Here is a 67,746-nt window from a genome sequence, read left to right on the forward strand (position 1 = left end):
ACTGAGATTTGATGAGAAGGCAGCCTGACACACACACGATGTGGGCGTGTATGGCGCCGAGTAATTTGGAGCGACACTGTACACACTTAAGCATGCCTATACTCGTTCGAACTGCAAGTGTTTTTGTAACACTTCCAGGATGTGACCAGCGTCTGGTAACCACGTCAGGTTTCAGGAAAGGAGGGTGGCTGCGACGATACGTCCACGATTGCCATACAACACTTCACAGTGGCGGGTTTCTCAGCAGCACTGCTGATAAACGGGCAATCGCCAGGGAAGGTCGTCTGGCCTATGAATCGAATTTCGAGCTTTACAGCTGCCGAGTTTAACCAACAGCAAGCCCCCGTGCGCGACTGCCATCGATTTGTATTCATCCAGGCCGTGTGCGGTCGGGCGCCAGAGCTCGAGGACAGTACTCATCAATATCACTTCGTCCACGACGCTGCCCTATGCTTTGTGTTCAGAGAAACAGCAATGAGCGCGGCTGCTGTCGCTCTTCGTCGTGCCTATGTGAGTTGCCCTCTGGCGCAGCTGTACAGGCCAATGTTGGCCTATTGACCTTTGGAAAGAAATGTCTCTGAGTGTATCCTCATTGCGCTCGACAACGTGCCGATATCTCTGCAGGCGAGACAATTCAGGATATCATTTGCATTGGAAAACTTTATAATGGGGTGCTACGAGACGGTCGCCAGCGGCAGCTATTTCGATGGCCCGCAACCGGGCAAAGGTTCAGAGAGACCAAACGATACGGGGCATACGACCTTGTGTACCACTGTATCCAACAACTTTTAGAGACAAAAAGTTTCGTTCATAAAAAACATATAATTCTTTGTAAGCTTGAGTTACTGTGGCTAATCGCCTGCTGAGTGCTGAGCGGTGGGGCAGATGTACAGTGACCTGCATTCCTCACAGCCGACTGGTGCCCAAAATCCTCTGTCTGACCAATGTTTCAGCTGGTATCATGAGTTTAAAAGTGCGTGACCTCAGTTCTGACGAAGAGACGGCCATTTCTCATGTTGCTGGGTGCCCTCACCTTGAGGGTGGAGTCTGGCCCGTGTCTTAAGGTTGCACTGCAATATTGTGCAGGGTGTTTACCGAATGGTAGACATACATGTCTTACACTATTATCTCGAATCACGATAACAAGACAGAAGAACAACGTGAACGAAGACTGGTGAATATTGTGAGGAAATGCTCCACGAGTTGATCCACAAGTCGAACTGTTCCGCCACAAAATAAGCCGATACACACAGCAGAGGAGCCGTTACAGCGGACGCAGATGGCACTGATATGCCAAGTCGCTGAAAAATGTGCCGATGTAATGGTATTTGTCATTGCACTGCCCACTGCAGCTGCTGCCAGTGCAGAAACTTGTGGTTCCACGGCAATCAAACCGTAACATACCTACGCCCTCCTCAAACGAAAGAGGCTCAAGCGCTAGCATGCGTCAGACCTGTCTCCAGGATTTGCGCCATTCCATTGATGCTTTCGATACCCCAGCAAAAAAAAGATATGGAATTCCCTGGGGATCTAGCACTCTTGAAAAATAAGACCGACGCCGTTACAACCAGAACGATCAAAAAGCCACGTGCGGCACCGAACTCAGAAGCCGCTTACATACATGCAAATACAGACCGGTAGAGCATGCGTTTAAAAGTAGACACAATCTTAATATCACCATAATTTCTAATTTCAGTGCTGGGTTATAGAGGTATCTGCCTGATTGTGGCCGTAATTCAAGTCTGTTTACCGCGACCAACAGCGTGGTTGTTGCTGCCGTAGTATGCGCATGTTTACGTTGAATCCCCTTGGCCGACTCCCGACTTCCCGTCAGCTCTAGTGAATTCACCTTGACTCGTATGGCAAAGGTCAGCTTCCGGAAAGAAAAATTTGCGTGCACTGCTTCCCCTAGTGATCCAGAAGTGGCAAAGAGGAAAAAATCTTCTTCAGTGTTCGAGTGCATGCGTGGTGTTGCATCGCGGCGACGGCGACATGACAACGTGGCTGGAATTAGTACTGGGGGTCGTCCCGCCTTATTTTTTCTGGTCTTGCAGGGTGGATATTCATCTGGCACAAAAATCTTTGAGACTGTTCGCATAATTCCCAACTGGGCTCGTCGACGCGCAAGTCACTGAACCGTGTTCGTAACGATTCTGCGTTAAGTATTGAAGTGTCCTGTTTGCATGCCCGCGGTCTCCACGTGCCGGCGAGTTTTCCCCTGCTTCCACCATTGGAGAAAGTAAAACACGAATGCGTTTCATCGTTGATGCTGTTTATTTGGTGTGTTTTGCCTCAGTTATAGATATAGTCACTTCGCCGACTGGGTGACCCGACTCCACCTGGCGTTCTCCATCGCCGAAAACAGTGGCTGGCCAGGCGAGCGCGCGTGTCTCCAAAGAACAGAGACTAGTTCCCGCGCTACGCGTCTCGTGTGATACGATATTGTCTCCTCTCGGAGTCTTGTGGACGTACAGCCTCCCCCTAACGGCTTCATGTCGGTCGCGAGTTTCTGTGACAGTCTTGAACTCATGGGGGCACATGGGTATGAAGACCAGAGGTGACGAGACTTGGGGTGCGTTCACCCAGCCCCTTTCAATGCAGCGGCTACAAATTCTCTGGATGGGTGAATAGATGCCTCGACATTTTCCACGCAGCGGTCTACAAACTGGGACAATGTGTACGGAAAACCTGACCTCGCCGGTGCGGCATAAGATGGCTGAAAGTTGCCAGCGAGTAGATTTGTCCGCTGTTACCGAGCCTACCTGGGAATTTCGTCCACACGTGAAAAATTGTTGAGGTTGCTTCACACACACTCTTAGATTTTCCCTGCAGGGATTTCTTGATCTGTGCCATTTTGTCCAGCCGATTTTGCGGCAACCCATTCCCAGTGCACCTAGTCATGTCCATACTCGTTTGAGTCATCTGTGTGAGTGCTGCGGTTTGTTCTTATCGCATGATGCCTCAAGTCGCGCTGATGTGGAAGTCTTCTTTTTTACCGCCTCGAGTTGTTTGGGGCGTCCTGAACAATGCAACTCTAGCCCAGCACACAACGGCGGAGTCGCTGCCACTAGCGCAGAAAGTCTGCTTGTGTGGACGAGCAACTGGTTTGACTGGTAGGTTGCTCAAAATCCAGGGTTGTCAATCCAAACGTGAGCGGTGCGCTACGCTCAGCATTTACGATCGCCCTTTGGTATAACGGTCTCGCTCAAAAGAGCCATTGCGGTGCGTATGCCAGATAGAAAAAGACCGACCAGATTTCCCGTACCTGCCTGCAAACGGCATCACTCCACTGAAGAGCTTAATGGTAATAGATGTGGTCGGCACTGTCCATTTAGGATGGATTTAAGGTTCCTATGACTAATGCACCGTCGTGGCTCTTAGCAAACCAGGAAACACCGCCGGGAACGGTCGGTGTGGGCCGATCTTTTCACAAGCAGGCCTTGCCACAAACGCTGAGTGGTTCTTCAGTCGCCCAAGCTGGGTGTGCATGTGCTTCCGTGCGTGTATTTTCCTGTGCGGTCACTGGTGTGCAGACGAGCCAAGTCCTCGGTCACGGCCTGTGTGTCACCGCCTCCAGTCGTCCGCGAGAGGCCTTAGTTACTCTACTTTCATCGGAAACCGGGCCATGTACCTGTTCGACTGTGTTCCAGGTGACATGCACCATCCGGCGACCAGTTCCGACTGCGGCAAGCTTTGGTGGAACTCGAGACGCTATAAAGTAGATGCAGTTTTCAAGGGAAAGCGATCAATGTTCCCAAGCAGCGGGCCCCTGCAAGATTATGGAGTCTCTCATTTTGACAAACAGAAGCGGAGGACAGCGGAATGGCTCGAACGTGAACGCCGACGCATCGCGACACTGCCGGAACCACTGCGGCCTCTTGAAGTCGCAAGAGCGTTGAGTATGTACAAAGATAAACTGATAGAACTGTATGGCGATGATTACGTGCGTAGGGAGTGGGCGACACTTTTCAAGCTCACACGGACGAAGCTTATGGGGGCAGAATGAATTTTGGCTACATTAAGATGGGGACACAACGCGTGGAAGCTCATGGTTGTTTCTTTTTTTGTGTGAGTGCATGGCTGAGGTTGAACTTTATCCAGATCCGGTATGCGTGCGGGCATGAAGACAGCTGCTGACCGTCCACTACCCGCGTCCCCACTGGGAAATGGAACATAGTATCCGCCTCGCTGAGAGCGGAACCGGAGAGAGTTTGGTTGGCTTTAGCAGTAAAAGCAACTGAGCTAGCTGCCAACTAAAGTCAGCGTGGATTCGCCCTGTTGAAGCGAGGAAGTGATATGCTATTATAGACAGCTCAAAGAAGGATAGCTAAACAATAGTCGTGACTCCCGATGCCGGAAGGGTGAGTTTCTCCTGTATATTCCAGTAGTCCAACTCATAGTATATACTCTCCAGAAAAAGCTTATAAATAATCCTGTCTCCGAGATAACAGTTTGTTCAAAATGTCTCGGATTTATTCCCTTTCAAAAAACATTTTAAAGTCAAAGTGTAGCAAATATAAACCACTAGTTTATATTGAAGAAACAAGAACTTCCTTGTAAAACTAAATACTGACTGACTATCCCGGTGGGAACACACAACAGTTACGTTGTTGCAGTATTTTTGTTCCGCGTGCATCTTCACAGTAGTTAGTCACCCTCCCCATGTTAATCATCCTTTCGCAAGGATGCGTTACAGCCACGTATGTTTCAACAGTCAATCACCTCTGCCTCGCTCACGGCAGTGCTTGCAGGTATGTATCAAAGATCCGCTGCATAGGAGGATCTGCTGGTACAGAAGTAGTCAATGAGGCTAGAAGAGCATGCATCCTCAAAACGAGGCTTTTCGGAACGAACAGCGAGGAAACAGCGTCAAAATGCTAAGCGAGATTACAAGCGCCAATGGAGGAATGTAGTTATGTTTGAAAAATTATGTTTGAACACTCTTCCCATGGGTGCAAAGGCTCGAAACAAGCACAGCTACCGGCCTGGTCTCCCACTCGCTTATAGGTTAACTGGAACAAGTTGGACTTCTGCGCGGTGTCCTATCCGGGATACCACAAGCGGCTGTCTTGACATCAAGCATACCATTTATTTTAATTCTGCGTTGCCTTGGGCAGCACCGAAAGAAACGCGTGCTGCTTCCAACTCGAGTACCGTGGGAATAGTTGAGAATTCATCCTGATTTACCTGTCTGTCAGCTCTTTCTGCCTTTGATGACACTGGAGTGAATCTCGCACAGTGACGCAAGCTCAGGTTGATAAGGCAACAGGGGTCACCTCATGCTATCGCGCATCGACGACCGCCAAATCGACCGGGCGTTGATGGTCGCTGCGAGCCATTCATAGGTAGCTCTCCGTAGCCCTGGTTTGACAACTACAGGCACCGACTTGGCCTGTCCACCCGCGGGTAGCGCTCCATCCGCTTTCATACTACTATGCCCACTCGAGTCGAGATTTTGGAAGGCTCCCATACTTGCTCGATTTCCCCTGTTCATGTCTGCTCCTCCGCTCCTCAGTTTCATCGAAGGAAATTTAGAAAGGGTGCTGGAGCCAGCATCAGGACAGCAACCTGTTAATATGCCGTCGTTTTTTTGTCCTCACCCATTGTTTTCGTGACAGACATTTCTTCCTGCTTCCGGGACAGCGCAATGCGCCTGTGGAGGAGCCGTGTTTTGTGGAGGTCCGTGTCTTTGACAAGTAACCTTTCACGGTCCGCTCTTCTGCCAGGAAGAGATCCTTCGGTGTCCGGGTATCTAGTCGACTATAGGTTCTACGGTTATAGTTCTGGCCAGGAGAAACGTGAAGCTGCAACACGGGACTTCGTTGCGTTGCCGGCTTCGTCGTCTGGCGGGGGAATTCGCGCGTTCCGAGAAAACAATGGAAAGGCTAAATGGACTTTACGTCGGCTAGAAGGTAGCTACTGTCGCGTGTGTCCTTCGCCTCCTCAAGATGCACAATTAAGGACGTGCGGCGGCTCCACCGTGAGCAGCGGTGGAGAACCTGGCCTGCAGAGAACTAAGCTATTGCTCAACGCGTCACCGTTTTTTGGAGAGCGACGACGGTTGTTTGCGTCACCAGCTGTGTCTGCGGGTGTGGCACCGGCGCCAGTGACGCTCGCAGAATTGGATGCCAGGAAGCTGCAGATCAATAAGAAAATTGGTTTTCTGCATCCGTTACCAGGGAGGGAGAGTTTTGGTTTTGGCCAAGTTTTTACAGATCACATGATCGAGGTGGACTGGGACGACCAACATGGATGGTATCCGCCCGTCCTGAAGCCGCTAGGGCCAGTTTCCCTGCACCCTGGCATCAGCTCGCTTCATTACGCTATCTCCGCGTTTGAGGGCCTAAAAGCGTATAGAACCGAAGACGATCGGGTGCTTCTCTTTCGTCCTTTTGATCATGGCGAACGCTTAAATCGATCATGTGCACGGGTCGCCCTTCCTCAGTTCTCTGTCGATTCTTTCGTGACCCTGTGCAAGACACTGGCAAAAATGGATAGTCGATTCATAATATACCAGGATCGAGACCTCTCGCTCTACCTTCGACCCATCGTCTTTTCAACATACGTAAGAGCACTTTCTTCGGCTCGCTTGCTCTTTCCCTGCATGTCTACTTCGTCCACCTCCGTTATTCGCTGTCCGATTAACAGTTTGTCCATTTATGTTTCGCTCCCGACATGCTTGCACAACCTGTCAATGTGTCCTGAATTTTTGGGCGGCCGCCTTCAAATGGAGCAATGATTTTGCAGGTCAACTGTCCCGTAATGCTGAGCCGCCCTGGTTGCCCACATAGTCGAGCAGTAAGGCATGCCGTCCGTGGATCAGCTCGGCAAGCAAGGTGATAAGCATCTCCCATACACCGGAGCTGTGAGTTCACGGTGCAGCTTATAGGACAACTTTGCTTTGTGTTCGTTTGTGCAGCCGGCACTTGGTGTGTTCCCACCTCGCATGGCAAAGATGATCATCATGGCCTCGCCTACTGGCGGATACTTCTGTGAGTTTTCAAGCAGTGAATGCTGTCGTCCAAATGAAGGAGTTCCAGCACGGCATATTACGGTCTACGGTGCATCGAGGCTCATGGAACATTCACTGTGGCATGGATAATGATGTCACTATGGAGGGATACCCGATGTTCTAGCCACACGAGTTTGAGTGTCTTTGTTTTGCGTTGCAACCTGGTGACGCGTCGGCTTCAATATTTCTAGAACTACAAGTGGTCAGGCAGATAGAGAAAACGACAAGCATGCAGAACGACAGAGTTGGTGCGTTGACGTGTCTGAACCTTCGCAGCGAACGCCGGTGCGCTTGCTAATCTTTTTGTTGAAAAAGATTATACGCGGTCGTGGCCGGGAGGCTCGGGGAGCCACAAGGTTGCAGCGAACTACGCCCCTACAATACAGCCTTGCAAAGAACGGATGCAACAGGGATTTCAGCAACTGTTATGGACTGTTCCGGAGGGCGACGACTACATTTGGTGCGAGGGAGGGGCGATGAGCCTCTTTCTGTTTTGGAAGAATGAAAATGGTGAAAACGAGTTAGCTACTCCTGCCTTGGAACGCGATCTCATTCTTCCTGGCATTGTCCGGGATACTGTGCTCACTCTGGCAAGGGGCTACCCGGATATAGCAGGTGAGAGATCAACATATGATCTGCTTTCCCCGCCTCACCTTGTAGTTGCTGGTGAAGCAATTGAAAAGATGGCATGCAGACACGATATTTGTTTTAGTTTACGGTTTCCTGGCCGCAAAGCAAATTTTTAAGGTTTCCAGGACGTTTTCACGCTGAGGCAGGAACGCCTCTGGCTCAAATTCTGTCACATGGTGACCTGGTCACATTGCACCATCTGTTGTGGCTCTGCATTCAGTGACGGAGCGGAAAATCCTGATGCAGGCCGATTTTGTAAAGGCGTACCGAGAAGGGCACGTCCACGAGGTATTTTGCACCGGGACGGGAGCCGTTGTAAAGCCGGTGGGTGTGATTCATTTCGACGGTGAAGATTTCGACTGCGCTCCGAAGGATCTCAAAACTTCACTTGCGCACAAGCTCCACAGCGACATAACTGACATCCAGTACGGGGTTGTCCCCCATCACTTCATGCAGGAATGTTGATTGTCGTTGCCTCGCGCTGTGCACTGCTCTCATATACCCTTTTTTCTAGATTCCGTCGAGATGGCCGTGTAAGGCTAAGTGTCGTCATCAAACTACCCCATTGCAACGTTTGGCAAAAAATATAAGCTTTTCAGCATGTCACAGGAGCCTGCTGCGGGGCGTCCCTCTTGGCGCGAGGAAACCCTGGGTCGTTTCTCCTTGCAGCATGCACCGTTTTCCGGTTGAGGCAATCTGCTTACTGCCACACCAAATAGGGGCTCTGTCAGCTAGTTCGCAGGTCACACAAATCGCCATTGAATGCTTTACGTAGCATATACAACCATTTCAGCTGACGAGTACGTCCCCTCACCATCTCTCTTTTAATACTGTGTTTCAAAACAGGCGCCTTGCAACAAAGTACCTACAAATTGCCGCAGGAATATTTCGCATTTTGGTGAACATGAAACGAAAAACGATTCTGGGGTACCCTGCGATCAATTCCAAGCAGAAAAGGCGATACATCAGACAACTAAGCCTGCTGCAACCACACTTTATCGAAAGACAACGATTTATACCGAAGTGCAATAAATAAGACTGAAAAGCCTAACACTGCTTGCCCGCTTTGGTGTTCCTCAACGGTTGTCGGTACCAAAGATTTCTGGAAGGCTGAACACTACGACCGCTGTACGGGAGCTTCAGATCCCTTGTCTCATTTCAGTTCATGACTTCACAGCAGCTACAGAACAGAGGCATTGCTAGGATCGAGTTGTCGCGATTGGAAACCTGTCTACAGTGTGGCAAGGCCTCGCCTCTACCAGGAGTGCCTGCCGGTGCCACGGCCACGCCGGCACCTTCGTGGTGGGCCTCCTCTAGAAAAATTCATCTCTGAACGAACGCTGTGCCCGACGGTTCCTCGGTGCTGCCGCTCTGCCGAAGGGATAAGCTCCTTTTGTAGTCGTGCCTGCTACCTCGTTTTCTAGAACAATAACGGGTCCCTGACAGGAGATTTGCCCAATCGATTTCTGCAAGTTTCTGCAATGAACCTCCTTTTTAAATTTGTCAAGAACCAGCGATTCCTTTTGGGGCGCCCGCACTTCAGCGTTCGACGTTCCGAACAGATTCACACCACTTCAATACTATTAGCAGTACCAAGACGGGGCTGATAAAAAGATCCGCTTCTTATTGACTCTCTCTCAGAGCGTTCGACAGCATAAATGGTTTCCGTGCAAACAGGTTCATCGGCAGCTCAAAGGTATACTGTAGTTAGTCATGAACCACTTTGCTTTTTATCCATAGAGAGCCCTGCTGCAAGAGAGGGGTTTCGATTCTACTTGCGGGCCTGCAGTGCCATCGGCATGGCATACCAAAACGAGTTGTTGTGTAGTAAGCGGCAAATTAACTACCATTAGCCGACTCACAAAGCAAATTCTCGTTCGAGGAAATCACGGTCAAGACTGCCTCAGCCTTCTGTTCCGTTCGGTTTGTCCCGACAGCCAACAAGAGTCGTTCCACGATCGGGCACTCCCAGCAGACACAATTTAGTTGACGGAGGTAACGTCTTCTTGTGTAGTTGTTACGGAGAGAGAATCACCTGTCTTCGTGGGAGGTACAAAGCCTTCTTCGATGACGACCAGCTGGATGTCTGAATATTCGTCTCCCCAGGTGTAAGTCACGCGAACCGGTGCAGTGTCGGCACCAAGCCGCAACGAGACTGGATGCGCGTGCTTCGCATAGATCAGCGACGGTGTTGCTTTGCCTGTTAGGAAGATTTCGACAAACCCGTAAATAATAGCGGTGGAAGACGGGAAACAGGAATACAGCTCGTGATTGTATATTTAACTACACGTACCACTGGATACACTGCAGGATGACACTTGAGACCCAGTGTACAGTACTTCAGATGCTCCTTTGCCGTGAGACGCTAGGAATCACAGGAGACATCTCCATTGTTCCCTCGGGTGGACACATGGCAACATTCACCTTCCCCACCAACGATGCAGTATCTCATGCCTGTTACCTTGAAGCTGCAGCAGCTCAGTGGCGACCTGTTCCCGCACGGCTGCCCGATGACAGGCGAGAGCCATTGCCACGCGCCTGCAATACAAAACACACGGGTACACCTACTCTGAAGTCTGGGAAACGGTGATGGTAAAATGCGTTCCCATGCAGGATCACACCTCTGCGAATGCGCTCTGGCCGATTGCCATCTTTAACAGCAACACGCGATCCTGACTGCTATGCAGACTCAAAATAAACAACTAGGTCGCGATCTCTGTTTGTGGGCATTTTTACCTGTCAACTTTTGCTTCCCACGGAATCGGTGTACCCTGGAAAGATGGGAGCAGCTGAGGCTCAACCATGTCGATGGCAGATATAACATTTTGCTCTTCCCAAACGACGTTGTCCAGTGACCCTCTGAGGTAATCTAGGAGAGGCTGTTGAGCGCCACCCTCTACTACGAGAGGGGTCTTCGTCTCCGATGCTTGATTCAATTCCTCTGCGTCGTCGTCCCTCGTGGTCTCCAAGCCCGTGCGATCCGGTGGTAATCCCGAGAGGCGGGACGGTTGCAGGAAGATTGTGCACTCATAGCCATCGATGTCGTACTTTCTGCGTGAACCCTCAGAATACACCATCCTTTACTATGTCTTCAGGAGGGACACACTCAACCCCCAAACTCAAACAAAAGCAGGGCCGCACAACAATGCTGCAGCATTGACCTTTTGTGCCACGGTGCTGGACAGTGGACGGTCGGTCTCCGATGTCTCTGCAGAAGATGGGTGTACGGATGACTGGCAAGAGAGTAGTATTTTTAGTGTGAGGCTGTTAGCGTTGCGACCATGAATCTCTCCTAGTAAACGGTTCCTTTTGGACACGGGAAATCATGAGTTCTTTTTAAAAAGTAACTGCCTTACCCTTGCGAAAGGCGTGTGATGTTTTTTTTCCGGGCGAGCAGTTGACTTTGTCCGGTCAGTGCATTCGCGACTGCAATATCAATTGGATCGTCGAACTGCCCCACGTACACGTGGTCCCTGCGTCCCAACACATCACCACCACATGTTTCGCATGAGGAAACATATCTCCAAACAAGGCAAGCACAACCAGTAAAGCTGGGTACGCGAGTACGTTGACAATGAACAACAGAGAGCACATAACATACTTTGCGTGACTGGAGCCAACTGAGTATCGCGCGGAGATACATCCAGCACAACAGAAAACGGCTAGTGCACGGGGAGGAACCACATAAGAAAATGGAGCGATCTCGTGAACAGTATCACATGCTCGGCCATTGCAACATGACCAAGGATGCTATCTTACTCAGGAATGCCATGGGGTTCTCCCGGAACAGGAATGATGCCAGTCATCACTTTTCGCAGAGAAAATTGCAATCGAGGCTGAAAAACCTTGGTTTCTGCGTTGTTCCGCAACCTGATACGACATTGAAGCAAAGAACGGAGAGCGACACTGAAACGCCAGAACTGTGCACACCGGTCGCCGATAACAATTTCAAAATACACAACCTCGGAAATGTTCTGCAATTGCAGCGCCCCTTTATCCGAATCCAAAAAAACCACCACGACTCACCTAGAAAAAAGGTCTTTTGTGGTCAGGCCTGGGATGGGGCGATCCTCAGTCAAGCACGTCCAAACAGGTGAGCCTGCGGTATGGCGCACGAGATCACAGTCTTGCGTAGCGCCTCCAAAGTCTTCCGCGAACCGAAGAATGAAGAAACGGAGTAGCAGATCCGAACACCTCCCACATACCTGTCTGTGACAGTGCAGGAATGACGTCTTGTTGCACTCGTCCCAGCAGAGATGTGACCCTTTCGTGCGGAGTGTAACGTGCAAATACACCGTATCAGTTCCGGTTGCGACGGAACGCAACAGGAACGCCCTCGCGAGTCATCCCGCAGCCAGTCCCGTTAGGGACGCTAACATGAGCATCTGCCTTTTTCACGTACCTTCACCCTCCACTTCTGAAATCGGAATGTCGACGCGAAAATTCAAAACGCATGTGTCCTTCTTCCGGTCTTCATCGGTGCGACGGTGCCAGTCCAGCTGTCTCAAAAGGCGCAGTCGCCGACTGTCTGCATCGCACTTCTTTGCAAATGCGTCAACGTCCGAAGAGAGATAAGTCGGCGAATGCTGGTCGCGATCAAGCATCTGAAGAACTTTGACGTGCGAGTGACTCATGCGCACGGAAAAAGCCACCGAAATGACTTGGTTGTGAAGATCATAGAGAGGAATGCGCAGATGCAGCATGTTGAAGCCAGGGCACCGAAGCCTGTGGTTGATCAGACACAGCAGAATCAGACCTCCATGAAGATGTCAAGAACAGGACTGGAATTCGAAGGCAACGACCAATATAACGGTGCACACGCACTGTCTGAAATTGAGACAAACATCTGATTTTAATGTTCTGGACGATAGAGAGTTTCTAAGCGAAAAACAACGGAGACCCGTTGAATTCACTTCGCTGGAAAGCTGCACGCAGAACGGGCACGAATTCGGAAGAGAGCCAGGAACCCTGTCGCACCCCCTCAATAGAGCACCAGCGTGGCCGGTCCTCAGAATGAAGCCACAAACACCAGCGACTGTAGCGCGCGGCACCACCACAAGGACACAGGCACCGCCCATCAAAACGTGCCTCGCTTTAACATATCTCGTTCATCCAAGGAAAGCACCTTTTTCTTCTGCGGGTCTAAGCGACACCAGAGCCCGGGCGCCTACGCTGCTCACCTGGCCTGACCGGAAATGACCGTGCTGCAGACCACCTTTCCGATGTTATGGAGAATCTGAAGCGAAAGTTCGACGTGAGACCGTGTCACGCAGGACAGCGTGCGCGCAGCGGAGCACTCCAACCATGTCTGAGGTTTGACTGTGCCATCAGCAGGTTCCTCGAGGTTTCTTGGGGAAATGACGGGGCTCTCCGGGGTGTTGCCGCTGGTGCGGTCCGCTTTGCTGCTCATATGGTTCGACGGTAGAACAGAAGCCTGTCCCCGCATTCGAAACCCGCCGTTTCCAAAAATCTCCTCGGAAGCGCCCATCTGTTGGCTAACCGCTGAAGGGAAAAAGGCCGCGTGCGAGGGACTGGGATAGGGTCTCTGACTTGTCCCCGTTCGAACTGCGGTCTCGCCTTTAGGTGCGGACGAAAACGACTGGTTCCGTCTAGAGGAAGCTTCTAAGCCAGCAGCATGAGAGAAGGCATTACTGTCAGGTCGATGGGGCGGAGGGAAAGGGCCGTACGATGGAGGCTCTCCTGGAAAGCCACGTGGAGCACGGGGGTACACGTCCCCGTCCTCGCCATCGAAAAAAGAAATGAAGCTAGAGAACAGACCGTCCAGTTTGAATGACCACTCTCCGCCGACTCCGGCATCTGCATCGTCAAGCCTCGGGGGCTCGTCGTGCGGAACTTTGCCATACCGCCCACTTATCAACGAAGAGGATTTTACACTCGCAGACCCCAGACGCGGGACGCCAGAAAGGCTCTCCTCATGACAGCGGATCTGGGGAGAATTAGCGTCTGCGAGCTCCACAGGCGCGACAAGCGAACGGGCGGCAGGGTTGTTGCTTAGCGCGCTGCTGCTGTAACTCGTGAGGCACGGCCCGCTCGCTCCCAGCTGGCGAGGAGTTAGAAAAGATCCTCCAAGAGACGCGGATCTCTCCCCAGCAGCGGAGTGGGACCCGCGGGCAAACGGACTCCGCGAAAACGGATTTGACGCGTGCTGGGAGCCTGCCCATGTGGAACCGAACCCGCGATCGACTGGTGGGAAGAGGAAATCGTCAAACTGTTGAACTGCAGAGAAGGAACGAACGGCGGGGACGATGGAGCCGCGGAAATGCCCTGATACCCAGGAGGTCATATCTTTGAGCACAGTCGTCGCTGTTTCTCCGATTCCCCTTAGGATGTCTTCCTCACCCTGGTCGTCACCTCCAGAGAGTGAAGCGGGCACGGTCGACCGAGATACGAGATCGTTTGCTTCCTTGGGCGACACGCATGACAAAGAATGAGACACTTTGGCTTTGGGCGACGAGGATCCTGCCAGCGGATCCACCGGCGAGGTGTCGGCTGACGAGAGAGAGGTCGCCATAATATCTGGCGTGGACACACAGTGAGGGAAGTCACGCTGTCGCCTCGTACGCAGGAGGGTTCGGCGAAAAGAACGAGAGAGACGAAACCAGTAACGATTGTACAGGTATTCGGCAAACTGACGGTTCCTCGCACAAAAGAGAGGGTAACGCCCAGTCTCTCCCATATACGCGCGTGCAAGACACGGCTGATCGATGGAAGCGGAAGCGAGCCCGAGAGACGAACGCCGCAAGACAACGGGGTGACCGCCAGTCCTTTTTCGGCAACTGCGCCTCTTTTTCAGAAAAGACGGGAAGAGTACCAGGCGAAAAGAGAGCTTTTTCCTGCCCAACAGAAAAGAAAAGTACATATAGCCACGAAGATCGCCTGTTTTTCAGGACTCGTGACTCGCAATCACCACTCGTGCATATGCCGCGTCCGCTGTCTTCAAACCAGGGGTGTTGGAGGGCGTGGGTAGCGCATGGCCGTCATCTCGGGTGAGAGCGAATCTTTTACGAGGAGTAAAGCGTTGGTGACATTTGCCGACCATTTGCCAAACGCAGCGACAAAACTCGATTCACTGCTCCAGAAAAAGTACGACCTAACAGACCGGCAACTTCCTCCCAGTGTTGCATCCGCCACTGTCCATTGTGAACGGCGAAGGCGTGTCGCCGACACACTCTCTCCCCCGTGGGGGCGAGGCTGGTGCGCAACAAGATCCTTGTGCCTTCTTTCTCTTGATAAGAACTTCAAGTGCTTCCTTGTATTCTATAGACGTACGCCCTCGTGTCCAGGCGACAGTACAGCAACAATCTCAATCAAACGGGGTCTGGTGACCGCTCCGATTCGTGATCGCTGTTTGCATTCACCACTCACGCGGCTTCCGCTGCCCAGGCCTTTTGAGTGGGGCATGCTTGCTGGACTGCAAAATAGCCCCTACGTACTCTAGCTGCCATCTGTCAGTTGCACAAATCACGGATTGTATTTCAGCTTGCCGAATCGTTAGTTCTCCTTCCAGAGCGCACCGGGAAAAACTAGACCCGCAAAGATACTGATGCGCGGATGGGGGCGGGTACTTCTGCTAAACCGTGTCAAAAGTCGTGCCTATATATGTTACAAATCCCCTGCTCTTTTAAAGCAGTTCCCCCTGCGCGTCCCTTGTTTGCAGACGTTGACGCGCACCCGGCAAACCCTTTCGGCAATCATATCCGGAAGCGTAATCCTGCACTGCAGCGTGAGAGTGCCGCTCTACGTGTTAGCGAATTCAATCGCGGCAACGGCTTCTCCAACAGCAGCCGTGAAGCAAGCTGATGATCGTGTCTGAATCAGTTGCCGAGTTTGAGCTGTTGGGTATTCAAGTTATCTTTGGCAGGGACTGCCTGACCGCGATTTGAATAATCGCACATGCGTTTACGTCTCTGTTACAGCTGTTGTAAGATATAACGCAAACACGATACCGTGTCGTCGGCGCCGCCTCTTGGGTTAGAATGCAAATGCCCGATAGGCTACACCTTTCGAGGACTGTAGTATTCGGAAACACGAACACGAACTTCTGCGCCAGTTTTCTACACAAGCAGACCATACATCCCAGGGAAAGTGCACTGCCATCTTCACACTGTGAGTAGGGCAACGTGCACTCCTTCTCACTCAAAGAAGACGGCTGTCCTTTCACAAGAAGAATATGTGCTCATGTGGTTTCCAGAATAGAAAGCAGACAACGCACTTATGACAAAATACGGACGGAATATGGAAGGCGAAAAAGTACAATGGTTTTTTGACGTTTTGCACAAACGCCGGTATTATACAAACGAGACTCATGAAAGGAAAAAATTGACAGTGGTAAGACGGGAGAGTGTCGCGCTTTCCTCTACAGCAGGCGTCTCGTGAATGTCTTACGCTACCTCAAAATGGGAGGGGAACGACGAGGGTCCACTCAGGCACGCTCTGTCCGAGCCGTGTCCCGGCATCGACATATATAAAAATGCTAGGGAGACTGCATTCTATTCCTATCTGATATACCCACATCAAAAGGAATACCCTTGCAGCACACAGGCTCGTCACATACGACAGTTATGCCCAAAACGCGCTTATCTCACCCTCTAATGAACACTGGACGCAAGCATGCGGCGCGACAAGACAAAATCGACACTTAGTTCTTTCGCGCGAGCACTGACTTCTTCTTCTTCTGTTCCCGCAGGCGCTCCAGCCCCTCCATGCGAGCATCGTGGGAGGAGAGTTGCATGATCTGGAGGTGATCGTTATCGGTCCATTGCTTGATCAGCGCGAGGTTCTCGTCGAAGAGCAGATCAGCCATCAGCTGGCTCTTCGGGCTGCCGCGGAGAGATTCCTGCAGGTGCTCCGTGAAGAGTCGGAGGAGTGTCTTCCACACACCAGACGTAATCGCGTCCATCGGTTCTTCCGGAGTCTCGGTGAAGAACTCGCGCATGTATTTCTCGTACTCCCTTCGCAACACTTTGAAGGATGCCTGGTTCGCGCCTTTGGCACCAAAGAGGTAGTGTTCCAGCTCCGCCATAATAACATCCGAAACCGCGTCGGCCTGGCGGAAGTACAGCAGACCTTTAATCTGAAGACCAGCAACGCATTCCACACAGGGGCAGAGACTGTGTGGAGTGAAGAAGAGAAGCACGAAATTTAAAGACAGTTTGACCAGCCAGAGCTCCGAAACTACACATGCACACGCGTTTGCGCCAATATGAGTCAAGCACCGCTCTTGACTCAGAGGAAAGCCTATCTACGCTACACCCCCCCTCCCCCCCACCAGAGACCGCATTGACACGGGGGGAGACACGGATGTCCCACACAAGCAACGCACTGATGCCTAACCAGTAACTTGGCCTCGGGGCATCCACCGACACGCATGTCGCGTGGAAATGACAACAGAAGCCTACGTCAATTTGTTTGCTCGTACCCGTGAGGTGCGTGCCACTAACGCTCTGAACTCACCTTGTAGACGATTCTGTTGAAGAGTCCTCCCAGACCTTGTTGGACAATGACGGGGTAAACGTCCTTCATCACAAGGTCAACAGGGGTTCCACCAACATGTTCGCCGGCACCTTTTTTCACATGGTCAAGAAAAGCTTCGTCGGCGGACGCGAGCATTGTCCCGGCGATGGCAGCAACGAAGAGCACGAGCAATCGGCGGCTGGCGCCACAACGTCCCACGCGAGCGGCCATGGTGAAGTATTTGGTGTTTTAAACGTGTATTTTTTAAACGACACACAAGGGAAATGGCTCCCTAAAAAACCAGAAAAGCACAGGTTTAGGGTGAGACGGGCGCACGTCTCGGAAGACGGGGATTGTACCGTGGTGGTTCGTCTCCACGACGCGGGGACACTCCACACGAGTCAAAACAGCGCTTCGAACTCGGCCCGCGTGGTGTACGGTGTATAGAGATAAGGAAGCAGAAATAGAATAACTCTGCAAACACTGGAACTCCAGAAACGGACCGTCCCACAGGCGGAACCGGGAGACAGTGGACGGTGAACAACTCCGCCGGAGTTCGTTGACAGCCCGTCGCGACGCCGGTCAGCCCACACCGCTGTCTCCGAGACAAGAAGCGGATATATACCGACTCAACGGAGTGAGGGCAGGAATTCGGAAGAGAACGGGAACGCACCGGATACAGATGAAAAGGAATGCAAGGCAGGAACACGAGAAATCAAAAACAGATTTGGCATCCCCCTGGTCCCAAAGTTACGGGGCTGCACGGAAGATTGACGACGCTCGGATCCTGCTGCCACGTGTATCCGGAGTCGCGCCAAGGCCGCTTCGCGTCTGCTTCTTCACCGAGACGTCGTGCTGCCCACGAGTGGCATTGCCACAGAACTCCGCTCGTCGTTCCCCGTGGGAGAAAGTGGGGAAAAGTTCGCGTTGCAGTCGGTCGCGGCGCGCCGCGCGCACAACCCGGCAGGTTTTGCGTCCGGTTGGTCTGTCCCTCTCCGGGAAGTCACGCGTAGAGCCCGCTTCTCAGTTTCTTCGCGGGGCGGCGTACCACCGAAGACGTCGTCCTCCTCACTCTCCAACCGTAGCGGTATTTCCACCCGAAAACGTCTACGAACGAGAAGAGTAGTAGTACCGTGACAGAGTCTGCTACGTTGAAAATTGCAACCTTTCCACAGGCAACCACGGCAAGTGCAGCGACAGGTATTTTTTGTAGCGAGGCCTTCGGAGACGAGGCAACCGTTTGCGCACCCGCGTTTCACACGCTTGCAGTGACTATTTGGGAAAACCACAGGCTGATGTAGCAACCAATGTCGGGGGGTTACTCGGATTAGAGCCGGGGCTACTCCGATACCGTTGAGAGAGGGGCGTTCAGAAATGCGGACCTCGTGCTCGCCGGCACACTCCACACGCACAATACAGCGGATGTAGGCGCGCGCCCTGCGGCGGAGCAACAAGCGCCGCGAGAGAGGAACCTCGAAAGAAGCCGGTAAAACCGGTGAACAGGGTGGAGACGGAATAGGGACTCTGCCGGCCGCATCCGTCCCTTGCCTTTTCCAGCGTTTCCGTAAACAACGCTGTGGAGCCTGGACCCCGCTGCGGTCTGCCGGATGGAAAACGTGTAACGGCAGCGACAGGGGGCTGCGCTGTTTCACGAAACGCGGATTAAACGCAGGTGACACTGTGGTCGGGTAGCGTGCCTGCATGCGTGCGGACGAGGGCTCTTATGAGAGAGAAGTGCTTGGGGTTACTGTCCAAGCTGAAAGAGAGAAGTGTAGATGGCAGGAGATGTGTCTTTTCTTGGGAGTTCTGAACCTGTCACTGCACTTTTCTGGTCCACGAAAGACCGCAGGGTCCAAAGAGCTCACGCACGCGCGTGAGTTTGTGGTATGCACACGTCCCGTAGCTCCCACCAAAACAGGCGGGCGCCAGCAGGTTCCCTCGTAACTGTATCTCTTGCGTTTAAATTTCTGGCTTTACAAGCATGCGAGGGGTTCGAGCCATCAGCCCTGGCGACTGCCTGCACAAACCAGACTTGTGCTTGGCAGATGCACAATTGCGCGCCGTCGGTCTCCGAGCATGTCAGCCGCTTCGCGGCCTCCGTCGCGAAGCCCCGCGTCACGCGGCGACTCTCGACGCTTTCGACACCCAACGAGAGACAGCACACTGTATGTGCTCTCGTTGCGGTGTTCCTTGCCAGCGCCTGTATCCGACACAGCGAGCCTCTCTTTGTTGCCCAAACTCTCGCACACGTTCCGTTGCGCGATCAGCCGCGGCGTGCGGGGCTGGTGCACATCGAGTGGGCTGCACGCAAACCGCACGTTTCTCCCCTTCCAACGCATCCCCTTGCTTCGAGAAGTTCCAGTCGGAAGTGCCGTCCCTCCCCACGTGTTCTGCTGTCTCGATTCGTAGGAAGGTCGAGCCGATTGACGGCGACGTCGACCGGGTTCCCGACTCTGCCTTCGCCCCTGTGCGTCGCCACATCTCTCCGTCTGCTGTATACGCCCCCCACTGCTTCCTTTTCCGCCGTCTCTTCTCGTCACTCTCCTCCACCTTGGCTCTTCCTCGTTCTGCGCGGCCGGCTTCTGCGGCTTCTCACCTGTCCCCTCGAGAGTTCCGGCGGCAGTCGCTCAAGCTTCAAAGACAGAGCACGTTGTTTGCTCATTTTGCCGATCTTCCGTACGTCTCTTGGCGGTCTCTTTTACGTCTTCTTCATCTCCTTTCCGCGAAGCCGGCGCTCGTCCGGGGCGAGGACCTCCGTGCTCTTCCCCTCGTGTGCAAGCGGTTGGGCGTCTCGGACTTTCGGATCGTCGACCGCGTTCTTGCCGGAGCCGTGGTGCGCCCTTCTTCGAAATTCTCGTCACCCTTTGGCGTCGTCGGATCGGAGACAGTGAACGAGGCGAACCTGCGAGCAGGAGAAAGCCACCCAGCCGCGCCAAGCTCCGAGCAGTCGGCTCGCGCGCATGCAAAGGTGCGGGCCGGGCAGAAACGGCCATCGTTTTCTCTCTTTGTCGCTTCCTTGGACGACTGGCAAGTGCGACAACATCCCCACCATCTCCATGCACTGCAGCGGCTTCTCGCCGCGATTTGTGCGAACCTCCACAACTACACGGCTCCAGATCTGCTGCTTCTTCTCGACGGTCTGACGGCACGGCGCACGGGCCAGGACGGCGACGACGTCGACGTGGATCAACGCAAGTTTTTGAAGCGCGGCCTGGGGCACGTGCCTGTCGAGGCGCTCGAGGAATTCGAAGTCACCCTGGGCCTTCTGCTGCTGCAGGTTCGCGCCCGACTCTGCACAAAGCACACAGCTGCGAGTAGGGGAACAGAAGAGGAGAGAGACCACGCCGGTGAAGGGCTGTTCCGGCAGGGCGAGGCTCCGTTGGATCTGCGAGGTGTGATCAAGGCGTATGAGATCGTCAGCCGCGCGGCGGCGGCCCCGCCAGAGTCCTGGACTTCTTCGTTTTTCTTAGATGCTCGCGTTCGGGCGGATTCCGGCGCAGCTGGCGCGCCTCAGCGCGCGACGGCCGAACCGGCAGAAGGACAGCTGACCTTACAGCGTCGCGCGTTTGCAAAGTTCCTCACTGCTTTCCCTGCGGACAAAGTTGGAGAGGAACGGGAAGTCTGTGCCCCCAGAATCCGTTCCCCCATCGACGCCGTGGAAGATCTGCTCTCCCGCTTTGGCGCGAGAATCCTGGCTGGCGATTCCGCTTCCACCGCGCTTGACAAGGACGTCGCCCGCGACGCCGTGTCCACTGCTGCTGTCGACGCCGTTTTTCTCGTCCAGGCTTCTTCAGTTGTTGCGGGTTCACAGGCAAGCAGATTGACTGCCTCCGGAACGCCGGCGTCGATGCTCTCGGGGCCCGCGGTGTCGTTAGGCGCAGCAGCGATGGCTCAGGAGATTTTGCAGCGTGTGGCAGCGAAGAGACTTCCAGTTGAAAAGGACGGAAAAACGTACTGGTGCAGTGCCAGAGAGTTGCTGTCCTCCGAGGTCTCAGAAGATGTTCGACAGGCGCTCCTGAGAGCGTGCGCTTCGGCTCCTCCGTCCGTGATCCCGTCCTTCGCGGGGGCGGTGTCGCGTGACTTCCAGACAGACTTCAGAGGAGCACGGCACCTTGGGATGACAGCCAATCCACACGTGCCGCGATTCTTCAGAGGGGTATCTACCCCGGACGCACTAACTGTATCGGTGCCCACCTTGGCGGCGGCGCTGCCTTTGTTCTCTCGCTGCGCCGTCTTGGCAGTGACCTTGCCGCATGCAGGCGTTCGCAAGACAGGGAGGCAAATGGAGGAAAGCAACGCTGTTCGCAGTTTCCAGGGACGGAAGCGACTGCGAGAAGCCCGCTCTCTTTCGACGGAGAACCCTTCGCCCCATTTGCCTGCCGCGTGTGAGATGCATCGCACGCCTCGGGAAGGGGTAGACGCCTTGGTGTCGCTTCGGCGACTGTCTAGCGTCGTCGAACTGACGCTTGATAGGCAGATGCAGCGAATGGGCGACCGGGACGGGGTTTCTGACCAGGGTGCTCCGTCTGATGGAGAGCGTGAGACCTCAACAACTCGCTGTTCGCCGAGCCCGGGCAAGGGGGAAGGCCCCGATCTTAACATCGCCGTGGAAGTCTTTTGTGCCGCCGACGTCGGCGCGCGATTGTCGAGGAGCCTGCTCGAGAGAACCTTGTACGACCGACGGTACTGCAGCCGGTCTTCACTGAGGAGGCCGAGCATTCTAGCTGACGCCCGTAGGTTTCGGACGGCTTCTTCTCGGTCAGCTTTTTCGTGTCTTGAGAGGGGTGCCCAAAAGCAGCGACGTCCAAATCGAGGAACTGCGTACCGTATTGTTGCCTCACTCCACCGCCGATTCGAGCTCTGCCGGCGCCTGGCTGAGCTGCATCTGCAGCAGGCGGTAGAAGAGGCGGGGCCTCTCCTTTCTGACGCGTCACTTGCGCGCATTGTTGCGCAGGCAAACGCCAGTCGTTCGGCGAACGAGATCGAGACGGTGAATTCGGGCAGTGGTCATCCAACACCATTGGACCCGCGTTTTCCTGTCGGCGACGGCAAACGGGAGAAAAACTCCCAGCTGTTCCGTAGTGAACGGCAGTCCATTCATGACTGGCTGGTTCCCCACGTGATTCGTGTTTGTCCCTTACATATGTCCGCGCTCTACTTCCAACTGCTCGTCGGCGAATTCGCGGCGCGTTGCTGGCAGACAGGGTGTGGTCTGGCTGCGGGCCGCTCCCGGTGGAAGCATGCCGTTGGATGTGAGTCGGGTTTTGTAAAGGATTCGCGTGCAGCAGATGCCTCCGGAAGCGAAGGCGTTCGTGTGGCCTTGGGGAGTAGGGAGAGCGCAGAGGAGTCGCAGTTGCCGCAGTCGAGTCTGAACGCCTCCGTGGGAGACGGGCTGAGTGTGCATGCGCTGCGCATTGCGTGCCATGTACGGCAGCGGCTCGATGGAATCCGGCGGCAGCTGGAGAGGCAATGTCGTCTTTCTGAAGCGCAGCAAGAAAGGGTTCTCATCTCACTGCCGCAGTTTCAGCAGCACAACGAGGAGCTCATTCTCCGCGACACAGACTTGGACTTCACTCCCTTCGGGAAACTCTTCAATTTGAGAGAGCCGAGATGCGGGGTTAGAACCAGTCGCGATGTCCTCGCATTGATCAAAGTGACGAATCAACATGTCAGCCGAGCTATGGCGTGTGTTGCCACCCTCCGGTCTTCTCTGGAGCTGCTGCTTGGTCCCCTCCAGGATGACGGAGACAGTGACCCGAGCGCGAACTCTGACGGCGGCATCAGCATCCCCGGTGGACAAAACAGTGAGGAAGCGCCGGTCACTCGCCGCGCAGTGGGTTGTCTGCGGGCGGCTGCGCCCGAGGATGAAGAGGACCAGCTGAGAAGGGAGGAAGCAACGTGCACCAGGGGGCGGAGAAGGGACGGCTGTCGAGAGGTTGAGGCCAAGGAAATTCGCGACAGAATTCGCAAACGCTGCCACGAGCTGCAGAAGCTGACGGAGGCTCTCGCGCGCAGCTCGCGCCGATGCCTGTACACAGTAATTGTACAGATGCCCGTGCGCCGAAAGGCGTGGTTAGGGCCGTGCCAGGGTGAAGTGGAATGGGCGACTCAGCAGGCCCTCGCAATGTTGGCAGCTGATACGGCAAGTGATCAAAGAGAGGTCTCCGGGATGCTGGAGTCTCCTGAGAAAGGGGAAGGACGGCTGGGCAGCGCTGCGAAGAGCGATGCGGTTCAAGACGTTGCTCCGGAACATGCTGCTGGTTCGGGCCTCGCAGGCAGCCATGAAAAGACAACCGGCCGGGGCACTGCCGACGGAAATCCCACACTGTCCAGAATGGTAGAGATGAAAGCTATCATTGAGCGCCTGCAGCCGGAAACAGGCATCGTGGCATGGGATCTGCGAAACCCGCCCCGTGTTGTGACGGCGAGGGGAAGAGGCGGCCTCGGAGGAGACCGTCATCGTCGATGGCGCAGTGTAGAGCACTCGCTGGGAGAGAACGAGATGTTGGTAGCAGATGGGAGTTTCGTTGGCGCAGTTCCCGGCATATTTACACGGCTCGGGAGAAAACAGAAGTCGGAGGCAGCAGCGCCAGCGAAGGAACAACACCAAGAACAGTCTGGTCACGCGTTGCAGAGCGCCGTGAATGGAGAGAGCGAGACACCTACAGCCACCGTGACGGGGAAAAGGGATCGGTTTATGGTGCAGGCAGGCGCCAATTAGAGCGTCATTCATCGCCGTCTAGTCAAAGATGGTTCCAACTCGAGAAGGACAGTGATTTCCGACATAGTGGCTTCTGATCGCCGAGACGTGGTCAGTTGGTGTCTCGCTAGGTAACGTGTGAAAGGTTCTTTTCAAATGAAGGGTAGGGGCGCTTAAATTGAAAGTTCGCATCCGACCAAGCACCGAATAAAGGACTCTCTGGTGTGCCTTCAAATCCGGCAGACTTTGCCCCCCCCCCCCCCCCAAGTCGGCTGTGCAGCGGTCAGACGCGCCAGAGGAGAGCATGAGAACGTCAAAAGGAGAAATAGCTTGTAGTGAATTTAGAGATGCCTGCCCTTCCGAGACGTGCCATTAGCACGGTTTTCCAAGGGGAAAGCCGCTACAGAACCTCTAACACTCAACCCCGGTTGATTCCCCATCTGTTGTTTGGTGCAAAATCTCTGGCTGGTGAACGAGGACGACTGCATCGGCCAGTGTACGCAGGCCAACAGGCTGGGTGAGGTCCAGAGGCAGCACAAGGACACTCATTCTTTCCTGAGCTCCGTCTGCATGACCACATGAGCGGCGGAACGGTTTCGTGCCACTACAATAGGAGGCAGTTTGGAGAAGGGCGGAAGCCGTGTGCTTTCGAGCTCAGGAAAAAGGAATCCCGTATGAAGACTTCGAAGGCGAGAAACTGAAACAGCACCGTCATCCACCCTCTCACATTTCCAGCTCCCGTGGCGGATAACCAGGAAAATAAACATGTGCGATGCATTGCCCCCGTTCGTCGGCGCATGCAGGAGCTCGCTGACACAGACGTTACTGAGGCCCGCTCTGAGTGGGGAGCGAGAGTGTCAGCTAGGGCAGAGCGCGTCTATTCACTGTTTATCGCTGACGTCTGTGGAGCAACCGATCTTTCTTCTACCCGTCACCGAGTCGCGTAGTGCACGTTTAGTGCAGATGTGCGGAGAACGCTGCATGCATCGCTGCCTGACATACAGAATAGGTCCGCCACTGGACGAGTTCGCTGTACACTTTGTCGACGCTCTTCGCCTGAGCAGCAGTGGAGGAAGCGATGGAGGACAGACATGTGCATGCACGCGTGAGACGAGACCAGAGCTCACTGGGGAGCAAGACTGCCACGTGGCAGATTTCCAGGAGTCAGAACTGTGGTGTCACGATGGGGCCGACACGCAGTCGGTCGGCCGGTCTACGACAACGCGCCTGCTGAGGCTGGCACAACTGATGCTGCGCGAGAGCCTTCCTCCGTGAGGCACGCGTCTCAGTCAAGAGCTCTTTTTATGTGGTACGCTCCCCGCATCGTCCCTGGTTTAGCCTTCGTGTGGTGCTGTGCTTTTCGCGCCGACGATTGCGATGGTGGAGGTGGGGAAGTCCCCGGTTACTATTTCCGCGGGGGCGGTTCGTATAGACACGCACACCGCAAAAGGCCGCGGGGAAAACCGTTACCCATTTCCGGCTAGTCACAACGGACTGCTCTGAAACGTCTTGCCAGGGGGGACACTCGATGAAGACATCAATCCCGTTCACGGAGTGTTCGGATAAGGGTCGGCCCGTATCCGCAAAATCTGTCAGCCTCCGTCTCCTGCCATGTCCGCCGGGACCCACGCCGCTTCCTGGCAGGCTGCGGTCGCTGACGGTTCCCTGTCGAGGAAGAAACGTATAAACCGGAAGAAATCTGGATTCACGGAAACAGCAAAACCCCCAGAGCGGGCTGTGGCATTTGTGCCCCGCGACAGCGGCTCACAGTGGACCGACCTGCCGCCACACACAGCAGCTTCCGCGTTTGACGGCTCTGGCGGCTGCTGGCGAAGCCGTAAAATGCTGCCGAGCGGTGAACAGGCAGTGTCGCGTCACAGCCCGACGGTGAAGAGAAGACGATGCACACCAGGTTTAAGCGTAAGACGACGAGAAGTGTCGTCCCCGTCTCACTGATTGACTGCCGCAATAGGCAGCGAGCCGTTTGATTGCCTCTCGTAGCCTGCAGGATCTTTAACGGCACTACGCTGTGCAGTCGAACCTGTTTGGGAGAGACCGTCGTCTCTACGGCGTTTGAGCTGCGCATCCCGGATGTCGCGACGGACGTCGTGAAAAAATCGAGAGTCGTAAAGCGGGCATATTGAGAAGAGGCCGTTACACACACAAAGGCGCACTGCCTTCAACTGTTGCGAAAGCGGCTCGACAGAAGCCTGGCGGCTCAAGAAAAGGCTTGGCCTCGCCGCGCACACGCCGCGCCATTACGGATGTCACCCGGTGTGTGCCCGGGACCGAGAAAACTGCCGGAAATAGCGGATCGTGGAACTTGGCTCGCATACTTGTGGAGTGGCGAGAAGGAACCTTTTTGAGGCTCCCGAGCCCAAGCACAATTATTTACCATCTTTTCCTTACTTCTTCCTCCGCAATTTGGGACGGGCAACGGAGAGTGCAAGTCGCGTTGCCATGTACCCAGTTGTCCACCGTACTACCGATTTGCGGCTGATTTGATTTGTGCGATAGTTGAACAGTTGAGTGTTACGGGTCAGTCCTGTTCGTGTCCTTGGCTTCGCCACGAACCGTTTGACTGGCATGTAGTTACCTGGGTGTGAAAGCCCCCATCAAACCGAAGCCGTATGTCATAAGATTCTTCGCTTGGAATTCAAAAGCGCCCTTTTTTCTCGTCAGATAATGAGAGACGACTACGGGCGACAGAGCATGCACGGCTCACGTTGCGAGCACTTTCCGAAAATGTCGTAACTGCGGGCTTTCTTCGACTTCCGCAGTCTTCCAATGTACGATGTACACTTCTGATTTCTCTCGCACGTCAGACCTGTCTTCCCGGAGAGACTGGGCGTAGGAGCTTTTCCCCCTGTCGTCGGTCCAGGCTGTTGCCGTTCCGGACGGCTGGCGGAAATGTGCGACGAAGCTGTGGCTGAGAAACAGTCGCTCTCTCCAAGCTAAAGCGCTCGCAGAGGGAGTTTCATTCCATATTAGATCCTTCATTTGGAAGTAACAATGAGGCAAATGGCCGCCCCGAGCCCGACAGGGGCGAGAGGCGAAGGTCCACTGGCCGATGCCGTCGCGGGCAATCGATCCTCGAGCCTTGGGTTGCCTCCCGTTTTTTCTGTTTCCGCCTGCAGTTGTTCTCGGACTCCTGGCGACAACCCCGTGCGGTTCAACTCCGGAAGAAAGCCTGGCGCACATCTTTTGTCCTCCTCTTCGCGTTCCGCGTCTGCAGTGCTTCTCATGCTGTCTCTTGTGCTATGCGTTGCTTCTTCACTTTCCACGTTCTTCACGACAGGCGCCGCCGCCACAGACTCACCAGCTCAAAGCCGCCACCCGTCTGGAACCCCGACGAGGAACGCGGCAGGACAGATGCCGCAGAACTCTTCCGCTGTGGCTGTACCAAAATCTGCCTTCGCCTCGCCCGTCGCAGCGTTCTTCAACCGGACACTGGCAGCGGCGAGGGCGGGGCGTGTAGGAGCTCTTCGACGCGTGGCCAGCCGCGGAAATCGCGTGGGGTCGTGGGGGACACTTTTGTGCAATCATCGTACTGGGGAGGACGAAGAGCTGGTTCTTTTTCTTGGCGCAGGAGATGCAACTGAGAAACACTTCGCCGCTGCGGACCTTCCGCAAGAGCTTCGAGGGGAAAATCTCGGCGGCCTCGGCGATGCGAAGCAACCTAACCAGGCGTCCAGAACTGGAGATCAAGAAGCGGAGCGCGGGCGGCACGTCGCCAGAGAAACCCGAATCGTCCAAGCCGCTATCGATACTGTGACCTTGCTGCACATGTTGCATTGCAGGCTGACGAGGGTCGTGGATCTGAGGAATCCCAGCCACAGTTTTCTGCTCAAGCATCTTCAGCACACTTACCGCATGCGCAAGTGGCGGGAACGCGTGGAGTGCGAGGCTGCTCGCGATGCGACTCGTCAACACACCGAAGCGCACCCGGCGGAGACAGGGGATTCCACGCAAGCGGCGAACCCTGCGTCTGCGGAGGCTCGAGAAGGTGCCGGCGAAGCAAAGGCAGCGGAGCCCCAGGAAGATTTTGCTGCGGACGGCGAACCCATTCTGTCGGTCGTCTACCGCAAGACAGGTGTGGAACGGCTCTTCTTCGGGTTCAAGGAGATCCAGGAGTTTCTTCTCGCTCGCCTCGTAGTGAAAGCCCGGCGGATGGCGCTGGAACAACAGCGTGCATTTCTGCGCCGTGCGCACCTGTTGACAGCCCAAGCCGACGCCGCCCCAACAGCCGAGAAGGTCAGAAAAGCCGGGAAGGCGGCGCAGCGGCGGACTCTAGAGGCGAAGCTGCCTATTGGGCATCCAGTTCCGAAGCATTGGTGGGATCCTCTGGGCTTAACCTTAGACCTTTACACAGCGGCGACGTGCAGCAAAGGTTGTCCAGAACTGAAGCAGATCGTGCAAACTCTTGCTGAGACCGGCTTCGTCGACGTTATCAAGGTTCACAGCTGCGACCCGGCCAAGGCAGATGTTCCTCCGGTATGAAGTTTCAGAGTGTATGGAACGCGCTTTACGGCTTAGGGCTCTGCCGTACAAGGCCACTGGAAGGAAACCGCGTTCCAGAGCTGGACCGCACTAACGCTAGTGATGGCCATTTCACCACATCGTTTCCTGCAGCTTGTTGACGAACCCATAGGCGATGGTGACGATAGTGTGAATGGCGTCGACTTTTTTCCCGAGATTGCTAGCTTCCTGCTCTCTGTCTGTTTTCGACTGAAAGTTATTTCACAGTAGACGGTTTGCACAAAATGCCGAGATCCACCCTGTCTGAAAGCGGGTTCTTGCATGCCGACGACGCCCGGAACAGCCCCGGGAGGTTGCCTGCATGGGCTTCTGCGGTTCCAAGTGCGAAAACAAAGGATGGCTGCCAAGTTTTCGCGGCACACGCTAATGCCCGGTGGGTGTATGTGAAGGCGCGTGGAGGCCTGAGGTGGTGAATTGCCTCTTGGGCTAGCGCACGTGTGTCTTTGGCGAACCTAGGAAACGGATACCAGAACACAGTGCTCACCTTCTTTGTAGCACATGGACCTGCGGTGTCCGTGTGTCCTTTCCTCTGTTCTTTTCAGATCATTGGTACCGCTGGTCTTGCGGTCTTGCCCGCGTTGGGTATTGGGACCCGGGTTATCTTCGGAACAGAGGAAATCGTGCGGTTCCTTCACGTCTTAGCCTCTTTCATACCGACGCCGAAGGCGCTTCGCGAGGCATTGCGGGCCTCCCAACCGTCTCCTAACAATGGCGCACCTTCTTCCCGGTCGCCTGCTGAAGCTCTCAGTTTGCCTCCAAACGGTGTTCACGCGTCAATCGAATCCCCCGTGAATGAGCATGCAGATGCAGATGACGACCGTAACGACGTTTGGCCATCTCTAGGTGGCGGAAACACGGGCGAGAGTGTGGTTCTTCGTCTGCCAGAAAGGCTACGAGACTCGACGCTCGTTTGTGACACTGTCAACCTGGACCCTTGTCAGAGTGAGTTTCGCCGTTTGTCTGTTCCCGAACGCTTCTTCGTGTAGGGCTATGTGGCATATCTGACTGGTGGTCCTATCGTAAAGCCGCATCCACAAAGCTCTGCTCACTCCAGCATGTCTGTATTCTCTCGGATCAGACGCCCCTGCTCTGTGGAAGGAACAACCGCCAGCGCACAGGTGCTTTGGACAACGGAAAAATGGTAGTCGGGCTTTCGTGTAGAGACACCCGTCGATCTGCTGCAATGCCGATAACACTGCTCCATCGATCTGTGCTCATATTGCTTTTGCAGGGCTGCTCGACTGGCTAAGCGGTCGGGGCCTGTTTGACCAAGTCAGAAAGCGCTTCGCAGCCGTGCGACCCCTGGTGCAGTCGGACATGCAACAACAGAAAAACGAGCCTCTCTTGGTGAAACGTGGCGTCATTGTGGCGCGGGGTGAGTTCCCTTGCGCAGCCGTGGTCGTTGTGTATCCCCGCGAGCGAAACCGTCTACGGTGATCTGTATCCTTTTCCGTCCTCCGTGGAAAATCTCGGCGGGACGCGAGTCCCATTCCCGTCCCCCGGTTACGTTGTAGACTCTAGAAGTCGAAGCACGACCGGCGTACTCCGAGATCGTGTGTCGCCTCTCATTTGGCCAACTCCACCGACGTGCGTCAGTCACCCGGTGTGGAGATGATTCTTTCTCGCCACTTTTTCTTGTCGAGAGCGATCGCTGGCCCGTCGTTGTTAGTAAGGACACGGAGGGGTATTCTACGTATTCTGTTACACAGTCACAGCTTGTTCGCTTGCCGTTTCTCTCTGTTGCCTTCTGCTGCAGGCGTTGTCGACATTCAGGCGTGGATCGCCGCTGCGTACGTGGCAGCGGACCCCCAAAGTTGGACATGCACTCCGGTGATTGCGGAGGCGTTTCTTGCAGCGGGCCGTCCAGTGACAAATGAAGCCGTGAAGATTGTAGAAGCCATGAATGGGAAAGGTAAGAGAACGGAATGGCTTTCGTGTAGCCTGGCGGCAGGCAGGCGAATTTCCTGACGTGCTTGTAACTTAAGTCGTGTTTCGACACATCTGGAAGCCGCCCTTTTGAGGAGCCGCGCGTTACCGTTCCAGCGTCAGAGGGAGAATGGTGCCAGGCAGTCTCTGTAGTGGGGACACCCCACCTGTTTTAGCACAGAAGGAGACGCGGACTGCAGTACATCTTCTTCATGTCAGGACGCGCATAACATTTCGACAGTTCGCCCATTCCCGTTCTCTACGTGGCGTTTTCTCGAACGCTCGGCGCGAGTGGCTGGAGCCAGCGGCAAGATTTTTGGGGGTTTTGCGCGTTCCCGTTTGCCTCAGGCCTGCACAACCGCGTTCGCATCAGGACTCTGCCTAACCTACAACCTGTTGTCGTAAATCAGCGCGTGTATAGGATTCCTTCTGTACACGTCCACGGGATCGCGGAGTTTACTGGACTGAACGAAGTGAAGGCATTCTTTTTCGCTCTGGTTCATTTGGTGAAATCTGCGAATTGAGAAGAGGAGAGGTTCGGCTGCAGAAACGGGGCTCGTTTTCAAGAGAAATGCTGCCGATGCCGTCTGGATGCAAGCACAAGGATATGCAGAGAGAAAAGACCGAACTACGGTTCTCGTGCCTATCTGCTTGACACCAGTTTTCGAAAATGAGGGCCCCTCTAAAACACTTTAAGCTCGTTGGAAAAGAGAACGAAGTGCTTTTCCACGGGGCCGAACTTTCCGTGGCGATGTGAGCCGGTGTTTTCACGGAGATATGTAAAGATGAAAAACATGTAAGCAATCGGGCCTGCGTGTGTGACGACGTGAATGCTAGGTGACAGGTCAAGGAGATGCCGCGAATATGTGCGTCTAGGTGGGAGCTCAATGGAAAATGTGTTCGATGTCCTGTGCCACGGCACATGCCAGTCGTGTCACGGGATCGGATAAGACGACTGACAGAAGAAACTGGCCCGTTCTCTAAGGACAGCGGACGATGCCTCAAAGGACAGCGGACGATGCAGCTCCGGGTCAACATGTGCTTTTCCATATACTCGCTTCACGTCCCGAGGGCGCTGTGCAGAAACCATGGTTCTGAGCTTATCGCCAAAATGTGATTTCGATATGTCTGAGGGCGCCTGCGGGCTGCATGTGCATTGCAGTCGTGCGCCAAATGCCATAGCAAGTATGGACGCTATTTTCGCTTGCTGCCCTCGCAGAGACATGCGAGTTTTCCGTTTTCAGGGCTAACCTGAGCGGGGACAATACAGTCAAGTCTAGACGGAGGGACCACCTCGTTCAAGGCTATTTGCGAGAGCAGATCGAACTGGGCGTCTAAGGCAACTCACTAGAATAGTACTGCGCGTGAGCTCCACGCAGGGGACTCGCAGAGTTAAAACATGTGATCCTGATGCGAAACAGGCGAGCTGGAAAAGCGACTGGCGAGCGGGTGGCCTAGCGGCTGTTCATTGGGCCAGTGGGGCGCGGTGCGGAATGGGAAAGAAATGCAGCCAGGAACAGTGATGCATTGAGCTTCCAACCTGCATACCCACGAGTGTACGTGGATGCCCGGCGACAGGCTGGTGTTGAGTTCGTCGTCAGCAGTGTTCCTGGCTCAGGTGACGATTGTCGGCCGTTGAAGGCTGCCGGTTATTTCCACTAGTAATAACGTTACACAGATGACAACTGTGAGTGACCGAAAACGTCAGGGTGTGCTCCTGAGCTGCAGATTTTTGGCGGCCAGGTTCATTCTATTTCCTATGGCAATGAAGGCATGTAGAGCAGCAGTTCATTTGAACGCTCACGAAAGAGAGCCGGCGTGGTGTTCAAAAAGATGACAGGGATCGCAGTACTGCGTACACGAGGTTGCGACTGACAGGAAAGTTAGGCAGCTTTGACGGCGCTGAGCAGGGGACAGAATACTTGCTTCAAAACCCAGCAGCACCACCGCAACGCCATATTTTCGCGGCGTTTCCCGCACGACAGGCGCAGACGCACCGTTGCCTTGTATCCAGCAGACATAACTTTCGTACATCAAGTAGACACACTTTCCGTCGACAGATGCTACGTCAGATACACACACACTGGAGATTTATTTAGGTCCCGTTCCCCCCAATTGCTGCCAGAGTCCCATCGGGTCTGGCCAAAAACGCGGCGAAGTTCGACAAACCTAGACCCCCGACACCGTCGCTAGACCGCGAAGCGGTGCGGCTGCCCCTGCCATTCCCGTAATCAATGGCTGAAGGTGCTGTAAGGAGAGCAACGGGTGCGACCGTCTGCTGTTGGTTTTCATTCACTGGCTCTTCGAGGCTTAGTAGTGCTTCCGTAGGGGCCGTGCCGGCGACACGATTCCCCTGAGGAAGAGCCACGGGTACCACGCTGGCTGCGCCCGCGGCAACTACAGGCACTGCGGATTGCTGAACGACAGGAGCCGCCAACCTCTGCGTAACAGCGACGGCTGGTTGGACGGCATTGACTGGCCCTTGCTGTGCTACCGGGAGGACCCCGACTTGTCCGACGGGAACGGCCGTTTGTTGGACGACAGGCAATGCCGCTTGAACCGGAACATTTGCCACGGGGGCTGCTACAGTTGGGTAGTAAGCGGCGTACACAGCAGGTGACGTGAGTATTGGTGCAGCTGCAGCCACGCCGAAAGTCGTGTAATACCACGGCAAGTAGGCAGTCCTGTACCAGTTCAGGTATGCTCCATATGCCGCTGCGGTCGCTCCCCATGGGTAAACGCCGACGGCCAGCCCACGGAGCCTGTGTCTCTTCGTGACTGTAGTTTCACGAGCCTTGCTCACAGCTTCAGCTTCTTTGGTGGGGACGGCGTTCTCAGGATGCACATCCACTACGCTGCCAGCCGCATCTGGTGTGTTACTTGAAGAGAGGTCGCCGTCATCCTGATTGCCGCGTGACCCTCCGGATAGTTCGGAGCTCGAAGACAAGTCACTCCCTTTGTTTGTTGCCACATCGAGCGAATCGCGATCGGATCCACCCAACTGTTTGTCCCTAGAGTGTCCATTTCCTTCCTCAGCCTGTGACGCATTTTGTGAACCGCTCCCCCTGACCCCCCAGACGTCCTCGCTGGGGTTGACGCCCTCGTCCGTTGACAGAGGAACAGCGTCCCCAGTCAGCAGTTCTGCCGTAGAATTAGAGGAGGAAGACGCCGAGGCGGCGTCGTCACAGCCAGTAACAACGGCGCACACCAAAAAAATGGCCCAGAAACGAAGGCGCCGTTGAACAGTCACAGACCGGCGACTCAGACGGTGTGTCTTCTGAAATTCCGCCATCCTGCTGTAAAAAGGCGAAGGTTCACACGGTCAGGAGCTGAATTTTACAGACTCCCTTGTCGGTCCAACAATCGGGTTCGCAGATATAGTTGCTTGATGAATCAAGCACTAGGCCCCTCAAACACGAGACGACTGGGTGAACCATAGGTTCGTCCAGACTGACAAAATGTGACAAAAAAGAACTGCTCCTGGTGCTAGAGTTTGCCACATGACTGAATCGCTTGAGATTGCTGACTACGATGGAGCGCGCTAAAAACAGCCGTTTCCTGATCAAGCTGCCTGTCTAAAGTCTCGTCAACATGGCAAGAGCACGCGCGTCTTAGCTAGCCGCGTTGAAAAACGAAAAAGAATTGCCAAGAGGGCAGCTAATACATTTTCTCGCGAGGCCTTGTGCCTCTAACACCTGACTACAGCCACGATACGGGAGGAACCGTTCCTTGCTTTTCGATCTCTCCTGTAAATGCCTGGACCAATTTGATCCAAAAAGCATCTTGCTCTTCACTCGCTGCGGCAGAGTTGCGTCCAAGACCCGGTCTCGCCGTTCCTAGGAACCAAGAGATAACTGGGCCCAAACTTTCTAAGGAAACAAATGCCTGCTGCCACAAGATGACAATCAAGAGCCGTCTCCCTTGTTTTACCTTGTTCTTCGAATAAGGATGGGACTTGTGCGTGGACGGGACGACGTCATATCGACCGTGCCGACACAAGAATACAGACACGACCTCAAGCGATAGCGCTTGTTGTAGGAAGGCCTCTTATGTGCATCAACCCCGTGTTTGTTGCCTTGCGTCACAGTAAAAACTGGCGCAGCAAAACTTTCAACACTAACTTTCTGTGGGACGCCGAGCAAGAGAGTATTGAGGGGTATTCAAGGACTGTGCAGGGCCTGGATACAACACGGGAGATAAGCTGAGTGACTGCTGGCTTCGTCGCCCCTAAAATCGTCTTGTCACGGAATTTGCAAGATGAGAGAAGTTCAGAATCTCGGAGCGGCGAAGGTTCCTTCCTCATCCTAGCCCTGAGACAGCTTTCTACACACACTCTTTTCGCCACGAGCAGTAGCAGGGAAACGCGCTGCAGGGAAGCGAGAGTTGCCTCCAACGGTTCCACAAGTACAGGGGAACGAAAAGAGAGGCGTTTCGCTCCATTCTTCACAAGGCGCGCGACCAAGACAAGGCAGCCTACTAATATTTTGGTTTGCAGAGCACTACGTTTCTAGCATCTTCGTTGCCATTGGCGAAGCAGCATCGACTCGCTGCCTCCAACGGCAGCATCTCTTCGAGCCAGCCGTTTGTTCCGGGAAAGACACGGGCACACATTTTTGCACCTTCAGCTTTCCTAGAGGACGCAGCGTCAAGCACGCAGGCGGAAACCGTACATTCGCTTCAGAATCGGGAAAACGTGCATGCAGGATCGTGCCTCAATCGCGATGCTGTGGCAAGCTGCTCGGTGTACATCCTCTCGTGCTTTGCGCAAGGGGTAGCGTAGGAGTGCGACCTTTGAAAAAACACCATGTGTCTTTGCTTAACAGGGAGTCCTCCAGGAACGGCGGAGACAGTCAAAGCGAAGCCTTGTTTGCCGAACAGGATGACATACTGCAGCTCTCCTTTTCTCTCTCTCTCTTTCACTTTGGCACGCCAGACGCCGTGCAATCTCTTTGCACCGACAAGGGGCGACCGGCTCGTTGCATCGTCGATTGCACGCAGTCTCCCCCCCCAAGATGACTCTCCTCCAGGAAGGCTTGCCGCGCGGGCCCCGTGCCCCGGAGTAGCGGTTCCCTCTCGGGTTTTTGTTTACGGACGTTGCCTTTTTCCGTGAATTGAGTTCCCCCACGTAGAGAACCAAAAGCCTCCCGAACCCGAAAACGACCCTAAAAGAACTCGCGTTCCTCGGTGAAAACTGCGCAGTCTCCGGGGGGTTGTTTGAGAAGCAGTCGAGCCGTGCAAGGGCCACGAGCATGCGAACCGCAGTCGGGAGCAAAGTTGCAGCGGCGCGGTTGGGTCAGTCGGTGGCCCGCGAGACTTGGGGTTGGGGTTTCTCTTGAACCTGTCGACAACCCGCCACGACACCGTAGTACTCTTTTATCTGCCTTGAGCGAAAGAGAGTTTCTTCCGGATCTGGGGTGGTCGACATCGAGACGTGCTTCCCAATACACCCCACCATCTATCTCGCCGGCACTTGTTCGCGCTCGGCATCTGTCAAGTCGCGAAACCTTGTATGTTGTTTCGTTGTCTTTTTTCGAGTTGTTGGCCGTCTGTGGCCTCGTTCCTTCCACCCTTTGTCATTTCCGTTTGAATCCATTGGCCATTTCCGATCCCTGCTACTCACCTCACCCCCGGCTTTCTCGTTGGGCGGACACTTCCTTCCGGAGCTGAGGCCAAACCAGCTTGCGTCATGAACGGCTTTGCAGGAACCGCGAGCCGAAAACGGCTCTTCTTGGCGGCTACCTTCATCGGAGCCTGCTTCGTCGCGCTGCTGCCTCTCGAGGCCTCGGCAGAAGACAGCGTCGACGCGGCGCTCCCCAAAGAAAAGGATCCCGCCGAAGGAGACAAGAGCAATGGAGAGAAATCGTCTGAGGAGGATATCCTTGCCGAAGAAAACCCGACAGAGGAGCTGGGAGCCCTAGCAGCGGACAACTGGATGGAGGTCTTTGCAGCGCTGGACGGTCAAAAAGAGAAGAAACCGGAGAAGCCAGCACCGACACCCTCTCCCGCTGCCGCAGTGAGCAAGCAGGGAACGGCCAAGCCTGCAGCCCACCCGGCTCCGCCACAGCGTCCAGCGGAGAAGCCAAAAAGCGCGCCGCCGCCGCCGCAGTCCGCCGCCCCAGCCAAGTCCGGTGTATTTGCAGGCCCGATGGGACCGCTTTTCGAAAGGCTCGCGGCCAAATTGAACATGGTAGGAGACACTGGAGAAGGAAAGCAGCGAAATATATACGAGAGGAACAGTCTTTGGAGAAAAAACCACCTTGGAATCTGTCCTGGTTCTGCCCCGTCTTCTCCACACAGGACGACGGAGAAGTTTTCGGGTCCCTGTGACCAGAGATCCAAGTCACCTTTACGTTCGTGGCTTCTCAAAAAACATGTAAATCGTTCCGTTCCCTCAGGCAGCAACTGCAGGGGTGGATGCCTTGCGTTTGAAGTCGCCGTTGCCCCCCTGTGTAGCGCGCGACTGTAGGGTAGTTGTCTGTTATCCGTAGAGACCTCTTCCCCTGCAAGAGACCCGCGCTGTAAATACATTTGTGCGACTGGTGCTGCGCGCCCGTAGCACATTCTCAATGTGTACCTCGGTGCCGACGCGTGCGCCACATCCGAGCTTTTTATGCATCTGGACAAACGGGTACACTCAGCAACTCCAGCGAGTTTACGATGTGCAGGGCTCTTGACTGGCGTTTTTTGTGGAGACAAGTCTATCCATGCGTAAAAAAAAGTCTGTGTGTGTGCATCTGTACTCGCGTATGCGTTCTACGAGCTACGTGATTGGATTCCCCAAGCCTGTACCAACCTGGCTCACGGCCCAGAACGGCTTCTCGCCGCTGCATCGCGTTTCTCGCTCCCAAACGGCCCTCAAGAAAAGCCGAGAGGCGGCGACTGTTGATGTTGAGGATTTCTTGCTCCTGCCTCTCTCTGTGCAGGAGGACGTCGAGTATGAAGAGGAGGAAGAACCCGAAGAAGAAGATGAGGAGGAATACCTAGCGGAAGCGATAATTCACGGGACCAAGAAGAAAGTCATTCCACGCATAAAGACAGGTATGCTCCGACGTCACGCGACAACGCGGAGACACCGAGGCGTCGTGCCTGCGTCTTCGTTCCTCTGCAGTCCTGCGTGCGCCTCGCTGGTCCCTGTTTGCTTTTGCGTGAATCGTTCGCACCGGCTGTTCGAGTCAGTCGGAGCTTGTCGTGGAGTCACCGAAGTTTCTACGGCTCTCAAGTGATCCAGGCTGTCCCTGCGTTTTCTTGAGACCGACGGGGAAGCGCGCCTTCGGTGGCTCCGGTCGTTTTCCTGTGTCTCTTGGGAGGAGACGGGGCGTCTCCTTCAGCGTCGGTTTTGGCCTCTGCGTCGGCCTTGGAACACGGGTGCTCTCCTGGATTCCCATGCCGCCGGTTTTCTGCTTGCGGCTACAAACACGAGGAAGTCGCGTGCCGCTTTCACGCACAGCTTGCTCCTCGGCTTTTCAGACGTGCGTTGCCTGGATCTTTGGTTCTCTGCGGCACGAGAAGAGCGGCGCGTTACCTTTCGCCTTTCCGTGGGCCTCGAGCTTCTCCCATTTGTTTCTGCTTTGCCTTCGCAGCCGTTGATGAGTTGGTAGATGAGATTGAGAAAGAGAAGATTCGCAAGATTTCCAAGACGCGGCGACAGTTCAACGTGTTGCTCGAACGGAAGAAGGAGAGTGACAAGAAAAAGGCGGCCGACTCAGTTCCGCCTCCAGACTACTTCAAAGAACTCGCACAAGCTGCGGCGCAGTACCACCAAACGGTTGAGCAAGAGCGACGTAAACGCGATGCAGGGAAGAAACTGTCGACTGTCCAGGAGCGTTTGCGGAGGCGTGCACAGAGGAGACGTCAGCGAGACAAACTGATGGCGTGGCGACAGTCCCAGTTCGCGCAGGTTACGGTCACCCCTGCCCAGCGCCAGCAACACTTTGCTGCGACGCGACAAGAAAGCCGAGACATCGAGAAAACGATCGATGACGATCTTGACGAGATGGACTGGGGCGACTTCCTGCATCCGGAGCGCCAGTCGGACAACGAGTCGCAAGAGAGCAGCAAAACGAAAGCGACTGACTCCGAAGAAGAGAAACTCTGAAGCACCCGCCGAAGCAAGGAGAGAAATTCGCCTCTCCCCTGCGAACGAGGCGCCGTACTAAGCGACGAGGACGCCGGTCGGGCACGTTGTGGGCGGCCCGTCGTCGATCGTGGAACGTGAAACGGCGAACGGGCAGCAAAACTCAGGAAGAGACGAGGGCGTCGGGGATCGGAAGAAGCCGTAGCCTCGACGAGCCGGTGAGGAACGAGGAACCAGGACAAAGATGGGGAAAAAACGGAGGGAAAGGCCGACAAGGAGGCAGCCTCGACAGAGGCACGGTCGGGGAGTGCAAGGCTCGCCGCGGATTGCACGCAGGATTCGGGGGCATCAGAGAATGCGCGGCAGAAGCGACACACATGGGAGACAGGTTGAGGAACTGATGGCAATCGGAGTGAAAGGCGATCAGCTGCGGGGAGACAGGAGGGTAGCGGAATACTGGATGCAAGGACAGCTGACCTTCTCTGTCCGAAACTCAATTTGCCGGAGGCGACTGCTGGATACGACAGATCAAGCACGCAGACGGTGGCTAGATCGAGAGAACGAAACGGAGACAGGAGCAGAGTCCGTTGGCCAGTGTGTATGGTATGCGCTCGAATGAGGCGCAAACTGCTGTGTTTAGTGTCGCTCTGGAGGCGTTCCCAGTGCGTGAGAAAGTACACAGTGGAGGAAAGGAAACTGGACACGGCAAAAACTTTGGAAGAGCCGGCTGATGTTATAAAGCAATTTGGTGCGTGTATCTACGCCGCTTTAGATACGTGTACGTAAGGTATATATGTCAAGTGAGTGGTTTGACAGTAGCACAGGTGTTCAGCAGAGGAACATGTGGACACGAGGCACTACGATGCGCACCCAGTCGGCACCCCGCTGACGGAGTGCCCTCTTTTCTGCGTCCTTTTCGTAAGAGAGAAGATGCAAGACTGAAAAGGAAGTTCCCAAAAGGAACAACGCCGTGATCCTCGAAAACCGTTTCGTGTGTGTCAAGAAACTGAGAGGTCTCGCATGCTTTGCGGACACAGTTCCGCTCCTTTTGAATTACATTTTCCTCCTGAGGTTTTCTTGGGAAAACCTCGATTTTCTAACCATTTGAACCATCACAGAAATGTGAGCAATCACATTGCTGTGGGAGGGAACTTCAGTGCACAAGTCGTTCCTCGTCAGGATCGGTCCCTGGGGGCACTCGTTTCTACTCCGTTCTTGTTTTTCCGTCCATTTCTTCCCCAGCAAAAAAACCGCACGAAGCTCTTTCCTCTCAGAGAGAAAAGAACGGAAAGAATAAAACTGCGGGGCTTTCAGGATCGCTGGGTTCCAACACACACTCGGAAGTGCACCCAGGACTGCCGGTTCAAAATGGAACGGGACATCGTGGATAGTCCAGCGTGGACAGCTGGAATGCGTGATTTCTCCCTGGTCGTCGGTTGTAAGTTGTTTGCAACGCATTCGGTCGCGAAGGACACTGCACTTTTCTCCTTACTGTGATTTGAATTGTCGTCCGCTTTGACCGAACAGGAAAGAGATGTACACCGCGTCATGGGCTCCAGTCGGTGAGGCTCCATCCGACGGGGCCGTGTAGGTCAGGGGACACCAAACGGCGTCGAAAGTGGACTTTTTAATCTGTTGGGGGAAAGGGAGGGAAAACAACATTTCAGGCCCGTGAATTCGGCTGTTTGCCGCGCGTCAAGTACGGAAGGACCGGGGACGTGCAATTCCATCAGCACGATCTTCCATCGGGGTTCTCGGCCGCAAGGTTGGAGTTTAACAACGAGAGCAAAAAAAAACGCAGGCGGCAGCACGGACAGTAAAAGTCGACCTCTCAGAATTATTTTTCTCCGGGGCACACCGTGTTCTGTTCCCGGTGTCCTTTACAGTCTGCGAGTCACACACTTGCCTCTTCACGTTCGCAACCTGGTGCATGTGTTACATTTCCCTCTCTGAGGATTTTCGCGTGTTCAGTGTCGTCTCTCCTTTCACTTTCCAAAAGCAGTAGACTGTCTTCCTAACAATCATAGTCTACGAAGACCACCCGCACCGTTTTCTTGTGGCTGAAGCGTTCCTGTTCTCGTGACAAGAATTGGCTAGACGAAACAGCTTCAGGCGGACGATTTCGTGCCTACTACTGAGAGGGAAGTGTGCCAGGAAAAGTACATCAGACTCGAGAAGTTCCGACGAGCAGATCGGCGTGTGTTCCGCAGGCTTTTAACGCTGATCTATATTTACGCGTTCTGTCCTTCCCCAAATCGCCCTTTCCTCAAGAAAACGTACGGACTTGTTGACCCGGGTCTTGTTCGCGTCAGACTGTATTTCTGGCTCGGTTGGACTTTATTCGGCCGCGTATGTTTCTCTAAGACGGGCATTCCTGTCTCCCGTTCTGTATGTGTGTCTCCTCAAGCGACTTCTCTAGCCAGGGCTATACACACGCCGACACTCTGCTGACCCACGTCGGGTCCTCGTTGCATGCACGGAATCTCAGCGTCTCGTGTGCATGTGCGGCTGTCATTGCGTCTTCCTCTGCGGATATCTTCGTTCCAGCTTTCCCCTCTTTTTTCATCTGGCGTTAGCCTCCCGCTTTCTCTTTTTCCCTCCCGTGCCTGTACTTTTGATCCTTCAGACTTCGCAACCCCGTCTGCTCCAATCCTGGCAAAAAGGCCTTCGGCCGGTGCACGGTTGTCGCCGTTTTCAGAGCGGGTCTTCCCGCTCAAGGTTTTTTCGCTGTTGCCTTCCTGTAGCAACCGAGTCGGGTCTGTGTCTTCCACTCCCCACACACTTGCCTTGGCGCGGTACGTCTTTCTGTCCTTGCCCATTGGCCCCTTCTCCGAGATTTCCTGGACCTCGTTTCTGTCTTTTTCGTCCTTCTGTCGGTCTCTCACCAGCAGGCGGTGCCAGCATGCGCGCGCGCGCGGAGAGAGAGCGCAGATCTGGAAGAGACGGAAGAGAACCCGCTGAACCGCGCGCTTTTGCGATAGTGAGAGAGAGGAGCGGTTAAGGAGAATACGGCAGCAGAAACCATGGAAAATCACGGCGTGCGTCCGAGCGGCCGCTCTTCCTTGCGAGGCGTCACACCCTCTGTTCACGACCGAACTCCCTCCCGTGCCTCGCTGTTTCTAGCCGAACGACCGTGTGCATGCGATTTCAGCTCTCTGTCTCACAAGCAGAGTGCACCAGAGCGTCCCAGAAGTGGCAACAGACACCCTGGCAGGCGACGGGGCTCTTCCACGACCGGCCGAAACTTCGCCGGGTCCGAACGAACTTCCCGGCTCAAAGTCGGAGATGTCTCTGAACGTCCAGTAAGACTTTCAACCTCCGGCGACATCAAGTGTGCTTCCAGTGCCTTCTCGAGCTGTTTCGTTTCCTCCGCAGCCTCTTCTCTCTCTGCCGCTTCCCATTCTGCCCGCTCCTCCGCTTCTCCTTACGCTGTCTCTTCTTCCTGCCCCTCCAACGCGTTCCCGTCGCCGGCGGCGTCTCGTCCTGTGCGTTCCCCCCCCTTGTCCTTCCCTGCTCATCTCCCTTGTTCTTTCTCGCCGCCCTCGTGTGTTTCTCGTGTCTCTCCCTCACCTCGTTCCTCATCGCCAGGGGCGATGGCTTTCCAGTCCCTAAGGAGACAACGAAGAACGGCTGACACCTTCGCGCGCCACTGCGGGCCTTCCCGCTCTGCGACTGCACGGCCTTCGCCAAAAAGAAGAGCGGATCGGTCGCAGCTTTCGAGTCCTTTCCACATTCGAAATTCCCTCTTTTCTGGAGTTCGGGGTTTCGCCTCGTGCTCTTCATCCGCCGGTAGCGATGCAAAAAGTGCATGCACCGTGGCCGTGGTGCGCAGGAAAGGTGTCGTTCGCTTCCCGTTCCTGTTTCGTTTCCTCGCTGTGCTCTTCCTACCTCTCTTTGGCTCTGCACTGGCATCGACGCCACTGGCCGTTCGCCATTCGTCTCTTCTTTGCCGCTCGGCGTTCGTCCAGTCTCCGCTGAAGCTCCACATGCATCCTCATCTCCGTTCCAGCGGGTCAGCATCCTGGCGATCCGTTCCAGTCTCTCCTGCATTTCGTTTCGGCGGCACGAACCCTTCGTCATCTTACGCATCCATGCCGGGTTCTCGTCCTCTTCCTTCCTGCTTTTCTTCTTCCTCGTTGTTTTCTGGCCTTTCCCTCTTCTCTTCGTCACCTCGCTCGCGCGTCGCGTCTTTCCTCGGAGAGCGGAAAGAGCGTGTTTCTCTCCGTGCCAATCTGCTCTTTCCTTTTCCTTCTCTCCTCTGTGCGTCGTCTCCGCCGTGCTCACGCCTCTCCTCGTTCTCTCCGCAACGTTTCCCTTCGTCGCTGGTCTCCTTCATTTCCACTGCGCTTCCCTCGCTCTCTTCTCTTTCCTCACCTTCTCCGGAGGAAGGCGAGGCGAGGGGGAAACTCGTCAAGGTAACGCCGAAGGCGCTCGCCCGCATCGAGGTAAGGAGAGAGCGGAGCACACCGCCCAAAGAGCCGGGGCTGTTTTTGCGTCGTTGCGAACACGTCCCCCAATCTCGAACAACCGTTAGAGAGGAGAGCCAGAAAGGATCTCCTTTTTTCTCCGCCCGTTTTTGTGTGCGTGTGTGTCTCGCCGCGTCTGTTGCTCTCGGTCCAGCAGGCGCTCACCGAGCCCCCGCTGGAACGTCTCTGTACCCTTCCGGAGGCTGTGTCGGCAGTTTCTTCCAGTTTGTCGGCGTGAACTCAGCATCGCTTGCTTGCTCTTGGAAGCGCCTGCGAGAGCCCCGTTCTCTGTCTGCCTGCGTCCAAACCCAGGAGCTGAAGCGGAAGCGCAAAGAAGGCGCAGGGACCGACCGGCCTTTTGTCATTCGTTTGGGAGTGCGATCGGGCGGATGCAGCGGTCTCTCCTATGCGTTGGACATCGTCGATGAGGTAAGAGACGTCCGTGGGGTTTGCCTGTGCCTTTCCTGGACCGAAAAACAGCGGGGACGCGATACATTCGCGCCGCGGCCACCAGAAAGAGTGTGCAGCGTTTGTGCGCTGGCCCTCAAACGCGCTGCGTGGCTCTCGCGATGCGCGCGAAAAATCCGATGCGCGCGAAACACCCGAGAAACACAGGAGCCGAGACAGTGTCTCTCGAGAAGAGCGTGCGGGTGGCTGAGGGGGCGGAAAGGCCGCAGGAAGTTCGGAAAACCGACCTCAGCCCGAGAGGTCCGCTTTTGGACGAATCCCGGGAAACAGCTGACGCAGCAGCCATTTGCACACGTGAATCGGAAACGTTTCTGCGGTCCTCCCGCCTTCTTGCCCCTCTGCCAGGCCAGCGCCGCTCCCAGTGACCACCGTGAAGACTTCGAGGAGGCCGGAGGTTTTTCAATCGTCGTCGATCCTCAGTCGCTCCTGTACGTGATCGGCACCAAGCTGGACTACGCCGACGACCTGATTGGAGGCGGCTTCAGGTAGGGCCTGGAGCCTCACCCGAGCTCCACGGTGACGCTTTTTGTTCGACAAAAACCGCATGCAAACTCGTATCGAACTCGGGGTCTCCACATAACAACTAGACCTAACGATCCTGAATCGGTCCACGAAACATGCTGGAAAAACACCGTGGAGGTGCGATCGATTGAGACAGCAGTGATGGTAAGGAGCACACAGGACAGGTTCCACGCCTCAACTGGTAGTGCAGTGCGACAAGGATCGCCCATGCGCTCAGATAGATATTTCGAGACACACAAACGGAGGTGACCAGAGTGATCTTCGCAAGGTGTACAAATGCTGGCTTTGACAATGTCCGCTGGACACCACTTGCCTTAAAATGCACCCGCCCGAGTTAAAAAAGCAGCCGCGAATCGCACTCTTGAGATTCGGGGGCTCGCGAGCTGACAGTGTTGTAGAATACGCGTGCACGAGGAAGGGTGGGAAACGGGAGAGACAGAAAGTGTCTCGGAAAGAACCGAAACCGATTTGAATCGCGCGATGGCGGCTCCTCGCGGTGCTCACTCCATGACAGAACAGAGGCGCGGTTGTGTCCAGCGGCTTTCACTCTGAAGCCCACGCTGGGACGCTCCATTTGATGCCGACTCTGTCACACAGCCTCGAATTCTGCGAAACAGAAGAGGCAAGAAGAGTACACCCGCGTCTCACTGCTACGTCTGCCGTCCCACGCTCTGCTCCTTGAGATTTACGGGTGTCTGAATCGATGCCTGGGAGAAGCAAAGAGACAGCGAGCAGACGTGCCGCTGTGTTCTCACCTGACGCAGACGTCAAGGTTTTCTGAGTTCGCGGTCTCTCTGGTTTTTCTCTTCTGGAGTGCGCAAAAACCGGAAGGCGTTTCTTTCGCGGAATTCCCTCCCTTTGCTTTTCGTCAGGGTCTCCAACCCGAACGCATCCCGGAGTTGCGGCTGCGGCATGTCTTTCGGCGTCCCCAAGGCCTTCGCCCAACAGGGGGGTATCGACAGCAAACCCAAAAGCTGCTCGACAGATCGGAAATGACTCGTTTTTTCGACGGGTTCTACTCTCGGCCTCGCCCTGAAGCTGTAGGGGAGTCCGCGGCCGCCCGTTCTCGTAGTCATCGCATTTGGTCCTCGCTTCCGGTTTTCCTCTGTTCCGTTGACCGTCCCCTCGCTCGTCTGCGAGATTGCCACTCGGCCCGCCTCTCCCCATTTGTCTCCTCCACGTCCACGTGTCTCTCTACGGATAATCAAACATACTTCTCTCTGCCTTTCTGCGCTTACACACTCATTCAAGATATCTACATGTATGGATGTTTTCCCTAGGGGAGGCGGCGAAGCGCCGACAGCACTGGAACAAGCTTCCTTGGCGTTCTCAGACGGTATGTGTCAATCGCGGTTTCTGTGCTCGTGCCGAAACGGCAGTTGAACACAGAGAGCGAAAATCGGGGATGTCGCGCTGCTTTCCAGTGTGTGGACCTACAGACCACAAGGGACGACCGAGGAGGGATGCTGGCGGCACGCAATGTCGTGTCGGAGCACGAATGCCAGATTTTTAATCGGCGCAAACGAAGAAACTTATGGCAACCCCATCGTTTACATCCATCTGTGGACGCATATGCCTTTTCGTTGGTTCACGCTAAATCTTACACATGCATATCCGCTTAGAATACTCTCCTCTGTATATAAGCATTGCTTTAGGCGATATCTATTTAGGAACGTGAAGCGTTTTGGAGACGACTCGGAAACTTTCCCAGAGGGAACAGTTGTCCATGTACAGAGTCGTCTCGTCCCGAAGAAATGAGGACGGCGGCAAAGCTGCAGCGCCCAAGAGAAATATAACGACGGCCCGGAAACATGGTCAAAAGTTTAAGAACAAAGATCGCGAGGAAAACTTCAGTTGACCTTGGGCGCGCGTGGCTCCGGTGGGAACAAAGAAAGACGCATATAACTATTCGAGTTTGATTCTAGCGGAATTGTGTCTTTTTCTTGACAAGACGCACGGCTCGCCAGCTGGAGCCACGATTCCTTAGTGCGGACCGCCGAGGATACGCAAAAAACAGAAAAAATGACGCGCAGACCTTCGCACGAGGAACCGAAAACGGCGAAACACAAAATGTGCCTCGTTCGGACGGGAGACGTCACTGCTACAGACACGGAGCACCTCTCATGCAGGCGTAGCACAAACCCAATCTTCCTGTGGTTTGCCGTTTCTCGTCAGTTTCTGAGAAAAACAAAACGAGGCGGCGCTCGAGTCCTCCCTTCTCTTTGCGTAGCTCTTTCGTGGCCTGTGCCATGAGCCGGGAAAGCGGCAGAAATTTCACCAGCGGTGCGTCACGAAAGGCCAGAAAACGGCACACACGATCCTCACCCCTCTGCCATCTGCAGAGGCGCGCTCGGGCCTCCCTTTTACTCCCAAGTCTCCCCGAGTACACTGAGAGAGTCTTGGCTACTTGCAGGCTTGGGAGTGCACCAGGTGGTCGGACCGTCCTCGTAGTCGGTCCGAGAACCAGGACGCCGACTTTACCGTCTCGTTTTTCTTCTAGGAGGTATCCGCGGTTTCCGTTCCTTTTCGCTCGCTCGCAGCGTCTCTTGCGCTGGCGAAGGCCGATCCACCTTCCACACCAGCTGGTCCCGTGTGGCTCCACTTTGACCTGCTCTTTGAAAATTCATTCGGGCGCGCGGGCACGCCAACCGAGTTTCTTTCGTACGCTCAAAGGACGAATTAGCGGAAAAGGCGATACATGCCGCCAGCTGCTGACCCGTCGAGGCCGTTCCGCCCAGCGCCGCCGGAGGGGCCGCTCGCTCCCTGTCCGTCGCTGCACACACAGTGAGACGGAAAAGAGGAAGCCAGGCTTTTGAGGAGAGACAGCTTTCCTCGCTGCGGTCTCCGGCCACGTTTCTGCGGATAGTGGCACGGTCGCAGCGCGTTAAACCCCGGCGAGGCTCCACTGGGCCTTCTCTGCTTCTGCGTCGTCACCCGGAGCGTCTTTCTCTCTTTTCCTCTGCGCGGCGCCTCCCTACTCACCCGCTGTCACCGAAAGAGCCGAGAACTTCGCCTTCATCGCCTCCACTCCCTTCCCCACCAGGCACGCCTACGTCTCCTGCAGCCCAGTCAGAGGCGCCTGGCTGGCGAGGCTCGGTGGAACTGGAATAACTGGACGGAGCTGAAGAAGGCGAATCAAGAATAATGATCTCGCCCTGCAAGCGGCTGACAACCACCGAGGTCGAATAGCGATCTACGCCGTCCGCGCCAGTCCACCGCCGAGTCTGAAGTTTCCCGGTGACGAATACGCGGCGGCCAGTGCTGGAGACAAGTGGAAAAGCCGACAAGACGACACAAGGCAACCCACTCGGACACTTCCGTAGGAAATGATGTGGAGACAGAAGAAGTGAGCGAGAGAACGCTCCAGCGAAAAAGACCACCACGCAGGCGGCTCCTCTAGAACCGCGCCGATACGCGTATACATGCAGATTCGCAAAGAGCCGGGACAAGACTTTATGGAAGCGCACATGCATACTCATGTGCTCTGGAGACTCCAAGTTCACGAGGAGCACCTCAAATAACACATGGATATATATATATATATATGCATATATATGTATATATATGATTTTAAGAGATACACACAGGGGGACAGGTGCCATGTATCAGCCTGGCGGCAAAGAGGGTACGTACGGTACGAACCCGTTTACACGGCACAAGAGAGAAGGTACACCTCGAAGCCGAATTCGACTTTTTTTCCGGCAGCCAGAAAACACTTGGAGCCTGACTACCCAGTACAGATCTGCAAGAGTGTGTCGGGGAGTAGTTGTTTTCTGCCGGGCACAGAGAGTGAGTCGCAGAGTCCTACTGAAGATATTTATCCACCAGGTCGACGAGGGCCTCGTCGTAGACGACAACACGGTGCCATTCGGTGCGAGAGTGAGCGTCTCCGGTGGCCTGCGCGATTTCAGCGAAAGACAGGAAACGCCGCAAGACTGTCCTGGCAGCGCCCGTACACCTCTCGCCTGCGGGTCTGCTTCTTCCACGACTCGCGGGTCTCCGTGGCGCAGAGTGAGCGAGCATGCACCACTCCATCCCTCTCAGCCACTCGACAGTGTCTGCCCAGCTGCAGAAAGCCGAGCTAGCACGGCGGTGTATGTTCTGAGCCGGCGGGAGCTAACGGAGCATCCGCGGATGTTGTGCGCGCGAGTGCGCTTCCGGCTTCGCACCCTTTCCGTGCTCGGTGTTCGAGGGAGAAGAGACAAAAATGGGGCCAATGCCCCGCCGCGACAGAATGTGCCCTTGGGTCTACCGGGTGAATGAGCATCTGTCCGTGTCCGCCGTCGGGCAACTTGTACGATTCGCAGTGTTGCTGCAGCCGCGCGTATCCTTCCGCATCCCCAGCCCCGTCACGTGACTCGCTATATACGTCGCGCCACGTGGAGTCGTCGCTCCAAATCACAGACGTGTCTCACTAGATGTGCTGCAGAAAAGAAGCGGCAAGCGACGTCAATCCCCTCTGCTGGTTTGAGAGCAATGGACGACGTTTGGCGCCTGCCACTGCCACGAATATCAGCGGGAAGCGCACCTCCGGCAGTTTCACGGCCTGTGCGCCTGCGGCCCGCGAGCTGCGAGGACCGGGACTGGAGCCAGCAGCCTTCCTCGCGGCTCGAGCAAGGACCACGACTGCGCCTCGTTCATGCTCACCTTGTCGATCCAATTCACCGACGTGGCCATCGAAAACCACGCAAACGTGTCGCCGTTCGACATTCGGCGAATCTCCGGCATGGCACCTAGACGCCCCAGAAGCGTCACGCGGTTCACAGACATCTCCGCATGCTGCAGACGCAAGCGAGGCGAAACACACAGAACAGCGCATGACAATCGGGAGAGAAGACTCGGGGGAAACTCCCCGTCCAGGAGCAAAAGGCCGGAAAGCCGAGAGACACAGAGAAGGCACACACGCTCGCACGCGAGAGGCACGCAAACATGTATATACAAACATACATATATATGCATATATATGTATGTACAATCGCACATGTAAACGCGGAGAAAAACAGTTCGGTCGTGACCCGGAAGTCAAAAGGTGGATGGGGCTCGCAACATTGACGTGAGAGTTGGTCCAGCTGACGAGTGTTCCGGCTTCGATTAACGCGGGGAAGAGCGGTCGCCGAGCAGAGCGCCCGCGTCGTGGTTCACTTACCCGCAAGGAACCTCCTCTTCTGCTGCGGGCGGGAGAGCTGGAGGCGCCTGGCGAGAACGTATCATCGTGTAGGGCGCTCAAGCGAGAAGTCGTTGGGATGTGCTTTTGCGCCGTATGGAGGGAAGGCAGCGAAGAGTTCCGGGACGACGCGAGACAGCTCGCCAGCTGCGCGTGATCAGAGTCGCCGCTCGTCTCCACTGAGGCGTTTTGAGACACGGAACGCGACACGACAGACTTGTGAAGTGGCGAAGAAAACAGGGTGGAGCTTTTCTTCGAAACGCGGGAGTGGAAAAGACACGAATTCCCCAGACTGCCGCACGAAGGCCCGCCGATGGCTGTTCTTCCACGACCAGGGGAGAACGGCGTGGACTGTGCATGTGGCGTCTTTGCGACTGGAGGCGCTACGAAGCCGAGGCGCGTGCACGCCCCCGGCCCAAAGTGGTTTTCTCCGTCGGTGAGAGACGAGGGAACTGTGGACGCAGGCCGAAACCGGCAGAAGCGCACCGCCGTGGGCGAGCTGGGACGGAGCACGAACAACATGCTGGGCGACTCCAGGACGTGGCTCCAAGTCGCAGACCCGACGCTCACAGCAGAGCAGCCTTCGGGGCATAGGGGAGGGAAACAGAGACAGCACACGAGGAGGGCGGCGACGAGAGGAAGACGCGGACGCGAACGGTCCGGTGAGCAGAGGGAGGCGGAAAACAGCTGAGCCGACCGTGGGAAGAAAAGCGAATCGCTTCCTGCCTCGCGTTCAAGACTTGGCAATGGCCTGCAAGCCCTGTCATCCCACGCAGCGAGGCCTCCAGGCGCTCGCGTCTGCGGTGCCATAGAGACGACGGAGGTGATCTAAGGAACACTGGACGGCCTAGACAGGGGAGGAAAGAAGGCGGGCGAGGGTTTCAGGGGGACCAAGAAGATAGGTGCGAACGAGAAAGAAACGGTGAAGAAGAAAAAGCGGGGAGGGGGGACCGGGGGAAACGAGAGAGAACCTACAGGACCATGGTGTCGCTGCTCGCTTGGCCGAGTGCAATTTTTTCGGCGGGAGACCACAGGAGCAGAAGCCGGAGAAAAATACGGGTATCAGCTGCCCTTATCCGTCAGCGTATCTTCTGTTGATGAAGAAAGAGATCGGTGTGCAATCCACGCATGTGTCGACGCTGTGCGCCTCAAAACCTCACACTCCGTCGATTCGCGTTGTCTCCATTGCTGAGATGTGAGGAGAGACAAGGAGAGACTTGAGAGCGGAAAAGGAGCTGGAAAAAAGGGGGGAAACAGAAGTCGTTCAGCCGCACACACAAACGTGTCGGATGTTTCCGGTGCGTTTTTGCGAAGGAAGAATTCAGATAGACTAGCATTCAGCGCTGGAGGGCCGGCGCGAAAGAGACGGGAATTCAGGCGAGCGGAAAGCGAGGAGACAGAGACAGACGGGGTGGCCCCAGCCCACTTGAGACCGCAAACCTGGAAAGAAAACCCCATGAGTTTCGTTTCTGCACTTCCTTTTCACTTGCCATAGAGTTGAAACTCAGTCAAAAATGGAAGACGTGCCACAGCATCAAAAAACCGCCCTTCTTCCACTGTCCTCCGATCGTGCGGCTCGCCGTGGGTCCCATCACGCGGCCCCACGTCCTGTCTTACACGAGCAGCCGCGGAAGCGTGGAAGTTCCTGTCCTCATCAGTTTTAAAAAGCATAGTTGCGGTACAGAACCTAGAACTGCATTCCAGGCTTTTCCTAAGCAATTCTGCCCTGAAAGAGGGAATACAGACGCGAAAGTCCGCCTTGTTGCGTCAGCCGTTTCCGGAAAACTGGTTTCGATGGAAATTCCCGGATGAAAAAGAGAAACACATCACTCTTCGCAGTGTGCTTGTCATTTAAAGGCGGTTGCTCAATGTCGGCTACGCACGGAAATGTGCAAGAGGACTCTGGGAGGCAGGAATGATTCTCGGACGCCGCCCTGAGGGACAGCAGAGTTAAGGGCTGATGGTGTAGGGGTATCACGTTCGCTTCGCATGCGAAAGGTCTCGGGTTCAATTCCCGATCAGTCCAAGGAGGAGTTTTTGATTTGCCGCTTGCTGTCACTCGTATATATATTGCAACTCTGTTCCGTCCTGTGTCTCTAAAAGTATTCTCACAGAAATTGCCGCGAATCCTTAGCTATGTGCTTCGTATGTAATTGGGATAAATCTGCTAATACTCTGCGGCGAGCCCCTGCGTTTTTCTGACGCTGCCTCTTGCAGTTTTTCCGGCAGCAAGCTAAACCACGTGGGGGGGGGGGGGGGGCTGGAGGATCCTCCTGATGTGGTCAGTTTTATCGATACGTTTGCGTCTAAAGAGGAACAGGACTTGTCAGTTCAGGTCGTCTTTCGGAGGGGCTCTTCCTTCCTCTCTCGAAATACGGGGTTCCGAGTAGTTCTCGAATTCGCTTTGCAATTCTGCTTCTTCCACGATGGACGGCTACCGCCCTCTCTCCCTCGCAGGTTTTACGCATGAACATGTTTTTCCTGGGCCGCTCGAAAGTTGCGATGCTGCCTGTAGGCAACATCGCTACCACCAAAGTCTATTTTTACCTTGCTGTAGCGCAAAAGACGTCGCTGTCCATGTTGAGAGTGCGCGCCGCTTTTCGCATTGTCGCGTACCTCATCAGTGTGTGAACGATAATACAGTGGGAGGGCCGTTGGCCATCTCACTGATGCAACCGTCTACAGGACATAATTTTCACGGAATATCTTTTTGCTTGCCCACCTCACGGGTCCAGTTGGAAGACTCCGTAGAATCACTTGAGACGCTGCATATGTAAGTGTGCGTGGTTGCGCCTTCCTTCCATGAGCACGACACATCGCTTCATCTGATACTTCTAACACGAGAATTTCCAACCTAGGTCGTTTTCTGCAGAGTGTCACAAAAGGTGCATTTCTGATTTCTCTTTCCGCAGGGGGGGTCACAGTCGCAGTCAGCCTTGCATTAGCGGAGGGCTTACAGTTCTGACTGCAGATCTACACAGCCGCTGGTGCCGGTTGCACTGCCTCGTTCACTGGCCAAAAGCCGTTCTCATATGATGCAGAGTTTTGAAAAAAGATATTATCAGGAGGCAGTTTCTAGTTGACGTTGGGCTGTCCACAAATCATCCTTCGAGCCAAAACGTAGGAAAGAGCATGAAAGGAATTTCTTCGACTTGGCCGCCGGAACGGGGCCTATCCGGCTTCTCTACTCGTGTGTCTTAGCAGATCTGCCACATAAGGGAAGAGCTTTCTCTGTTGTACCCAGCACCAAAGCCAAAGGAAATACCTCTTTCGCTGAAAAAGGACACAAGAAATGCACCGTCAAACCTCAGAGGCTTGGCCTGTTCCAGCGGCACCGGCCAACGCCTTGCTTTTCACCCAAAACGGAGCCGAAGAGAGGCGGACTCTTGAAAAACTCCACCGCATAGCTACTTTTGACAATGACGGAAGGAAAGAGCGCACAACTCCGCTTCGCCTTATACCCAAAAATATCGTTTTCCCGTTCAGGTCTGTCGGTGAGCCGCCGGTTGCGGTGCTCCGAGTATGGGGAGAGCCAGCACAATTTCCCGTGTAAGTTAACGGATGGCCCCTCACATACAGAGATGCAGCGAATTCCGCAGACGTCGCCTTCCCACTTTCGGTCAGATGACTGACATCATCAGACAGGCTCTCGTTCCTTTCATATCCAAATTTGTATTCGAAGAGGCCTCTAGACCAGATATTTCGAGACACTTTAGGCAGGCACACTACTTTTTGCAAAGAGTAGAGCTGGCGACAACCTGTTTGTTTTGCCCCTCGTCGCCGGTTCCTTCCGGTTCAGTTCCAAATGGGAGAGAGAGCGGATAACAGGAAATGCCATTTCTGCTCCCTTTTTGTCTCCCAAAACGATTGTTTAATCCGTTTCTGGCGTCTTTTTATGCAAGCCTTGCACTTGTTTCAACGTGTCCGCGTCAGGCTGTTGTAGGACCTCAAGAGTCCCTATCTCGTCTATGCCCATGATAAACACGTTGTCTGACGGTTTCGACTCAGGCGGTCTCCAATATTGGAGCATGCACAGCTTGTAGTTCCCTGGCTGGGGGACCTAAAAAGCATGACAGAGACAGCGCTCCGTTTAACAATTGGTAGGCACAGAGGAGCGTCGTTCTGCACTGCCCCTGTCCAAACTTTGAATAGCAACACCGCGCGAAAAACGACACACGTCTAAACACAACATATCGCGTGCCGGGACCGGTTCAGGTCTGTGACGCCTCGCAAAACGACGCGAAAAGCGGCCTGCGCTCCTCATCCATGAGACGGTATCATCGAACTAGCGAGAAAGAACGTGTTAGCGGTTTGCTGTCCGACTAAGGAGACGACAGACAGGTCGGGCAGTATCTAAGGGAAAACGGTCGAACACCTGCGTAAAAAGCAAAAATTAGTATATAAACGTATATACAAATATAAATATAGGCATAAGTGTGCTTGCCGAAATCGTCACCGCTGAACACTATGCACGACTTTGACAGACTAGTGGGCGATAGTGTCTTGATGTGTCAACTCCGTTGTCAGAGATGTGACTGGAACATTCGTCGAAGAACACGCAAAAAGGCATTTGAGCTCTGGATCTCTGTTAGCTTCCGCATGCGCTGGTCAGTCGCATTCTACCCTGCGGGAAGAACCGACACGCGGCGTACCTGAATATTCTCAAACAGAACGCCTTGTTCCAAGACATGGGGGGGTGGCTGCTGGGCGATGGCCTGGGTATCCTTCAGAGCAGCCTCAACCATCTCGGAAGTTTCCGGGCTGCAGAAGAGGATGGCGGGAAACAACAGAGACGAAAGAGTCCCGTAGCGATTATCGGCGCTGGAGTAACAGGGAGTCTGAGACGCTTCCAGCACTTTCAGGTATGAACTGAGCAAATGCAATAGGTTGTACTGCCCCTGTCCATATACCACATTCTCAGCTTCCTGAGTAGAAAGAAGAACGTCTGCCCAACGTCCTGCACTTCATGATGTCCAAGTCGGCCAACGGCGCAAGAGTTTTGCCAGCAAGTCGCGAGCCAGAACTCGAGTGTGTGAGGCATTTGCTTTCCGAATTTTTAGTCACCTGCACTTGGTCTTCTCGTGGACGGGGAGAAGTCGCAAGCAGGCGTGCAAGTTGCTTCCTTGAACGAGGAGAGGCTGGGGCAGAGGATGCTCCGGCGGCTGGAAACAAGCAGAAAACGACGCAGTTTCCCCGTGAAAAAGGCAGGATATCCCGTCGCAAAAAGGCGTTTGCGTCGAGACTGAAACGATGCCAAACACACGCACTGAAACGCTCTTTCTCTCCTGGATGCGGACATGAACTCGGGTAAAGGATGGCACGTTCTCAGCAGGCAGCTTGTCGCCCGCGCATTCCACCTTAGAAATCTAGACATATTTCCAAACTGTCTAGTTGCGAGCACGCAAAAAAGTTAAATAACCGGGGAAGCCTGGACAATGGGGAGATCTCCGTGCAGTACGCGCCCAGAAAAGCGACAGACGACGCGCCACGAGTCCCAGGCGGGAGCCTATTGAGAGAAAAAACCGTCATGGATGCGCAGAGATGGACTTTTGCGGAGGCAAACGGAAGCGTGAAGCGTTGGGAGCATGCGGAACAGCACAAATCAGGAACGGCAGCCGCAGGTGCGAGGGCCTCCCACAGGGAAGCTTCCACGACATACCGAGGAAAACATCTGGTAGTGCTTGCCGCGCGTCGGCGCCGCCATTGCACATCTGGTGAATCCCTGCAGGGAGACCAGACATGTTAAAAAGCGAGAAGCCATGCAGCTACACTTGCCTTTACCACTGCAATACACAGGATGTGGACGCCAAGCAAGCCAAATGGCCCAGATAGCAGTCTGTTTCACGGATGCCTCTCGAGCTCGAACGTTTGCATAGAGAGCTGTCTTAGACCCTATGCACCGTACAGTAGTCCAGATCTGCACGGGGGACAAGCTCCCGGGCGGCCGGGAACAGATCAAATACGCTGTAGTCTCGCCTTCAGGCAAAAGAGGACTTCACGCTCCCATGGGAGCGACGTGTGCATCCGACTCACCGGTGCACACGTCGCAGTGAGTGGATCGGCGAACGGCTCGCACCGCCGGAAACCCCCGCCGCCGGCCACAGCTTCGTATTTCTGCAAAACAAACAAATGAAGACGTGCGTGAAGGAATCCTGTGTCTGGACACAGGTCGTGGAGTGGCAAGGCGCTCTTTGTGTGGGGTTATTGCCCCAAACTACGCAGCCTGTTTACGAACCGGAAGGCGAGCGTTCACAAACCATAAGGAGACCAAAGGCGCCGTGGCGCAGGCGCCCGAAGGGGAAAACGTCAAGGGAAAGGCAAACGGAGATAGTGGTGGGGAGAACGAGAAACGAAAGAGGAAGCGAGCAAAAACTACTACTCAGTTGCTAGCATGATCAGCGCCATCCTACTGGGAGAGATACTCGCTGAGACAAGACTGTTGCTGGTTCTTTCTGGGGAGCATAAATTACGAGTTGGACTACTACCCTCTGACAGCCGATATCGAGTTTGCTAATTGGGCAACCGCTCTGGAGTGTGAGAGGCTAGGAACACACCCGGTTCTATGACTATTCCTTAGTGGTGAATTGTACGGAAACAAACAAGACAGCGAGAAAAAACGCGACTTACGAAGCACTGAGAGGGGTTCACGGGTTTGTTGTCGCAGGCAGCCGGATTGCAATCTGCGGGCAAATGGAAGTCACATTGTGACAACAGTCTTTCTTCTCGGGGTTCGACTTTCGCCATCACACGGGGGAGGCGTACAGCGGTTCCACATAGGCGGATCCTTTCTTGTGCAGCTTCTTCATGGCAAACAGAAGTTTCTACGCCCATTTCCACATATGTATATATGAACGTGAGCATGTCGAATTTATGTCTCTGGGCACCTGTTTTTCTGCCCCAACGCAGCCCCTCTTTTCCATTCGGAACAAGCGGTCGTTGAACCCTATGCAGAAACCCCCGCAGACAATCTCAGACGTCGTCTTGAAACAGTTGAACGTATGCACGCCGCTTCGCAGAAACGAGAGGAGAAGGGATGTGGTCTCTTGCTGCCTTACCTGTGGGGCAGTCCATGACCATTCCGTTGGTGGTTTTGCCCAGCACGTTGCTTTCGTCCGCGGGTGCCATCAGGGCTGACGGCAGCTCCTCCGGACGGATGACTTTGTGGTCTGTCTCGTGCAGGAACCGTTTTATGACGAAGCGGCCGTGGAGATACATGCGCTTCAGAGCACGCTTGACCTGGCGGAGAACAGCACATAGAAACAACTTGAAGGCACAGCTTAGTTCCGCCCCCACTCGAAGCGAAAGCGACACCAAGGCTGTCTCATTGGCCTTCCTGCCTCCTATACATCCAAACAAAGAGACCCTCGGGCGGATCTGACTGGAGGCGCCAGCCCAGGTCAGCGCCCGACATGACTCGAATTTGAAGTGTTGTTCTCAGTCTCATCCTTTTGCGTCTGCCAAGTGGATACGCCTCCATCGTACCCCGTGCTAATCCGCTGTCCCACCAAAGTGAATATCATGACATTCGCGACCTGGAACGCAGGGTTCGTTCTGCATGAGGCTATCAGTTGCGGCGCGTCTGAAGGTTCCATGCGCACAACATCTCCTTGCCCTCTTTCGCAGCTAGCGCGACTGCGTTCCCCCATTCTGTTCCAACTGCTCCTGCATGTACAGGCATGTGAGAAACGAGCTAGCAGCTTCAAGTGTGACTGTATTCTCAGAGCAACGCCCATTCAACGCCTGCCAGCGCGAGTCTCGCCTGCTTGTGTTCTCAGCGAAGCCGTGTTTTTTCGTTCTTCGTCTCGCCTACCCCCTTCATTTTCGTGTAGATCCTCGAAACAACTGCCTGCATGAGATCCTGGAGGTGCTTGAGCAAATTGAGATGCCCAACTTGCTTTCGCTTCAAAAACATTTCTCTCAGCTTCAGTGCGTTCTGGATTTGTAAGTGATGGGTCAATTTTCCCGCCATTTCCGTCGCCTCCTCCAGTTGCCGGTGCTGAGTTATATCTTGGACGTGCATGTGTGAATGCGCCGTCACGGTCGCGCGTCCTCGAGGTCCACCCTGTCCGAGATGGTGTTTCTGCAACAGCTCGTCGGCCTAAAGACAACACGGACACAGCGACAAACATCGGCCTCAATTCACAGGTATACGCCGTACGTGTGCGCAGTTTTCTCGGCAAACACGTAGGCTACGGGTGAGGGTGGGCTTAGGGGACCAGACTTCCGGGAAGCCGACGCCTGTTCATACATACATACATACGTAGACGTACGCGTGGTGTCGTATATACAGAGTCACGGATGAGGAGAGAGACAGGGACGGGAACGTACAGATCGTGCATAGGTAAACAGTGCTGGCAGGCCTCCAGAGAGAAGATTGGACATTTTCACAAGAACGAAGGACAGTTGAAGCTGAAGCAACATGAATATCTATCCGCATACGAGTGCATTTGTAAATATGTGTAAACGAGTACACGTGAGTAGACGACTGGATTGCGAGATTTCGGATTTTTGGATGGCATCGGGACGCAAAGGGCGAAAACAAGAGTGAGACACGACAGAAAGCACGAAACGAATGAAGCGAAGAAGCCAGGAAGGTGACGAGGGGAGGAGGAGCACCGGCACGAGAGGAAATGACGAGGAGGTAATGATGCAGAGAACGGGACGCTGGAAGAGAGTGAGAGACGGAAGGCAGACCGAAAGATGCACGGGGAAAAAGACACAAAAGGGAAAAGGGTTGTAGAGACAAACAGGAACTGGGTTCCCAGCTGTCTCACATGTCGACGTTTCTCTTCAGCTTCTCGATGTTGCCTGAGAGCAACATCCAGTTTACGGTGTTCCTCCTGCTTCTTTGCCTTTTTCCCTTGCGGCTCCTCAGTCTGAGGGTGACCCTCCACTCCTCCCTTTTCTGTTCCTTCCTTCCTCTGCTCAGAGTGAGAACGCAGTGACTCCCCTTCGTTTCCCTGTCCCAGCCCAGCGTGAAAAGAAGCGGTTGCCCCTCCAGTCTCCTGGCCCTGTTCAGGAGCTTTTAATAATTTTCCAGTGTTTTCATTCTCGTGATCAGTGTGAGACGAGGCGGACTCTCCTCCAATCTCATATTCCTGATCACCACGCGACTGTTCCGGTTCCTCGTTTCCAGCTGCCTGGCCGTGGCGAACATGCACTGACGCGCCTCCGGCTTCGTCGTCCTTCCCACTAGGAGCGTGTTCGTCCTCTCCATCCTGGAGTCCTTCCGCACCGTCGAGCGCATGCACTGACGCGCCTCCGGGTTCGTGGTCGTTTCTACCAGAAGCATGTTCGTGCTCTCCGTCATGCTGTCCTTCCGCACCGCCGTGCGCATGCACAGACGCCTCTCCCGCCTCGTGATCCTTTTCACCAGACGCGTGTTCGTGCTCTCCGTCATGCTGTCCTTCCGCACCGTCGTGCGCATGCACAGACGCCTCTCCCGCCTCGTGCTCCTTTTCACCAGACGCGTGTTCGTGCCCTCCTTCATGCTGTCCCTCCGCACCGTCGTGCGCATGCACAGACGCCTCTCCCGCCTCGTGATCCTTTTCACCAGAAGCGTGTTCGTGCTCTCCGTCATGCTGTCCTTCCGCACCGTCGTGCGCATGCACAGACGCCTCTCCCGCCTCGTGCTCCTTTTCACCAGAAGCGTGTTCGTGCTCTCCGTCATGCTGTCCTTCCGCACCGTCGTGCGCATGCACAGACGCCTCTCCCGCCTCGTGCTCCTTTTCACCAGACGCGTGTTCGTGCTCTCCGTCATGCTGTCCTTCCGCACCGTCGTGCGCATGCACAGACGCCTCTCCCGCCTCGTGATCCTTTTCACCAGAAGTGTGTTCGTGCTCTCCTTCACGCTGTCCTTCCGCACCGTCGTGCGCATGCACAGACGCCTCTCCCGCCTCGTGCTCCTTTTCACCAGAAGCGTGTTCGTGCCCTCCTTCATGCTGTCCCTCCGCACCGTCGTGCGCATGCACAGACGCCTCTCCCGCCTCGTGCTCCTTTTCACCAGACGCGTGTTCGTGCTCTCCGTCATGCTGTCCTTCCGCACCGTCGTGCGCATGCACAGACGCCTCTCCCGCCTCGTGATCCTTTTCACCAGACGCGTGTTCGTGCTCTCCGTCATGCTGTCCTTCCGCACCGTCGTGCGCATGCACAGACGCCTCTCCCGCCTCGTGATCCTTTTCACCAGAAGCGTGTTCGTGCCCTCCTTCATGCTGTCCTTCCGCACCGTCGTGCGCATGCACAGACGCCTCTCCCGCCTCGTGCTCCTTTTCACCAGACGCGTGTTCGTGCCCTCCTTCATGCTGTCCCTCCGCACCGTCGTGCGCATGCACAGACGCCTCTCCCGCCTCGTGATCCTTTTCACCAGAAGCGTGTTCGTGCTCTCCGTCATGCTGTCCTTCCGCACCGTCGTGCGCATGCACAGACGCCTCTCCCGCCTCGTGCTCCTTTTCACCAGAAGCGTGTTCGTGCTCTCCGTCATGCTGTCCTTCCGCACCGTCGTGCGCATGCACAGACGCCTCTCCCGCCTCGTGCTCCTTTTCACCAGACGCGTGTTCGTGCTCTCCGTCATGCTGTCCTTCCGCACCGTCGTGCGCATGCACAGACGCCTCTCCCGCCTCGTGATCCTTTTCACCAGAAGTGTGTTCGTGCTCTCCTTCACGCTGTCCTTCCGCACCGTCGTGCGCATGCACAGACGCCTCTCCCGCCTCGTGCTCCTTTTCACCAGAAGCGTGTTCGTGCTCTCCGTCATGCTGTCCTTCCGCACCGTCGTGCGCATGCACAGACGCCTCTCCCGCCTCGTGCTCCTTTTCACCAGACGCGTGTTCGTGCTCTCCGTCATGCTGTCCTTCCGCACCGTCGTGCGCATGCACAGACGCCTCTCCCGCCTCGTGATCCTTTTCACCAGAAGTGTGTTCGTGCTCTCCTTCACGCTGTCCTTCCGCACCGTCGTGCGCATGCACAGACGCCTCTCCCGCCTCGTGCTCCTTTTCACCAGAAGCGTGTTCGTGCCCTCCTTCATGCTGTCCCTCCGCACCGTCGTGCGCATGCACAGACGCCTCTCCCGCCTCGTGCTCCTTTTCACCAGACGCGTGTTCGTGCTCTCCTTCCCGATGTCCTTCTGCGGCGTCGTGCGCATGCACTGACGCGTTTCCGGTCTCTGCTTGGTGTTCCTCGCCACCGTGGTGAGCGTCAGGCGATTCGCTGCGTGTGTCGTGTTCATGAATTGGTGGAGTGTGTCCCCCAGTTGCGTCGCTAGGTCGGGCCTCAACAGGGTGAGGGTGCGAATATTCCTCTTCGATCTCGGGCTCCTGGCCGCTGGCAATGTCTGCATCCCCAGTGTGGTCCCTTCCTGTATCTCCCTGATTCGCCGGGGCTGATTCGCCTCCGTTATTCTGAGCGATATCGTCGTGATGAGCAGTTGGAGTCGCGTCACTCCCCCTTGGCTCTCCATCGTTACCTCCCGATGGTTCGCCGCCGTTATTCTGAGCGATATCGTCATGATGGGCAGTTGGAGTCGCGTCACTCCCCCTTGGCTCTCCATCGTTACCTCCCGATGGTTCGCCGCCGTTATTCTGAGCGTCATCGTCGTGATGAGCAGTTGGAGTCGCGTCACTCCCCCTTGGCTCTCCATCGTTACCTCCCGATGGTTCGCCGCCGTTATTCTGAGCGATATCGTCATGATGGGCAGTTGGAGTCGCGTCACTCCCCCTTGGCTCTCCATCGTTACCTCCCGATGGTTCGCCGCCGTTATTCTGAGCGATATCGTCATGATGGGCAGTTGGAGTCGCGTCACTCCCCCTTGGCTCTCCTTCGTTACCTCCCGATGGTTCGCCGCCGTTATTCAGAGCGATATCGTCATGATGGGCAGTTGGAGTCGCGTCACTCCCCCTTGGCCCTCCTTCGTTACCTCCCGATGGTTCGCCGCCGTTATTCTGAGCGATATCGTCATGATGGGCAGTTGGAGTCGCGTCACTCCCCCTTGGCCCTCCTTCGTTACCTCCCGATGGTTCGCCGCCGTTATTCTGAGCGTCATCGTCGTGATGAGCAGTTGGAGTCGCGTCACTCCCCCTTGGCTCTCCTTCGTTACCTCCCGATGGTTCGCCGCCGTTATTCTGAGCGATATCGTCATGATGGGCAGTTGGAGTCGCGTCACTCCCCCTTGGCCCTCCTTCGTTACCTCCCGATGGTTCGCCGCCGTTATTCTGAGCGTCATCGTCGTGATGAGCAGTTGGAGTCGCGTCACTCCCCCTTGGCTCTCCTTCGTTACCTCCCGATGGTTCGCCGCCGTTATTCAGAGCGATATCGTCATGATGGGCAGTTGGAGTCGCATCATTCCCCCCTGTCTCTCCTTCGTTACCTGTCCATGCTGCGCCTCCATTTATCTCAGCGTTATCACCATGACTCGCAGTTGGAGTCGCATCATTCCCCCCTGTCTCTCCTTCGTTACCTGTCCATGATGCGCCTCCATTTATCTCGGCGTTATCACCATGACTCGCAGTTGGAGTCGCATCATTCCCCCCTGTCTCTCCTTCGTTACCTGTCCATGATGCGCCTCCATTGATCTCGGCGTTATCACCATGACTCGCAGTTGGAGTCGCATCATTCCCCCCTGTCTCTCCTTCGTTACCTGTCCATGATGCGCCTCCATTGATCTCGGCGTTATCACCATGACTCGCAGTTGGAGTCGCATCATTCCCCCCTGTCTCTCCTTCGTTACCTGTCCATGATGCGCCTCCATTGATCTCGGCGTTATCACCATGACTCGCAGTTGGAGTCGCTTCAATCTCGCCCGTCTCGCCAGGATGACCTAGCGCTGAATCGGCTCCTGTGTCATGTGCATGTTCATGGTGACGGGTGGCTGGCCTGGCTTCAATCTCGCCCGTCTCGCCAGGATGACCTAGCGCTGAATCGGCTCCTGTGTCATGTGCATGTTCATGGTGACGGGTGGCTGGCCTGGCTTCAATCTCGCCCGTCTCGCCAGGATGACCTAGCGCTGAATCGGCTCCTGTGTCATGTGCATGTTCATGGTGACGGGTGGCTGGCCTGGCTTCAATCTCGCCCGTCTCGCCAGGATGACCTAGCGCTGAATCGGCTCCTGTGTCATGTGCATGTTCATGGTGACGGGTGGCTGGCCTGGCTTCAATCTCGCCCGTCTCGCCAGGATGACCTAGCGCTGAATCGGCTCCTGTGTCATGTGCATGTTCATGGTGACGGGTGGCTGGCCTGGCTTCAATCTCGCCCGTCTCGCCAGGATGACCTAGCGCTGAATCGGCTCCTGTGTCATGTGCATGTTCATGGTGACGGGTGGCTGGCCTGGCTTCAATCTCGCCCGTCTCGCCAGGATGACCTAGCGCTGAATCGGCTCCTGTGTCATGTGCATGCTCATGGTGACGGGTGGCTGGCCTGGCTTCAATCTCGCCCGTCTCGCCATGGTGCACATGCTCCGATTTATCTCCTGCGTCTGGTGTCTCTCCGTGGTAATCGGCACCTGACCTTGCTTCGTCCCCTCCCGTCTCGCCGTGGTGAGAGTGCGTTGACTCTTCTGCGGTCACGTGTTCTCGATCACCAAGAGAGGATCCTGATTCCTCTTCGTTTTCGTTTCCCTCCTCAGTGTGAGAAGAGGATGATGCCGTTATGCTGTCCGGCTCGTGGGCAGAGTCATGGTGTTCGGATTTCCCTCCCCCTTCCTTGGTCTGGTCTTCATTTTTAGAGTCATCGTCCTTTGACCCCCCTTCCTTCTCCTCCTTCTTCCTGCGCCTGTTGTGATAGGGATGCACTGTGGCACGGTATGCTTTAATTTCAGGTGAGTTTCCAGTAGTCACGTGCACTAGGTGGCTATGTGATTTGGCAGCACTCTTATGGTTATCACTTACTCCGGCTTTTCCACTCGACGACTTCTTCGACGAGTCCGCGTCCGACTTGTCTCCTGCATCTGACTTCGACTTCTCTCCTGCATCTGACTTCGACTTGTCTCCTGCATCTGACTTCGATTTGTCTCCTGCATCTGACTTCGACTTGTCTCCTGCATCTGACTTCGATTTGTCTCCTGCATCCGACTTCGATTTGTCTCCTGCATCCGACTTCGATTTGTCTCCTGCATCCGACTTCGAGTTCTCTCCCGCATCTGACGCCGACTCGCTCTCTGACTTCGACTCGCTCTCTGACTTCGACTTGTCTCCCGCATCTGACTTCGATTCGCTCCCTGCTTCTTCGCTGCTGCCTACTATAGCGTCGTCTGCTTCGGAAGAGCTTTCGGCTTCTTCCTTTCCTGCCTTCTCTGTGTTTTGCACGAACGCGACACCATGTTCGTGAACAGACTGCATGTCATCCAAACTTGAGTCTGTGTCCTGCAAGTCTTCGTCTTCTTCCTCGTCACTTCTTTCAGGTCTTTCCTCGCCTTGGAGAAAGACCGACTTCCCAACGGCTTCGTCAGGGATCATGTGTCCAGTCTCGCTACCCTCCGCCTCGCCTTCTACGTCGTCAGCGGCAGTACCCGAGTAGTCGTCCCGGTTCGTCTGCTCGCCGATGCTGAGAAAGGAAGCAGGCAGCTCATCCCTGACGCCGTCCTGTTCGTTCTGGGCATCTTCAGAGGGTCGACTCTGTCCCACGAACGCAGCGTGAACTTTGGCCACAAGCTGCCTCGCGAATTTCCTCGGGTTCAAGATTCTCGCAGGTGCAAGAGCGTCGCTGAAACCGTTCATCGAAGGCAGATCGGTTGCACTCGAATTCCTAGAAATGTCTATCAGGCTTTCGTCCACGCCCGCATCCGCTGTCCCTGGCGAAGGCACTTCTTCCTTCACACTGTCATCTAGAAGCGAGTCGTCGTTCACAGCTCGCTTTCGTGCTGGAACGGTAAACTTCCTCGTTCGGTCCGAACGGGATGAAGGGAGCGCGGATTGTGCGGTCTTAGATCCCCTCAACAGAGAATAGGGAGACGCCAGACTCGAAGAAGCGGCTGACGAAGTTGAGGCAAATGAATCGAGGTTCGACAGCCGAACGGACGCAGGAGACGTTCTCGAAGACCTAGAGGAACGTGAAGCGGAGACACCAGTCCCCAGCAAATCCGGAGAAATGTCCAGACTCTGGCGGTCAGCACCTGGCGGAAAATCACAGACGGCAGAAAATTCGATAGGCGAGAAAATGTTCAAATGGGTACACTAGGAAATCGCGCCATCGTGAGAAACAGGTGCACGCAACGAAAAGGAGCCTCCACTCACTTAGACAGCTGGTGGCAGGTAAAAAGACAGGAGACCTTAATGTCGCAAGATATTGAACTCCGACACTTTTACTTACCGTGACCGCCCATGAGCTTCTATGGGAGGCTGCAGACGAGGAAAGCACCGAAAAAGTCTGTATTTTCAAGGTCAGTACACGGCTTCTCAAAGCATCTATGCGGTGTGACGCGGAAATTATGTCATGAAAAGCATTTGCCTGCGACAGCGCGAAGCAGCCGGTGGCGCCTGTCTCTGCGCACGCATTCTGGCCAGAAAGTGCTGCGAACCCCCACGGCACGTTGCATCGGAAGAGATACAGAAGAACCATATTGGTGGTCCGCATGAACTGTCTGGATGCTTCCATTGGACGTGGGGTTCTTGCTTACCTGCACCAACGTCCCCGGTCTCTGGTTTGACTTGAGACTTTGCATTGTGCGGGCGCTTTTGGCTCAAAGGAAGGAGCAAGCCATCGACCAGGTGAGAACCGGCGAGACGCGGGGCGAAGGATGACGAGAGCAAGAGAGAGAAGAGAAACGCGGGCTTAGAGAAGACGAGGAGAAGGGGGAGAACGAGAGAACGTGCGCCCGAAGCTCTGACGCCGCCCCTCATTTTCTTCTTCTTTTCTATCGATAACGACGGGAGAGCCTCACGTCCAGCTTCTGGCTCGAAGCCATCGCCGAGGAAAAAGCTGGCGGAATGCGCACAGTCTACAACTTGAGAGGACGCGTGGGGACAAAAAAGTGGAACGAAAAAACAGAAACGATTCCCCTCTGGGTTATGATTGGGAAAAAGGACCCAACAAAGACCAGCTGCCGAGCAGCCTACGGCTCCTCACGTCTCCGGAAGCGTCAAGAGACACGGTGCACGGCAAACAATCGACGGACGTGAGGGCGAATGTGAGTCGGGATAAGCAGCAGAAACAGACGCCGAGAAAGAAGGTGTGGAGGAACTTGCTAGGTTCCGTGCAGAAAGAAGACGTCCCCTTCTTTTTTTGCCTGGGAAAGCGCGCTCACAGCAGAGCCGCTCGTCGCGACATAGTCTTTTCGACCCGAGGCCAGTGAGACCGATGAAGCCCACGTGCACTTCGCGTGCCCGATCGGCATTCGTTCCCAATTTCGCAAGGGACGTTTGTAGAGGATGAGAACCTTTGGCCGAGAGAAGCGCAAAACGGCGAATACGGGTTTTCTTTCCGCGAAGAGGACTGCCCAGACAGGACGGCGGCCGCCGCATCTGGCCCTAGCTCGCCGTGTCTTGCGGAACACGAGCACGCGGAAAACGTCACCCGTTCGCTGACAAAAGCAGCTCTTCCGGAGACTTTTTGGGCCCTAGAAGGCCGAGACAGATCTAGAGAGAACGCGTCTTCCCCGCGCTCTCTCGGAGCCCGTAGACCACCAAAAATCGGCACGCCGGCCTACTCAGGCGCCAATTGTCCAGGCGGGAAAAGTGGGGGAAAGACATAGCGGCGGCGACAGACGGACTGGATAAACAAGTAGAAACCGCGTGTACACCAGCCCCACCAAAGAAGCAAGAAGTGTCTCGAGGTCAAGGGTGACAACCAAAAGCGACGTTCGCTTTTTCCTAGTCGCTGTGTCCTTTGTCCGGGAGTCTCGGAGCCGGTCCGCAATGACAACGCGCGGGTCTGAGTAGCTACGCAGCGCCGAGGGTGGCCACGTAAAGCGCTCGAGTGAGCTGTCAAACCGGGGCTGGAAAGAAAAACGACGAAGCGCTTTGCGCAAGAAACGAGCAAGAAAAGAAAACCGATTGCGAGGCAAACATCCCAGTTCTTTTCCACAAAAAACCGAAAGGAAGAGTGTCATCTACGTCGCTGTCGGGGTCCGGGCAAGAGCGGTAGCCAAATCCCGTGGCAGCTTCCCTAGCAGCTGGTCTACACGCGCGTCGTGTCTTCTATCATCCCTTTGTTGCGCCCGGTGGAAAGCTAGTTGTACGCTCATCTCTCTGTGCACCTTTTATTCATCACTTGCCGATATCATCCAAGTGGAAATTTTTACTGGGTGCCAACCTTTTTTTGCAAGCAGAAATTCCCAAGCGAGCCTGAGTGTTTGACGCGGATAAGGAGCAACTTATGCGTCAGGGCTGGGGAAAATGGAAGACACAGAACAAATTTATATGGCGCCGTTGCAGCTCGCCGTCTTTTTCCCCACAGACAGGCGCTTTCACAATCCAACTGGTTGTCCGCCTAATATGCCCAAGACACGCGTAACTGTTCTCCAGGCACACATTTGGAAAAAAACGCACAAAGCCACTGCAGGCGATCAAACTGGAACGGAGCAGACAACGATGCTCTCCGTGAACGCAGCGTCTGTCGGCCAGCCGCGTCGCTCCGCAGGCAGCCATGGAAAATTTTGTTTGCCGAGCCAGATATCTTCGTTTGTGTGGGTCAAAGCGAGCGGAGAGTCTTTCATCTGGCCTCCCTCGGTTGGAAGTTCTGTTTTTCGAGTCGCTGAAATCTCTTCAGACAACACGGTAGACCGGATTTCTCGAACTGCGTAGTCCACCTTGCTGGTTGTTCCTCCCGGATCCCCCCCCCCCGGAGACCGAAACGAACAGAGACTTTTACACTGGTAGGTAGGGCAGTGAAAGGAAGCGTACGAGACATAGTGCTTTCTGTTTGTTCCGATTCTGAGACATGTACCAGGCTGTCAGACTCCTTCACACTCACGATACGGTTGCCAATAGCGAATCTGCAGGGCTGCTCCGGCGCCGCCGTGCCTGCACAACAGAGAAGTCGGTACTTAACCGCAGGCACGGTGAGTACGCAGGGGGAACACTTTGCGTTCTGATTCCTGGCGTGTGAGGTGTATGTTGTAGCACATGTGTTGTGGGCCGTGGCTGGCAACAAAGTCGTGTTTTCCAGACGGTCCCGACGAGGCTTTTGGGGCCACCACAACGCTGTGCGGTCTCCCAGGTGCGAAGCGACACTTGATCCGGTCTTCGATCTGGGAAAAGAGTTGCTTACCGTAATCGGAAATGCAACTTACTATGAAGCAGCCGTTGCAGATGTTTCTAGCAACACCAAACTGGTTTCTGCAGGTACAAATGAAACCCCTTTGCTTCAAGGATGTTTGACACCGAAATTGTCAGAGGAAAATGAGCCTGCATGTGCCTTTGTCCCGCCGAAAGTTTCCCTAGAGGAGACTGCAAACCCTTCTGTTGTCGGTCTACGAAGAGTGATGAAGTTACGAATGCACGCGGCGGCAGTCGCGACCTTCAATGAGCACACAGCGACAGCGCTCTTGCTGCCTGCTGCCACGTCTTGCAACGGTCCTGTATCCGACAGCCTCGCGGCGTCTGGCCGGAAGAAGCAAGTGGGCTTTAAGCTTTCTTCTTGCTCCTTTAGTCAACTTGAAGAAAAGAATTGATCTCGACACGCTCCGTCCTCCAAACGGGACCAGTGGGATTAGTGTGGTGGTCTGTCAAGCAACGGACTACGAACTTGCTACAGCACGTAGTACGTGCGCTACATAGAACTGTGCATCACTCCTGTACGACGGCAGAGGACTCCCAGTGCATTAGCCACGCTATTCTGCACGAGATT

General features: G+C 55.1%; 10 protein-coding genes and 1 non-coding gene across 11 annotated transcripts; 6 read left to right on the top strand and 5 right to left on the bottom strand.

The window, feature by feature from the left end:
* Nucleotides 1–5,647: 5,647 nt before the first annotated feature.
* NCLIV_006760 (branched-chain-amino-acid aminotransferase, related) lies at nt 5,648–8,107 on the top strand (the record flags this gene model as incomplete). The annotated part of the gene is made up of 4 exons (XM_003880187.1): nt 5,648–6,565; nt 6,920–6,992; nt 7,289–7,627; nt 7,863–8,107. The coding sequence occupies 4 exons, from the start codon at nt 5,648–5,650 to the stop codon at nt 8,105–8,107; spliced, it is 1,575 nt and encodes a 524-aa protein (XP_003880236.1).
* Nucleotides 8,108–9,624: 1,517 nt separating this feature from the next.
* Nucleotides 9,625–14,174, bottom strand: NCLIV_006770 (conserved hypothetical protein; the record flags this gene model as incomplete). Its single annotated transcript, XM_003880188.1, has 8 exons — nt 9,625–9,842; nt 10,104–10,180; nt 10,379–10,693; nt 10,999–11,115; nt 11,402–11,512; nt 11,669–11,741; nt 12,045–12,367; nt 12,823–14,174. The coding sequence occupies 8 exons, from the start codon at nt 14,172–14,174 to the stop codon at nt 9,625–9,627; spliced, it is 2,586 nt and encodes an 861-aa protein (XP_003880237.1).
* Nucleotides 14,175–16,301: 2,127 nt separating this feature from the next.
* On the bottom strand, nt 16,302–17,272 carry NCLIV_006780 (conserved hypothetical protein; the record flags this gene model as incomplete). The annotated part of the gene is made up of 2 exons (XM_003880189.1): nt 16,302–16,736; nt 17,117–17,272. 2 exons carry the CDS (start codon nt 17,270–17,272, stop codon nt 16,302–16,304), a joined length of 591 nt encoding a protein of 196 aa, XP_003880238.1.
* A 1,825-nt stretch (nt 17,273–19,097) lies between these two features.
* NCLIV_006790 (conserved hypothetical protein) lies at nt 19,098–23,837 on the top strand (the record flags this gene model as incomplete). Its single annotated transcript, XM_003880190.1, has 2 exons — nt 19,098–19,194; nt 19,384–23,837. 2 exons carry the CDS (start codon nt 19,098–19,100, stop codon nt 23,835–23,837), a joined length of 4,551 nt encoding a protein of 1,516 aa, XP_003880239.1.
* Nucleotides 23,838–26,828: 2,991 nt separating this feature from the next.
* Nucleotides 26,829–30,805, top strand: NCLIV_006800 (conserved hypothetical protein; the record flags this gene model as incomplete). Its single annotated transcript, XM_003880191.1, has 5 exons — nt 26,829–28,310; nt 28,898–29,297; nt 29,587–29,730; nt 30,112–30,267; nt 30,630–30,805. The coding sequence occupies 5 exons, from the start codon at nt 26,829–26,831 to the stop codon at nt 30,803–30,805; spliced, it is 2,358 nt and encodes a 785-aa protein (XP_003880240.1).
* Nucleotides 30,806–32,376: 1,571 nt separating this feature from the next.
* Nucleotides 32,377–33,573, bottom strand: NCLIV_006810 (conserved hypothetical protein; the record flags this gene model as incomplete). The annotated part of the gene is made up of 1 exon (XM_003880192.1): nt 32,377–33,573. One exon carries the CDS (start codon nt 33,571–33,573, stop codon nt 32,377–32,379), a length of 1,197 nt encoding a protein of 398 aa, XP_003880241.1.
* A 2,394-nt stretch (nt 33,574–35,967) lies between these two features.
* NCLIV_006820 (conserved hypothetical protein) lies at nt 35,968–38,376 on the top strand (the record flags this gene model as incomplete). The annotated part of the gene is made up of 4 exons (XM_003880193.1): nt 35,968–36,468; nt 36,838–36,909; nt 37,205–37,319; nt 37,862–38,376. The coding sequence occupies 4 exons, from the start codon at nt 35,968–35,970 to the stop codon at nt 38,374–38,376; spliced, it is 1,203 nt and encodes a 400-aa protein (XP_003880242.1).
* Nucleotides 38,377–42,446: 4,070 nt separating this feature from the next.
* On the top strand, nt 42,447–44,807 carry NCLIV_006830 (putative HesB-like domain containing protein; the record flags this gene model as incomplete). Its single annotated transcript, XM_003880194.1, has 4 exons — nt 42,447–42,800; nt 43,134–43,250; nt 43,635–43,774; nt 44,684–44,807. The coding sequence occupies 4 exons, from the start codon at nt 42,447–42,449 to the stop codon at nt 44,805–44,807; spliced, it is 735 nt and encodes a 244-aa protein (XP_003880243.1).
* A 1,683-nt stretch (nt 44,808–46,490) lies between these two features.
* On the bottom strand, nt 46,491–49,785 carry NCLIV_006840 (hypothetical protein; the record flags this gene model as incomplete). The annotated part of the gene is made up of 6 exons (XM_003880195.1): nt 46,491–46,584; nt 46,794–47,172; nt 47,620–47,698; nt 48,436–48,590; nt 48,969–49,326; nt 49,462–49,785. 6 exons carry the CDS (start codon nt 49,783–49,785, stop codon nt 46,491–46,493), a joined length of 1,389 nt encoding a protein of 462 aa, XP_003880244.1.
* A 1,144-nt stretch (nt 49,786–50,929) lies between these two features.
* Nucleotides 50,930–51,001, top strand: NCLIV_t030004. Its single transcript has one exon. It is a non-coding gene; the product is annotated as a tRNA-Ala (tRNA).
* A 1,845-nt stretch (nt 51,002–52,846) lies between these two features.
* On the bottom strand, nt 52,847–64,282 carry NCLIV_006850 (uncharacterized protein; the record flags this gene model as incomplete). Its single annotated transcript, XM_003880196.1, has 10 exons — nt 52,847–53,035; nt 53,628–53,736; nt 54,040–54,137; nt 54,635–54,697; nt 55,009–55,089; nt 55,603–55,655; nt 56,031–56,211; nt 56,786–57,073; nt 57,750–63,931; nt 64,270–64,282. The coding sequence occupies 10 exons, from the start codon at nt 64,280–64,282 to the stop codon at nt 52,847–52,849; spliced, it is 7,257 nt and encodes a 2,418-aa protein (XP_003880245.1).
* Between the last annotated feature and the right edge of the window lie 3,464 nt (nt 64,283–67,746).

Source organism: Neospora caninum, chromosome II, assembly GCF_000208865.1.
Source record: "Neospora caninum Liverpool complete genome, chromosome II".
In the NCBI taxonomy this organism is placed as follows: domain Eukaryota; phylum Apicomplexa; class Conoidasida; order Eucoccidiorida; family Sarcocystidae; genus Neospora; species Neospora caninum.